We start from the raw sequence: 61,015 nt of genomic DNA, 5'->3' as shown, positions 1-61,015 counted from the left end.
GAGAGAGGAGAGCGTGTGTTGGTAGGTGTGTGAGAGAGGGAAACACACGCAGACACAGAGCTCCACACTCCAGCGGAGCCCCTCTGTGCTTGCCTGGCACTGGCAGTGTGCCTGGGTGTGATGCCGGCTGCCTGTCCTGAGTAGCTGTCCATCCTTTACAAGTAATACACATTCTCCGTCTATTTTGTTCCTTTTGCCTCCTCTCTGTGTCTCTCTGAAGGTCTGAAGGTCTCTCTCTGTTGAGTGCTTCCCTGGTGTGTGTTGGTTGTTGGAGCCTTGGGAGCATTTGGTGGTGTATCTGCCTTTGTGTATATTTCTATAAATGGGTAAGAATATGTCACTCAGTGTGTGGTAAGGGAGACATCTTAGTTTATAATTCTTTTTCATGCTACCTGTGGTATCGCAATTTATAATAAGTAACATATATATATATATATATATATATATATATATATATAGCCTTTGTCCCCATTCCTGGCACAGAGCTCCTAAAACCTTGGAGTTTCCTAAGTGGTGAAAGGGATAAAGATGTCTTTTGTTATGTTAATGAGGCAACTTTTTGATAGCCCCTAGGTAACTTAAGGGTGGGGCCTGGTTGTCAGAAGAACCAGCCTTGTGATTAGAGGATTGGAACTTTCAGTCCCCCCTCTGATCTCCTGGGAGGGGAGCGGGGCTGGAGGTTGAATTGACCACCAACGGTCAGTAGTTTAGTCAATCATGCCTTTGTAATGAAGACTCCATAGAAACCCAAAGGATAGGGCTTTAGAGAACTTCCGGGTTGGTGAACACGTGGAGATGGGGGGAGAGTGGCAGCTTAGAAAGGGCATGGAAGCTCTGCGCCCCTTACTGCATACCTCGCCCTATGTACCTTTTCATCTGACTGTGCCCCTGTATTCTTTGTAATATCCTTTATAATAAACTCCTAAAAGTAAGTAAACGTTTCTCTGAGTTCTGTGAGCAGCTCTAAGCAAATTAGTGGAACCCATAGAGGGGATCGTGGGAACCTTCAATATATAGGTGGCTGGTAGAAGCACAGGTAACAGCCCGGAGTTGCAATTGGCAGCTGACGTGTGTGTGGTGGGTGGAGTTGGAGCGAGGGGGAGGTGGGGGGGGAGGGGCAGCCTTGCGGAACTGAGTCCTTGGCCTGTAAGATCTGTGAACTTATCCCCAGATAGGTAGTGCCAGAACTGAGTTAACTGCTTCGTGGTGTTGAAAAACACACATCAGACTACCCTACCCATTTTGTTAAAGGGAAGTTGAGGGCACTTAAATAATGTATCAAATTTTGTATATCTCTTATCTGTATTTTGAAAAGATAATAGACTATTGTATAGATAAAATATCAGGCTATCTTTCAATGGAAAGTAAATATGCCTAGGTATGGAGAAGACTGAATTATTTGAGATGTTCTGTTAAAATGTCTCTAGGCCCAGAGGGAATTAAAATAGGCGGGAATGTAAAGACTTATTTTAAAGACCTGTTTCCTGGTTTTGGTAATCAGGATTGTAGAAGCTAGAAAATATGCCTTTGGCTATCACAAATTAGAAAGAAAATGAATTTGGTTTATTTCCTTTCTTAAAAGCCTTTAAAACCCCAGAGGAAAGTATTTAATATTTTATATATATATATAATCAGAAACAAATGTCACCATGGGAACCCAAAAGCATTCCCTGTTGGACCTCATTGCTTTCTTCTAATGACATTCCTGAAATTTTGCTTTGGCTCTTAGTAGTGTTTCTTATAAAAAATGACCTTATATATCTATTTAAAACAAAACTTTAGGATTATGTATGTGGCACAGAGAATATCCGCTTTTTACTGCCAACTCTGTGGAGCTTAAGGCACATTTTGAAGTTCACCCTCTTTTGGCTTGTAGCTGTTAACTTGGTAAATCGAGCGGCTATGCACTCTTCAATCAGGTTACAGGGTGAACAGAAACTCCTTCTATACTTGAGGACTCAGAAGGCATAGAATTTATATATCTGGCCAGGAAAAAAAGAATAATACAGAATTTAGCTTTGTTCAACTTAGGGGACAAGTCTTACTTAAGTGCTTTAGAACATACTGTCTGGCCTTTTGGAAAGTCAGGCTTCTCGATTCTTTGAGAAGTGTATTCATTCATTCAGTTATTTAGCAGATATTTATTGAACACCTCTAGGCATTAGGCCCAGGTCTAGGTCCCTCCTCTCACGTAGCTTCCATTTAATTTTCTTTTGAGTTCTATTCTGCTTTCCCTGGCAAAAGCCAAGAACTTTCACCAAAAGGTGGCCAGAATCCTCTGATTCCTGCCTAGGACTGATGTCAGAACCTCTTCATTTTCTTATTTTATTTAGTGCTTGGGTTTCCTCTTTGAACTGTTATTCATTTGTTTATAGAGACTTTAGTCTTTCCTGAAGATTTAGAGAATCACCTCTTATTAAAAAACCCAGTAGTAGCATTTTATACAAAAGACATTATTCAGGTTACATCACAGATAACATACTTTCAAGTGTGTCTTATGAGAGGGGAGGACTGTTTTCCCTCTGTTGCATACTATGAATAATAAATATATAAAGCTATTACTTCCCATTTCCCATGGGAAATATAAGATTCTTATTACCTAGGCAACTATAATGTGTTGGTCTCAAATTGTATGCAGTTTAGTTGTGATTTTATTAGTGTATTTACCTTGTGTTTTCCCAGGAACTAATGAGTGGCAAAAAACAGACTCATTTCTCAGGAGTGGCCTGTGTAGTGCAAAGGTGTCTTGTGCAGTTGCTGTGGGAACTCTCTCACTTTCACACCTTTAATATCTTATTTTTAACGTTCTTCCACTCTTATGTGTACAACTTTCCAGAGAGAAAAGTTAACAAATCAGAGTGATCTGTGCTCATTTAGTAATATAATATTAGAAACAAATGCAGTTATTTGTAGAAACTGCGCCAAACTTCATTTTTCAGTTTAATTTTTGACATACTATGATGTTATTATATGCTTCCTGTGCTTTAATTTTTGCCTCTCATTTTTTAAAAAAATCTGTTTCCTTCCCATTTAGCAGAGCCTTTGGTATGGGGAATAATTTTTGAGATGTTTGAAATCTTAACTAAAATCCCAGGAAAAACTATGGTTTCTGGACAACATGTGAATTTAAAGGAAAAGGAACTTATTGGAGAACACTCACTTCCTTTATCGTTCCTTTATTTTAAGGAAGCTATATCAGAAGCATGGTGAACCAATGCTTTCTCAATGTTCTCTAGCCATTCCAGAGAGTCCATTCTGATTGGGAGAAGGAAAAATTTACCTTTCTTCTTGGAATTAATTTCTATTCTCTCTTTTGTTAAAGAACAAAATTCAACTGAATAAATTTTAAAGATCTTATTGGTTTTATTCAGCCATTCATGAATCAGGCAGCATCCAATCTAGCAGATAGAAAGGAACTCCAAAGAAGTGTACAACTTAACAGGGTTTTATAGACCAAAGTGAGCAGGAACAGGAAAGTTATACTGGGCATTCGCTGATTGGTTAATGCTGGGTTATCCCCTTATATGGAGCAAAGGAAGTCTTGGGGCCTGGTGAGGTAACTTGTGCTGGGCAGGCAAGGGCTGATCAGTTGACCTAGGCCTTCCTTCTCTGAGGCTCGAAATTTAGTTAAGTTTTGGTTTGTCGATGTGGTGTTTAGCATGAGTGACTTCATCTTGAGCCGAATCTGTTTACCTTAACTGTTTTATTCTCTTTTTGTGGTGTGACTTCTTTGCATCCACATGTACTACTGAGTTCTCTCCTTATAGTAGGAATGTAGATTAAGAGTTGTGTTTTCACTAAAAAAAAAAAAAAAAAAAAAGTTGAGAAGGCTATTCAAACTCACTAGTAGAGAAAAAAATGGAAAAGTAAACAATTATAAAGTACTACTTAATATATGTTAGCAATTTTTAAAGTGTTGAACAAAACCTAATGTGGACAAGCCTTAGAGAAATGGTTAAACTCAACTACTGCTAGTAGCACTGCAAACTGATGGCATTCTTTTGGTGGTACATATTCAGAACCATAAAAATATTCATACTCTTTGGCCACTAACTGCAGACCTAGAAAAAAATTCAAAAGAGGTTAAAAAAAAAACAAAACTGTTTGGTGTTCAAGGCAAAACTATAGTGAAAAGTTGAAAGAAGCCTAAATGCTCTCCAGTAGGGACATGTCTGAGTAAACTATGGAATTCCAACACAATTAAATGTATAAGGCCTGGAAATAGTAACAATAAAGATTTTATATCAATGTGATAAACACATTTAATATGATGTTAAGTGGAAAAGTGCAGCCTGACAGTAGCAGAGCCACTTAGCCTGTATCTCAGGAGCTGGGAAGATAAAAAGTGTAATACGGAACTTAATTCTGTTCAATTTAGGGAATAAGTCTGACAGAAGTGAAGTTATGTGAACATATAGATCAAATTTGGAAGAGAAATTTTTAAAATGTTTTCTGGGTTGTGTGTTTCCTAGTAAAATTAATTTTAACGTTGTAATTTAAAAATAATCATTTTTAAAGATCTGTTTCTGTTTTCTTTGTAAAATTGAATGGCTGGCACGCAAAGCCTGGTTGCCTCAACTTCATAGCTGAAAGTTGTTACCTTTTGTTGAATAATTTAGTTGTTGAATGGGTTTGGATCTTTTATTCATGCTGTTCTCAATAATTTAGAATCTTAAGTTGGAAGGAATCTAAGAAGCATTTTAGAACAACCTCCCACCAGTATAGGGATCCCTTCTATAACATTCCTGACAGACGGTCACCCTCCTTCTGTTTGAAGGCTTCCAACTATGGGAAACTCATTACTTCATGATGCCACCTGTTCAATTACTGGATATCTCTAGTTGTTAGAAAGTTCTTAACAGCTACTGAGTTGAATCTGTATCCTTGTCTCCTCTGCCTACTGGTCCTAATTCTTTCCTGAAGTACAAGAGAACTGATAAATCTTTTTTTTTTTTTTCCCCTCAAGACAGTCTTTTGAATGTTTTTTAAAAGGCAGTTTTTGTCTTCTCTTAGCCTTTATTCTTTCAGCTGTTATTTATGGATAGATGTAGAATTTGTAGATTTTGCCATTTATTATCTGTACCTACTTCTTATGTTAACAGTACCTCAGCTTTTTTTATTGATTCAACTCTCTCCCACTCTGTCTGTGATTTCAGTGAAGATGACGCTATTCCTGGATCCAGGAGTGGAGAATAACACCTTTACTAAGTAAGTCAAATGCATTTCACCCTTCCTACCTCCCATGGCTATAGTGACTGATTTGAGGATGTGCACATGGCCCAAATCAGGACCGTCAGGGCCAGTGAAACTCAATTCTGGGATTTTTGTTTGTACTGTAGAAAAAGCAAAGTCTTGTTTACAGGATTGGTGTGTGGTGTTATGAGCTTGGAACTACAGGAGAACCATCTTATAAGGGCCTGAGAATGAAGTCTGTCCAGCAGAATGCATGACTGAGAGATGAGCTTTTTGTGGTACGCAGGCCTCTCACTGTTGTGGCCTCTCCCGTTGCGGAACACAGGCTCCGGACGCGCAGGCTCAGCGGCCATGGCTCACGGGCCCAGCCGCTCCACGGCATGTGGGATCTTCCCGGACCGGGTCACGAACCCATGTCTCCTGCATTGGCAGGCGGACTCTCAACCACTGCGCCACCAGGGAAGCCCTTGGGTTGGCTTTTTATCACTTACTAAAGAAGTTAGAATGATACAAGCTCTAAACTAGGGTACAGAGGAAATGAAGTAGTTCTGCTACTATCAGACTGCAGAAATGAGGGCAGTTCATTTAAAGTCTCTGGTACTGAATTGCATCATCAGTAAAATGAACAAGTTTAACTGGACAATTTGAAAAACCTCCTCCTCCTTTAAACTTCTATGATTTCTGTATGACTTTTCCTCTAGATCTAACCTGAGTGTCTTGGCTGCTGTCATTTGCTTTTATTCCAATTGGTCAAGTTGTTCTTCTCGGAGGGGTTAACTCTCAAAAGCAAAAGGATAGAAAGAATTTTCCTATGCTGCATCTTTTTTTAATCACTCATATTTAAATTATTTTCCCTATTCCCTACCCCTCAATCTTTTAAAATGTTTTAATGAACATATAAATTGTCCTAATATGATTCTAAGACATCTATAATTTTAAGACTTTGTCATGAAATAACTCCCTTTACTCAGTGAAAATTAGGTCTATTACCCTTTTGTCTCTAACTTTTCATTTTGAAAAATTTCAAACCTTCAGAAAAATTTCAAGAATAGTGCAATGAACACCAGCAGAGCTTTTACCTAGATTGGCCTGTTGTTGATATTTTTCTGTATTTGCTTTCCTGTGTGTGTTTTCCTAAATAAATCTATTATTCTTAATGTGTCTTTAAAACAGTATGTATTAAGAAAAGTAAGGACTTCTAAGAGGATTCCTGGAACCATTTAGAAGGATCTGGAAAAGTAGAGTTGGTACAGGGTAGGGACTAACAATTCAGAGTCTTCACTTTTCCTGAATTTCAATCCTGGCTCTCTCTAATCGTCAGTTCTCACATTTGTGAAATATGGGTATTATTGGCACCTATTAATTAGTATTAATTAATTAGTATTAATATTAAATACATTGATTAGTATTATTATGTGAGTAGAGCTCACATGAGATGTTTGTGATTTTTCATTGCTTGTGGGAAACCATAGTTATCTGTGCTCTGCTAATGATGTTGGACCTTGAGTTTCCTCACATGGGAAATAAATTTGTGGTTGGTTCAAAAGGGAATGCAAAGTGCTGAAACGGAAATGAAAGAATATGTGTTTTTGGCTGGGCAAGGAATTAGACCCCATGCTGAAAATTTCAAATAGCATCTGCCAGCAAGGTACTAGTGGAAGTAAAACTAGATAAGGGTAGCAGATGGGTTTATCTCATGTGCCAGTTACTCTTCATGGCTGCCTGGTACACTGTATAAGATAGCTTGTGAGAACTTTTTGGGAAAGAATAACTGCCATGGCACGGGAGATATGAGCACTGGCACAAGTGCCATGTATTTGCCCCTCCGATCTAGGTCTGAAAGACAAAGGAGGCAAGTTTCAGGGATGGGAAGTGAACTTGACAACTGGCTAGTAAATACATTTAAAACTGAGGAGATTTTCTGCCCGTTCCTGTGAGCTGGAAGCTTCCCTCCAGCCAGGCTGCTGGCAGCCAGAGCCTGTCCCTTTTCCTCTTGCACCCAGAGGAGTGTTTGCACTCTTAACCAGAGCTCACAGGGCGTCTGCGGAGATTACATCCTACTGCATCCTTGACTTTCCTGGTGCGGTGCCACCTTGGTGCCACAGTCCCTAATTATTAGGATGAAACCCGTTCCGAGAAGCAGCATCCGCCCTCCCACCCTGTCCTCCCTGTGGGTGTGGGGGCAGCATCAGTGTTTGGACGCCAAGCAAGGACCTGCGCTGTGTCTCCAAAGGCAGTCTGTTCAGGGATGGAGGTCAACCCAGAGTAAGGACTTGAGTAATTGGGGGCCCACATTAGAAGACCCTGAGCCTGGAGGAGAACCAAGGTGGCGGAGTAGAAGGCCGTGCTCTCAGTCCCTCTTGCGAGAACACCAGAATCACAACTAACTGTTGAACAATCATCCACAGGAAGACACTGGAACTCACCAAAAAAGATACCCCGCATCCAAAGACAAAGGAGAAGCCACAATGAGAAGATAGGAGGGGCGCAATCACAGTAAAATCAAATCCCATAACTGGTGGGTGGGTGAATCACAGAACAATTATACCACAGAAGTCCACCCACTGGAGTGAAGGTTCTGAGCCCCATGCCAGGATTTCCAACCTGGTTGTCCAGCAATGGGAGGAGGAATTCCTAGAGAATCAGACTTTGAAGCCTAGTGGGAATTGATTGCAGGACTCTGACAGGGCTGGGGGAAACAGAGACTCCACTCTTGGAGGGCACACACAAAGTAATGTGCGGGGGAAGGAGCCCAGGGGAAGGAGCAGTGACCCCAGGGGAGACTGAACCAGACCTACCTGCTAGTGTTGAAGGGTCTCCTGTAGAGGCGGGTGGTGGCTGTGGCTCACTGTGAGGACAAGGACACTGGCAGCAGAAGTTCTGGGAAGTACTCCTTGGCGTGAGCCCTCCCAGAGTCTACCATTAGCCCAACCAAAGAGCCCAGCTAGGCTCCAGTGTTGGGTTGCCTCAGGCCAAACAACCAACAGGGAGGGAACCCAGCCCCACCCATCAGCAGACAAGCAGATTAAAGCTTTACTGAGCTCTGCCCACCAGAGTAACACCCACCACCAGTCCCTCCATCAGGAAACGTGCTCAATCCTCTTAGATAGCCTCATCCACCAGAGGGCAGACAGCAGAAGCAAGAAGAACTACAATCCTGCAGCCTGTGGAACAAAAACCACATTCACAGGAAGATAGACAAGATGAAAAAGCAGAGGGCTATGTACCAGATGAATGAACAAGATAAAACCCCAGAAAAACAACTAAATGAAATGGAGATAGGCAACCTTCCAGAAAAATAATTCAGAATACTGATAGTGAAGATGATCCAAGACCCTGGACAAAGAATGGAGGCAAAGATCGAGAAGATGCAAGAAATGTTTAACAAAGACCTAGAAGAATTAAAGTACAAACAATTAAAGTACAAACAAACAGAGATGAACACTACAATAACTGAAATTAAAACTACACTGGAAGGAATCTATAGCAGAATAACTGAGGCAGAAGAATGGATAAGTGACCTGGAAGACAGAATGGTGGAATTCACTGCTGTGGAACAGAATAAAGAAAAAAGAATGAAAAGAAATGAAGACAGCCTAAGAGACATCTAGGACAACATTAAACACAACAACATTCACATTATAGGGGTCGCAGAAGGAGAAGAGAGAGAGAAAGGACCCGAGAAAATATTTGAAGAGATTATAGTCGAAAACTTCCCTAACATGGGAAAGGAAATAGCTATGCAAGTCCAGGAAGCACAGAGAGTCCCATACAGGATAAACCCAAGGAGAAACACGCCGAGACACATAGAAATCAAACTGGCAAAAATTAAAGACAAAGAAAAATTCTTGAAAGCAGCAAGGGAAAAATGACAAATAACATACAAAGGGCTTCCTGTTCTGATGGACGCTCCGGCAGTAACAATGATCGGGGACATCCTGCTGTTTGGGATGCTGTTGATGAACGCCGGGGCAGTGCTCAACTTTAAGCTGAAAAAGAAGGACACGCAAGGCTTTGAGGAGGAGTCGAGGGAGCCCAGCACAGGTGACAACATCCAGGAGTTCTTGCTGAGCCTCAGATATTTTCGAACCTTCATTGCCCTATGGAATGTCTTCATGATGTTCTGCATGATCTTGCTCTTTGGCTCCTGAGCTCCAGGTACAGAACCGGAAACACACCTTCACAGAGTGTCTCTTCCTCCATCCTGACGACTTCAAGAATGTTTCTGACCAGAAAAGCAGTGACCTTCCCAGAAAGTCCAAGCTTGTGGTGGGTGGAAAAAATGTTTGCCAAGATGAACACAGTTTCCCAGCCACGTCACTGTTGTCTTTTCAAAGATATTTTCATTTTGACCTCTGCCTTGAAATGCTGTCTACTTAAAAGAGTTTGAAGGGTGTTTATGTGAGGGGCTGTGGTGTCTAGATTGTTTAATCAGATCGGAATCCCTCTTCTACCAAACTTTCACAGGAAACCCATTTCTGGGTATTTCTTGGTTTATTTTTAATAACCATCATTTTTTTGGTTCAAATTATACAGATTTTTAAAAATCTTTTGTATCCAGGAATCTGAAGCAGAAAAGTTGGCTTTTAAGTTTGATGCAGCCTCTCATTGGACTACATTTGTGAGGAATGAACAAGTTCATTGTTGTTGCGTCTGTGTCCAAATTCATTCCCTATCCCAATGGGCTCTGCTTGGCCACTCCATGCTGCTGAGGTTGTCCCCAGGACTTGAAGGGTGAAGTGTTATGGGTTCCTGTGGAACAGAGGTGCAGAGCAGTTGGCAGGGTGGATGGGGGTTTTATAAGAAACTTTGGCTTGCCTTGAAGCCCTCTATTAAAGTAACTTTTGGGCCCATTAATTGTATAGTTTTTAGAATGAGAGTGATTTATGTGGTGATATTGGGACCCAGTTCTGAAAGCTTGGGTTTTGGGGTCTGCTTTTCAAATGGATGATTTCAAGGTTGAAAAACAAGCCTCATTGGAGGAAATACAGCATTTTGCATAGAAGCTTCTTTGAAAGGGAGTCCTGGTTTAATTGCCGACATGACACTTGGGTGGTCAGTGCCCGGATCCTATAGGTGTTTGATTTGTTTGTTGTGGTTTTTGAAATCCTAACTTGCACTTAACCTGGTGGGAGGAAAAAATAATTATACAGGCTCTTAGAACTAAAGAGCATTGAAAATAAAGCTCATTTCTAAAAAGGAAAAAAAAAAAAACATACAAGGGAACTCCCATAAGGTTAACAGCTGATTTCTCAGCAGAAACTGTACAAGCCAGAAGGGAGTGGCATGATATACTTAAAGTGATGAAAGGGAAGAACCTACAACCAAGATTACTCTACCAGCAAGGATCTCATTCAGATTCGATGGAGAAATCAAAAGCTTTACAGACAAGCAAAAGCTAAGAGAATTCAGCACCACCAAACCAGCTCTACAGCAAATGCTAATGGAACTTCTCCAAGTGGGAAACACAAGAGAATAAAAGGACCTACAAAAAGAAACCCAAAACAATTAAGAAAATGGTCATAGGAACATACATATCAATAATTACCTTAAACGTGAATGGATTAAATGCTCCAACCAAAAGACACAGACTTGCTGAATGGATACAAAAGCAAGACCCATCTATATGCTGTCTACAAGAGACCCACTTCAGACCTAGGGACACATTCAGACTGAAAGTGAGGGAATGGAAAAAGATATTCCATGCAAATGGAAATCAAAAGAAAGCTGAAGTAGCAATACTCATATCAGATCAAATAGACTTTAAAGTAAAGAATGTTACAAGAGACAAGGAAGGACACTACATAATGATCAAGGGATCATTCCAAGAAGAAGATATAACAATTATAAATATATATGCACCCAACATAGGAGCACCTCAATACATAAGGCAACTGCTAACAGCTATAAAAGAGGAAATCAACAGTAACACCATAATAGTGGGGGACTTTAACACCTCACTTACGCCAATGGACAGATCATCCAAACAGAAAATTAATAAGGAAACACAAGCTTTAAATGACACAATAGACCTGATAGATTGAATTGATATTTATAGGACATTCCATCCAAAAACAGCAGATTACACTTTCTTCTCAAGTGTGCATGGAACATTCTCCAGGATAGATCACATCTTGGGTTACAAATCAAGCCTCAGTAAATTTAAGAAAATTGAAATCATATCAAGCATCTTTTCTGACCACAACGCTATGAAATTAGAAATGAATTACGGGGGGAAACATGTAAAAAACAGAAACACATGGAGGCTAAACAATACGTTACTAAATAACCAAGAAATCACTGAAGAAATCAAAGAGGAAATAAAAAAATACCTAAAGACAAGTGACAATGAAAACACGACGATCCAAAACCGATGGGATGCAGCAAAAGCAGTTCTAAGAGGGAAGTTTATACCTATAAAGCCCACCTCAAGAAACAAGAAAAATCTCAAACAAACAATCTAACCTTACACCTAAAGGAACTAGAGAAAGAAGAACAAACAAAACCCAAAGTTAGAGGAAGGAAAGAAATCATAAAGATGAGAGCAGAAATAAATGAAATAGAAACAAACAAACAAAAAAAAATAGTAAAGATCAATAAAACTAAAAGCTAGTTCTTTAAGAAGATAAACAAAATTGCTAAACCATTAGCCAGACTCATCAAGAAAAAAATCAATAAAATTAGAAATGAAAAAGGAGAAGTTACAACAGACACTGCAGAAATACAAAGCATCCTAAGAGACTACTACAAGCAACTCTATGCCAATAAAATGGACAACCTCGAAGAAATGAACAAATTCTTAGAAAAGCACAACCTTCCAAGACTGAACCAGGAAGAAATAGAAAATATAAACACACCAATCACAAGCTGAAATTGAGACTGTGATTAAAAATCTTCCAACAAACAAAAGCCCAGGATTAGATGGCTTCATATGTGAATTCTATCAAACATTTAGAGAAGAGTTAACACCCATCCTTCTCAAACTCTTCCAAAAATTGCAGAGGAAGGAAGACTCCCATACTCATTCTATGAGGCCACCACCACGCTGATACCAAAACCAGACAAAGATACTACAAAAAAAGAAAATGACAGACCAATATCACTGATGAATATAGATGCAAAAATCCTCAATAAATACTAGCAAACAGAATCCAACAACACATTAAAAGGATCATACACCATAGTCCAGTGAGATTTATCCCAGGGATGCAAGAATTCCTCAGTATATGCAAATCAATCAGTGTGATACACCATATTAACAAGTTGAAGAAGAAAAACCATATGATCATCTCAATAGATGCAGAAAAATCTTTTGACAAAATTCAACACTCATTTATGATAAAAACTCTCCAGAAAGTGGGCATAGAGGGAACCTACCTCAACATAATAAAGTCATACAACAAACCCACAGCAAAAATCATTCTCAGTGGTGAAAAACTGAAAGCATTTCCTCTAAGATCAGGAACAAGACAAGGATGTCCACTCTCACCAGTATTATGCAACATAGTTTTGGAAGTCCTAGCCACAGCAATCAGAGAAGAAAAAGAAATAAGAGGAATACAAATTGGAAAAGAAGAAGTAAAACTGTCACTCTTTGCAGATGACATGATACTCTACATAGAAAATCCTAAAGATGCTACCAGAAAACTACTATAGCTAATCAATGTATTTGGTAAAGTAGCAGGATACAAAGTTAATGCACAGAAATCTCTTGCATTCCTGTACACTAATGATGAAATATATGAAAGAGAAATTAAGGAAACACTCCCATTTACCATTACAACAAAAATAATTAAATACCTAGGAATAAACCTACCTAGGAAGACGAAAGACCTGTATGTAGAAAACTATAAGACATGATGAAAGAAATTAAAGGTGATACCAACAGATGGAGAGATATACCATGTTCTTGTATTGGAAGAATCAATATTGTGAAAATGTCTATACCACCCAAAGCAATCTACAGATTCAGTGCAATCCCTATCAAATTACCAATGGCATTTTTTATGGAACTAGAACAGAAAATCTTAAAATTTGTATGGGGACACAAAAGACCCCGAATAGCCTCAAGCAGTCTTGAGGGAGAAAAACGGAGCTGGAGAAATCAGACTCCCTGACTTCAGACTATACTACAAAGCTACAGTAATCAAGACAATATGGTACTGGCACAAAAACAGAAACATAGATCAATGGAACAAGATAGAAAGCCCAGAGATAAACCCACACACCTATGGTCAACTGATCTATGACAAAGGAGGCAAAGATATATAATGGAGAAAAGACAGTCTCTTCAATAAGTGGTACTGAGAAAACTGGACAGCTACATGTAAAAGAATGAAGTTAGAACACACCCTAACACTATACACAAAAATAAACTCAAAATAGATTAGAGACCTAAATGTAAGACTGGACACTATAAAAGTCTTAGAGGAAAACATAGGAAGAACACTCTTTGACATAAATCACAGCAAGATCTTTTTTCATCCACCTCCTAGAGTAATGGAAATAAAAACAGAAATAAACAAATGGGACTAATGAAACTTCAAAGCTTTTGCGTAGCAAAGGAAACCATAAACGAGATGAAAAGACAACTCTCAGAATGGGAGAAAATATTTACAAACGAATCAACAAAGGATTAATCTCCAAAATATATAAACAGCTCATGCAGCTCAATATTAAAAAAACAAACAACCCAATCCCAAAACGGGCAGAAGACCTAAATAGACATTTCTCCAAAGAAGACATACAGATGGCCAATAAGTACATGAAAAGCTCCTCAACATCACTAATTATTAGAGAATGCAAATCAAAACTACAATGAGATATCACCTCACACCAGTTAGAATGGGCATCATTAGAACATCTATAAACAACAAATGCTGGAGAGGGTTTGGAGAAAAGGAAACCCTCTTGCACTCTTCGTGGGAATGTACATTGATACAGCCACTATGGAGAACAGTATGGAGGTTCCTTAAAAAACTAAAAATAAAATTGCCATATGATTCAGCAATCCCACTACTGGGCATATACCCAGGGAAAACCATAATTCAGAAAGACACATTCACCCCAATGTTCATTGCAGCACTCTTTACAATAGCCAGGTCATGGAAGCAACCTAAATGCCCATTGACAGACAAATCGATAAAGAAGATGTGGTACATATATACTATGGAATATTACTCAGCCATAAAAAGGAATGAAATTGGGTCATTTGTAGAGACGTGGGTGGATCTAGAGACTGTCATACAGAGTGAAGTAAGTCAGAAAGAGAAAAACAAATATTGTAAATTAACACATATATGTGGAACCTAGAAAAATGGTACAGATGAACCAGTTTGCAGGGCAAAATTGAGACACAGATGTGGAGAACAAACGTATGGGCACCAATGGGGGAAAGTGGTGGGGTGGTGGTGGTGGTGGGGTGATGAATTGGGCAATTGGGATTGACATGTATACACTGATGTGTATAAAATTGATGACTAATAAGAACCTGCTGTATTAAAAAAAATTTTGTTTTGCCAATATGATGGGTATAAAATGGTAATTCACTAAAAAAAAAAAAAAAGACTGAGGAGAGAGAAAAATTAGCAGATTTAAATGAAGTATTCCGTCAAGGCTGTTAGCAAAGCAGTAAAATGTGCGTGTGTCTATCCTAGCATTTACCGCATTATATTGATAGTAATTCCTTTGTTTATGTGTTTGTCTCTCCAACTGGAATATAAGTTTCCAGAAGGAAGATCCACTATTATCCTTCATGCTTTACAAACTGCTAGGGATGTAGGAGGTACATAATCAACGTTTGAGCTGATTCAGCTATATCTAATTTTTTATTAGGTTTGGGTTGAAAGTCCTTATCCTGTAAGGCTTATTCTGTTTCTATGCTTATTTTGGAGCCTCCTGCTCTGTTTAGTTTCCTATTAAAAATATCTTCGGAAAATTTCCATCTTATAGCAAGTAAACTAAGAGCAAAAAGATGTTTGCCAAACTTTAATCAGAATAGAGAGGGAGCAGTAAGTCCCTGATTACTAAACCCTTTTGCAGAGTTCATGTAGAACAGAATTCAGGTAGGGAATAGAGATATGGAAGACCCTGGAGATGCAAATTGTAGGCCTTCTGTGCATACTAACCAGCTCCTTTCTACTTCTGCAACCCATTAGACACAGTATCTATTAAAAACTAAAAAACAAAATCAAAATTCTATGATTCTTTGTCTTCCTAAATATTAAAATTGTAGATAGTATTTAAGTCATAATTTCTGAGACTTTGTCCAACTTTTAATTTCCACATCATTAATTGACACTCATAAAAAAAAATGGGTACTGTTATATTCAGCAGCTGAGAATGATTATTCTGAGCCATTAGAGGAAGAGGACCAATAGCTCAGTTTTGGCCCCATTGTCACCTTTTTCTGAACAACAGTGACGATTTATTCAGTTGAATCTTTTTTTTTTTTAACATCTTTATTGGAGTATAATTGCTTTACAATGGTGTGTTAGTTTCTGCTCCATAACAAAGCGAATCAGCCATACATATACACATGTTCCCATATCTCTTCCCTCTTGCGTCTCCCTCTCCTCCCACCCTCCCTATCCCACCCCTCCAGGTGGTCACAAAGCACCGAGCTGATCTCCCTGTGCTATGAGGCTGCTTCCCACTAGCTATCTACCTTACGTTTGTATTCAGTTGAATCTTGACATAACATTTTTATAGATATGAGGCAGTGTTCTAGAAAAATAAAAGTTCTGTTGAAATGTAAGAGGTATAGGCCTCATAAACTTAGTTGCAATTGGGCAAAGGTAAAAATCATCCGGCTTGTCCCTCATGGCACAATTTTGGCATTGACAGTACACTAGCTTTAGCGTGTTCAGTTTATCTGTGAGATTCATTTATCAGGGAAGGTAAAAATAAAGTGTTGATACAAATTGCTAGACATGTATTTTCAAATTGCATGACATATATTTTCAAACTGCACCAATTAGATGTACCTACATTTTTTCTAGTCTTTAGCCTTCTGAGAATGTACAGTTTTGTTTTATTTTAACATCTTTATTGGAGTATAATTGCTTTACAATGTTGCGTTAGTTTCTGCTGTATAACAAAGTGACTCAGCTATCCATGTACATATATCCCCATATCCCCTGCCTCTTGCATCTCCCTCCCACCCTCCCTATCCCACCTCTCTAGGTGGTCACAAAGCACGGAGCTGATCTCCCTGTGCTATGCAGCTGCTTCCCACTAGCTATCTATTTTACATTTGGTAGTATATGTAAGTCCATGCCACTCTCTCACTTCTTCCCAGCTTACCCTTCCCCCTTCCTGTGTCCTGAAGTCCATTCTCTACATCTGCGTCTTTATTCCTGTCCTGCCCCTAGGTTCTTCAGAACCATTTTTTTTTAAGATTCCATATATATGTGTTAGCATACGGTATTTGTTTTCTGAGAATGTACACAGCTTACTCTCATATAGCTCTTCAGAAATCCATTATATGCAAAAGTACGGACTGCCTATATTTATTTATTTTGATAGTTACCTCTTTTCTCAAGTTGTACTTGAATATCTTCAGTTTTTCTTGCTTTAATGATGTCTTGCTGTTTTCTATTTCTGCCTCTTAATAACCTTATCTGTCGAGAACACAACTGAGAATAAAGAACCAAACAAAAGACCTTCTGAAAGACTCCTGAGCATTATAGTTCCTCTACTCAGAAAAAAATGCTGCTTGGGTCCTTACTCAGAGTCTGTTTATTCACAATCTATTCACATTCTAACAATCTTGGTGCAAAAAGACACCTATATATTGTTTAAATTCTGTATGCAAGGTGGTTGTGTATGGAATGATTTATGTGAAGGGGCACAAAGAATATTGAGACTCTTCTTATTCTCAGGTGGTTAAACCGTAATAAGCGCTATAAAGCATTTACACAACTAAGAGTAAAGCAGTGTAGAATGAGGAAAGTGTCATAAGGAATTACAAACGAAGTCCTTTGTAGTTCAGAAGAGAGGGAGATTACTTAGTTACCGAACTTCCTTAACAGTATACATCTGAAATAGCAAATTTAGAAGAGGGAAGAACTGCTATATGCAGGCATGCTGTCAGCCACTGCCATTACAGCTGATAAGTTAACATCAAGAAGTAAATTAGCAATATTCTAGAAAGCAGGTATGTGAACTTAAAATATCCAGGAGCCACTTAATGTAAGGTCAACTTTTAGAGGCTTTGAGGACATCATTGAGTAATGTAATAATCAGTGCTGTAAAATGATTCATAGACTTTAAAATTAGAAGTTCTCTTAAAGCTTGTCTAGGCTCCACATTTTATTAATGACATTTAGAAAGGGTAAGTTACTTGCCTCAGTCTAGCGGGGGTGAGGGGCTCATACTTGACTCCTTTTTACTCTTTCCCTCACCTTTCCCATTCTTCCCACCTGCCATCTCCACCTAGGCAATCACCTTGTCTTTTTGCCTCCATTTTCCTCAAATTTATATTCCCTTTTCCATTTCAGTTTTCACTGCCTTATATCAGACCTTTGATATCTCTTGCCTGGAATTCTTCCATGGATTCCTAACTCATCTTTCTCCTTCTATTTCTGATCCTTCTTAAATCTATATACCACTTACCCAGCCAGAGACATCTGGCTGAAATGCAAATCTGATGGTAACATTCACTGACTTTATTGCAACAGCTTCCCATTGCCTGCAAGATGAACTTCGAACTCCTATCCAGCCCTTCCCTGCTTTCTACCACTCCTTATACTATATATATAATGGGGGGGAGGCGGGGTTTGGCACATTGTCCCCCTCTTCCTCCTCACTCTCTCTCAAAATTCACTTGGATAAAATCTCAACCTTTAGGAGTCAGTTCATATGCCATCCCCTCCAGGAAGCCCAGGTTTAGGTAGAGGAGGTCTTCCCTATCCAGTGATGGATTTTCATTATATCCTATTATTGGACTGACTTATACTATAATTACGTATTTGGCTACCCTGTTTGAATGTGAACTCTTTGACAGACCTTGTTTTATCCATCTTTGTATACCAAAGACCATATTAGGTGCTCAATTTTAGGACATATCAGATGTCCAATCATTGTGGTTGAACGCATGCACAGTTCTTGGAAATAAAGCTACCTGAATATTAACGGTCAGGCAAGTGTTCTTCCTCTCATACTCTCGGTTCGTGAAACTGGCTGTGAACCAGAATCACCTGGGAAGATTTTTTTTTTCTTTTGCGGTACGTGGGCCTCTCACTGCTGTGGCCTCTCCCGTCGTGGAGCACAGGCTCTGGACGCGCAAGCCCAGCGGCCATGGCTCACGGGCCCAGCCGCTCCGCAGCATGTGGGATCTTCCCGGACTGGGGCACGAACCTGCGTCCCCTGCATCGGCAGGCAGACTCTCAACCACTGCGCCACCAGGGAAGCCCCTGGGAAGATTTTTAAAAGCACAGATTTCTGGGCTTCACTCCTGCCCTAGTAAATCAGAATATCTTCTCCATATTTTTATGAGGTTTTCTCAGGTGATTCTTATGAGTTAACCTGGAACCTGATCTCAGGCTGGAGTTTGTTAATCATTGCACAATGTTTCTTATCATGAGCCTTTAAGAATAAACAATTTAGGAAGTCAAAGTGGGCTTCCCTGGTGGCGCAGTGGTTGGGGGTCCGCCTGCCGAGGCAGGGGACACGGGTTCGTGCCCCGGTCCGGGAAGATCCCACATGCCGTGGAGCGGCTGGGCCCGTGAGCCATGGCCGCTGAGCCTGCGCGTCCGGAGCCTGTGCTCCGCAACGGGAGAGGCCACAACAGTGAGAGGCCCGCGTATCGCAAAAAAAAAAAAGGAGTCGAAGTAATAGATAATAACAGATAATAAAATAATAGATTTAGAAAGATTTGCATTCAGGATAGTTAAACTTCTCTCAAATGTGTTAGTTGAAGGATAAACATCCAGCTCTTGAGAAATCTGCTCACCATAATTCATTCACTAGTGATTCTGGAGAGACAAGGTTTTAATTTTTGATAACATTACTCAAAGTTTTTTTTCCTTTTCTAACTCCTTTGAAATGGATTTTATTTCTCATATTAGTTTTCTTTCTGTGATCACTTAATATCTTTTCTACTTTTTCCATTTATAATTAGGTAAATACCATTCCTTCATGTTTAAAGTCTCCACTTCTAATGAAGTGTATCTTTTTATAGCTTTTGCTTTTTAAAACTCTTGATACTTCATTCCTCTGCTCTGTGGGTTGGTTAGTGTCTGCAATGTACCTAAACATTTCTGTTTATAAGAGAAGTGGGCCCTGCTTTCATCTCGCCATCACATTGAGCCATTTGGTTTCTGTGGTTTGTCAGGGTGCTGCTGAGGAGAGGAACTGGTGTGGGTGGGAGTTTGGCTGACTTCACAGTTTTCCATATGCATGTGCTCCTCATGCTTGAGCTGGAAGCTTGTCTCCACAGGCAGACGTGGGAGCAGGAAGACAGCCACTGTGTAGGTGGTTTTGAAGAAACCTCACTCTGCTTTCTCTGTGCCCAGCTGGTTTTAAGTTTCTGGGCAGTAGTGCTAAAACAGCCTTCAAGTTTTGCCTTTGATATAGTAAGATTTCAGGTCTGTGTTCAATATTGTCCTTGGTTCTGGACCTATATTTTCATGTATTTTACAAGACTGTTTATCTCCAGCTTTGGTGTTCCATTAGATACATTTCATGCACATGTTTATTATTTTTAGTTTTAATTATGTAATTGGGTGCAAATCTAATGATCTCCCAATGAAAATTTATACTACTCTCACCCTAATTGTGGGGGAGGGAATGAACTGGTTATAATTTTTGTTTGTGTTATGATTTACGTGGACTTAAGTTACATTCTGCATGAAAGGCATGAAACTCTTAAGTTTTTGGTAAAATACCCCCTGAAGTTTATAGCTTTCGGGTCACCAAGAATATAGGCCAACTTAACGTTTACATCTTCTGATATATTTTTCTTGTTGTTTTGCTAGCTAGCAACACATACTTAACAGATCCTCCTTGTTGTCAGGTGCTTAAAATCTAATAGGGACTATAAAACATTTACACAACTAAGAATAAGTGTTTTGGAGTTGAGAAAATGTCAAAACAATTTAATGGAACATCTCTAGGGTCTTCAAAGATTGCTATTCTGAAAAAACATCTTCGTTCTGCCTTGTTCTAGACCTACACTGGCTGACTCATGTAAGGAGAGGAGGGCAATTATGGTTAGAAACCATAATTGTTTAGAAACCATATGATTGTTTACATTTGTTAACTGGTTACTGTATAGTCCTGAGCATTTAAATGACGCAGTACTCAGCAATTTTTATGTAAGTGTTGGTGAACTGCTTCACTTTGGTTATTTAATGAAATGTCCTTTATTAAATTTTGCTTGGCTTTTCTGTATATCTCCAGGAAAATCTGCATTATAATCTTGCATATTAACTTACCATATTAGGTTTCAAGGTTAAAACCTTAAACCTATTATTAGTTAGGTTTAAAAATCCATAAAGGCCTATGACTTTCTCCAAGGTAGTACATATTTAGGTAATGTAGGTGGTCTCTTTTAAAGTGATAGTAATAGTAGCTACATGCTGTGCTAATGTATCTTCCCAATGCTGAAAAAAATGGACAGTTTTACATGTATATGTTATATATATGTATATTAAAATTCTTATTAAGATTAAAAAAATTTTTTTAAATAAATTTTATTTATTTATTTAGGCTACGTTGGGTCTTTGTTGCCATGTGTGGGCTTTTCTCTAGTTGCAGCGAGCGGGGGCTACTCTTCGTTGTGGTGTGCAGGATTCTCATTGTGGTGGCTTCTCTTGTTGCGGAGCACGGGCTCTAGGCGCGCAGGCTTCAGTAGTTGTAGCACGCAGGCTCAGTAGTTGTGGCTTGCAGGCTCTAGAGTGCAGGCTCAGTAGTTGTGGTGCATGGGCTTAGTTGCTCCGTGGCATGGGATCTTCCCGGACCAGGGATCGAACCTGTGTCCCCTGCATTGGCAGGCAGATTCTTAACAAAGGCACCACCAGGGAAGTCCCTAAGGTTAAAAAGTCTTGATAGAAGTTTTATTTGTTTTTATTATTAAAAAAAATTTTTTTATCAGTTCTTTCATTGTTTTATAGATAAGCGCTGTAGCACTTTTTTTTTAAATTGGAGTATAATTGCTTTATAATGTTGTGTTAGTTTCTGCTGTACAATGAAGTGAATCAGCTATATGTATACCTATATCCCCTCCCTCTTAGACTTCCCTCCCACCCACCCCGCATCCCACCCATCTAGGTCATCACAGAGCACTAAGGTGAGCTTCCTGTGCTTTATAGCATGGTCCCACTAGCTATTTTACACATGGTAGTGTATATATGTCAATCCTGATCTCCTAATTGGTCCCACCCTCCCCTTCCCCACTGTGTCCACATGTCCATTCTCTACGTCTACGTCTCTATTCCTGTCCTGCAAATAGGTTCATCTGTACCATTTTTCTACATTCCACATATATGTGTTAATATACGATATTTGTTTTGCTCTTTCTGGCTTACCTCACTCTGTATGAAAGACTCTAGGTCCATCCACATCTCTACAAATGACCCAATTTCATTCCTTTTTATGGCTGAGTAATATTCCATTGTATGTATATACCACATCTTCTTTATCCATTCATCTGTTATTGGACATTTAGGTTGATTTTATGCCCTGGCTATTGTAAATAGTGCTGCAATGAACATTGGTGTACATGTGTCCTTTTTTTTTTTTTTTTTTTTTTACATGTGTCCTTTTGAATTATGGTTTTCTCAGGGTACATGCTCAGTTGTGGGATTGCTGGGTCATATGGTAGTTCTATTTTTAGTTGTTTAAGGAACCTCCATACTGTTCTCCAAAGTGGCTGTATCAATTTACATTCCCACCAACAGTGCAAGAGGGTTCCCTTTTCTCCACACCCTCTCCAACATTTATTGTCTGTAGATTTTTTGATGATGGCCATTCTGAATGGTGTGAGGTGATACCTCACTGTAGTTTCGATTTGCATTTCTCTAATAATTAGTGATGTTGAGCATCTTTTCATGTGCCTCTTGGCCATCTATATGTCTCCTTTGGTGAAATCTCTATTTAGGTCTTCCGCCCATTTTTTACTTGGGTCATTTGCTTTTTTTTGATATTGAGCTCTATGAACTGTTTGTATATTTTGGAAATTAATCCTTTGTCTGTTGCTTTGTTTGAAAATATTTTCTCCCATTCTGAGTGTTGTCTTTTCATCTTGTTTCTTTGCTGTGCAAAAGCTTTTAAGTATAATTAGGTCCCATTTTTTTATATTAATTACTCTAGGAGGTGCGTCAAAAAAGATCTTGGTGTGGTTTATGTAAAAGAGTGTTTTTCCTATTTTTCCCTCCAAGAGTTTCATAGTGCCCAGTCTTACATGTAGGTCTTTAGTCCATTTTGAGTTTATTTTTGTGTATGGTGTTAGGCAGTGTTCTAATTTCATTCCTTTACATGTAGCTGTCCAGTTTTCCCAGCACCACTTATTGAAGAGGCTGTCTTTTCTCCATTGTGTGTTCTTGCCTCCTTTGTCATAAATTAGGTGACCATATGTGCATGGGTTTATCTCTGGGCCTTCTATCTTGTACCATTGATCTATATTTCTGTTTTTTTGCCAGTACCATACTATCTTGATTACTGTAGCTTCGTAGTACAGTTTGAAGTTGGGGGAGCCTGATTCCTCCAGCTTTGTTTTGCTTTCTCAGGATTGCTTTGGCTATTCAGGGTCTTTTGTGTTTCCATACAAATTGTAAAATTTTTTTTCTAATTCTGTGAAGAATGCCACTGGTAATTTGATAAGAGATTGCATTGAATCTGTAGATTGTTTTGGGTAGTATAGTCATTTTCACAATATTGATTCTTCCAATCCAAGAACATAGTATATTTATCCATCTGTTTATGTCATCTTTGATTTCTTTCATCAGTGTTTTACAGTTTTCTGAGTACAGGTCTTTTGCCTCCTTAGGTAGGTTTATTCCTAGGTATTTTATTCTTTTTGTTGTGATGGTAAATGGGAGTGTTTCCTTAATTTCTCTTTCAGATTTTTCATCATTAGTGTATTGGAATGCAGGAGATTTCTGTGCATTAATTTTGTAATCTGTTACTTTACCAGATTCATTGACTAGCTCTAGTAGTTTTCTGGTGGCATCTTTAGGATTCTCTATGTATAGTATCATGTCATCTGCAAACAGAGACAGTTTTACTTTTTCTTTTCCCATTTGTATTCCTTTTATTTCTTTTATTTCTTTCTGATTGCTGTGGCTAGGACTTCCAGAACTATGTTGAATGAGAGTGGTAAGAGTGAACATCCTTGTTTTGTTCCTGATCTTAGTGGAAATGGTTTCAGTTTTTCACCATTGAGAATGATGTTGGCTGTGGGTTTGTCATATATGGCCTTTATTATGTTGAGGTAGGTTCCCTCTATTTTCAGGAGAGTTTTTATCATAAATTGATGTTGAATTTTGTCAAAAGCTTTTTCTGCATCTATTAAGAGGATCATATGCTCTTTACTCCTCAGTTTGTTAATATGGTGTATCACATTGATTAATTTGCATATATTGAAGAATCCTTGCATCCCTGGGATAAATCCCACTTGATCATGGTGTATGATCCTTTTCATGTGTTGTTGGATTCTGTTTTCTAGTATTTTGTTGAGGATTTTTGCGTCTGTGTTCATCAGTGATATTGGTCTGTAATTTTCTTTTTTTGTGATATCTTTCTCTGGTTTTGGTATCAGGGTGGTGGTGGCCTTATAGAACAGATTGGGAGTGTTCCTCCCTCTGCAATTTTTCAAAGAGTTTGAGAAGGATAGGTGTTAGCTCTAGTCTAAATGTTTGATAGAATTCGCCTGTGAAGCCATCTGGTCCTGTACTTTTGTTTGTCGGAAGTTTTTATTTAATAAATTTATTTATTTTGTTTATTTATTTTTGGCTGCATTGGGTCTTCGTTGCTGTGCGCAGGCTTTCTCTAGTTGCGGTGAGCGGGGGCTACTCTTCGTTCCGGTGCACAGGCTTCTCATTGTGGTGGCTTCTCTTGTTGCAGAGCACAGGCTCTAGGCACGTGGGCTTCAGCAGTTGTGGCACGTGGGCTCAGTAGTTGTGGCGCATGGGCTTAGTTGCTCTGTGGCATGTGGGATCTTCCTGGACCAGGGCTCAAACCCGTGTCCCCTGCATTGGTAGGCTGATTCTTAACTACTGCGCCACGAGGGAAGCCCCTGTCGGAAGTTTTTAAATCACAGTTTCAATCTCGGTACTTGTGCTTGGTCTGTTTATATTTTCTAATTCTTCCTGGTTCAATCTTGGAAAATTGTACCTTTCCAAAAATTTGCCCATTTCTTCGAGGTTGTCCATTTTATTGGCATACAGTTTTTTGTAGTAGTCTCTTACAATCCTTTGTATTTCTGTGGTGTCAGTTGTGATATCTCCTTTTTCATTCCTCTCCCTTTTTATCGTGATGAGTCTGGCTAAAGATTTATCAATTTTGTTTATCTTCTCAAAGAACCAACTTTTAGTTTTATTGATCTTTCCTATTGTTTTTTTTGTTTCTATTTCATTTATTTCTGCTCTGATCTTTATGATTTCTTTCCTTCTACTGACTGTGGATTTTCTTTGTTCTTCTTTCTCTAGTTGCTTTAGGTGTAAGGTTAGATTGTTTATTTGAGATTTTTCTTGTTTCTTGAGGTGAGATTAAATTGCTATAAACTTCCCTCTTAGAACTGCTTCTGCTGCATCCCATAGGTTTTGGGTCATCGTGTTTTCATTGTCATTTGTTTCTAAGTATTTTTTAATTTCTTCTTTGATTTCTTCAGTGATAGCTTGGTTATTTAGTAGCACACTGTTTAGCCTCAGTGAATTTGTGTTTTTTACAGTTTTTTTTTCCTGTAATTGATTTCTAATCTTATAGCGTTGTGGGTGGAAAAGATACTTGATGTAATTTCATTTTTCTTAAATTTTCTGAGGCTTGATTTGTGACCCAAGATGTGATCTACCCTGGAGAATTATCTGTGTGCACTTGAGAAGAAAGTGTATTCTGCCACTTTCAGGTGGAATGGCCTATAAATATCAATTCAATCTACCTGGTCTATTGTGTCATTTAAAGCTTCTGTTTCCTTATTTATTTTCTGTTTGGATGATATGTCCATTGGTGTAAGTGGGGTGTTAAAGTCCCCTACTATTATTGTGTTACTGTCGATTTCCCCTTTTATGGTTGTTAGCATTTGCTTTATGTATTGAGGTACTCCTATGTTGGGTGCATACATATTTATAATTGTTATATCTTCTTCTTGTATTGATCCCTTCATCATTATGTAGTGTCCTTCCTTGTCTCTTGTAACAATCTTTATTTTAAAGACTATTTTATCGGGCTTCCCTGGTGGCGCAGCTGTTGAGAGTCCGCCTGCCGATGCAGGGGACACGGGTTCGTGCCCCAGTCCGGGAAGATCCCACATGCCGTGGAGCGGCTGGGCCCGTGAGCCATGGCCGCTGAGCCTGCGTGTCTGGAGCCTGTGCTCCGCAATGGGAGATACCACAACAGTGAGAGGCCTGCGTACCGCAAAAAAATAATAATAATAATAAAAAAAGTAAAAAAACAAAGACTATTTTATCTGATACGAATATTGCTACTCCAGGTTTCTTTTGATTTTCATTTGCATGGAATATCTTTTTCCATCCCCTCACTTTCAGTCTGTATGTATCCCTAGGTTTGAAGTGGGTCTCTTGTAGACAGCATATATATGGGTCTTGTTTTTGTATCCGTTCAGCCAGTCTGTGTCTTTTGTTTGGGGCATTTAATTCATTTACAGTTAAGGCAATTATTGATATGTATGTTCCTATTACCATTTTCTTAATCGGGTTTTTTTTTGTGAGTCTTTTCCTCCTCTTGTGTTTCCCAGCTAGAGAAATTCCTTTAGCATTTGCTGTAAAACTTGTTTGGTGGTGCTGAATTCTCTTAGCTTTTGCTTGTCTGTAAAGCTTTTGATTTCTCTGTTGAATATTAATGAGATCCTTGCTGGGTAGAGTAATCTTGGTTGTAGGTTTTTGTCTTTCATCACTTTAAGTATATCCTGTCACTCCCTTCTGGCCTGCAAAGTTTCTGCTGAAAAATCTGCTGATAAGCTTATGGGGATTCCTTTATATGTTGTTTTTTGCTTTTCCCTTGCTGCTTTTAATATTTTTTCTTTGTCTTTAATTTTTTTTAGTTTGATTAATATGTGTCTTGGTGTGTTTCTCCTCAGGTTCATCCTGTATGGGACTCTCTGTGCTTCTTGGACTCGGGTGGCTATTTCCTTTCCCATGTTAGGGGAATTTTCGGCTATAATCCTTCAAATATTTTCTCAGGCCCTTCTTTTTCTCTTCTTTTTCTGGGACCCCTGTAATTCGAATGTTGGTGCACTTATTGTCATCTGAGAAGTCTCTGAGATTGTCTTCAATTCTTTTCATTCTTTTTTCTTTATTCTGCTCCTTGGCAGTTATTTCTACTTTTCTGTCTTCCAGCTCACTTACTGGTTCTTCTGCCTCTGGTATTCTGTTATTGATTCCCTGTAGTGTATTTTTCATTTCAATTATTGTACTGTTCATCTCTGTTTGTTTGTTCTTTAGTTTTTCTAGGTCTTTTTTAAACATTTCTTGTATTTTCTCAATCCATGCCTCCATTCTATTTCTGAGATTATGGATCATCTTTACCATCATTACTCTGAATTCCTTTTCAGGTAGGTTGCCTATTTCCTCTTCATTTATTTGGTGTCATAGGTTTTTACCTTTGTCCTTTATCTGTAACATATTGTTTTGTCATCTCATTTTTTTTTTTTTTTTTTTGATGGGTGGGATTGTGTTCCTGTCTTACTGGTTGTTTGGCCTGAGGCTTCCAGCACTGGAGTTTGTAGGCTGTTGGGTAGAGCCGGGTCTTGGTGCTGAGCTGAGGACCTCTGGGAATCCTCACTCTGATGAACATTCCCTAGGGTCTGAGATTCTTTGTTAGTCCAGTGGTTCAGACCTGGAGCTCCCACCACAGGAGCTCAGGCCCGACCCCCAGCTCATGAACCAAGATATTGCAAGCCAAGCTTGGCTGCAAAAAAAAAAAGTAAAAAAGGGAGCAGAACAATAACAAAGAGTATGAAATAAAATAAGATTAGAAAACTAACAGATATGTTAGAAGAAATAAAAATATAGATGAAACAACAACTGGAAGGTAAAACAGAACCACAATAGCAAAAAAGAGGAAAAAAGAAAGAAAAGCCAGAAAAGGCCTTGGCTGTGGGGGATGGGGCTTAGGCAGGGGCAGGGTTTAGGTGGCAGGAGGGGTCTAGGCTTAGGACCATGTGGCCAGAAAAGGCCCTGGGGGTGGGGTGGGGCTTAGGTTCAGCATGGCCTCAGAGAGTAGAGGACCAGGCCCAGGACCCCAGCAGGCTCCCTGGGCCCCAGTGGGTGGCAGAAATGCCAGGCACATTCCCCCCACCATCCTCTGATCCCAGAGGATCCCTCCCCATTCTCCTCTCCTCTTCTTCTCCCCCACTCCTATGCCCCTAGGACCCAGGTGGCCAGAGGCTGCCCCGGAAGGCAGGGGACCAGGCCTGGAAGCCCATCAGGCTCCCCAGGGCCCAAGTGGGCAGGGGAAAATAGCTGCGTTTCCTCTGATCCTCTCGTCCCAGAGGGTTCCCCACCCCTGTCTACCTTTCCTCCTCTTCCCCCCTCCTCCCTCCCTCCTATGCCCCTAGGACCAATGCAGCCAGAGGGGGCCTTGGAGTGGGGAGGACCTGACCCGGGAGCCCAGCAGGCTTCCCAGGGCCAGATTGGGCAGGGGAAACACTAGCTGCGTTCCCCCCCCATCCTCTGAACCCCCGAGGGTCCCTCCAGGTGTGGGGAACTCCTCCCATCCCCCAGCCACCCCTCAGGGGTGCTGGTCCCATCTGGCCTCCTCTTCTCCTCCCCCCCTCCTCCCCCCTCCTCCCCCCTCCTTCCCCTCACTCCCCGCCACATCCTGCCCAGTTGCTCGGGGGTTCCTCCTGTCCCCTGGGGTGTCGAGTTCCCCCACCAGCATCTGGTAAGTGCCGTAGTTGTGGGGAGACACGAACTCCACATCCTCCCACTCCGCCATCTTGACTCTGCCTGTAGAAGTTGGTTTTAAATACCACATGTAAAAATAAAGAGTATAGTTTTTGGGTTGTCATTTAAAAAATTCTTTCAGGTGGAATAATATCCCTCACAACTGTAGCTATTTTGTATTCAAGGACGTAGTCCATTATGAACTATTCCTTAGATAACTGGTCTCAATAGACTTGATATTTTTAAAATGTACTAACAAATATTGAATATACTTCCCCCCCATCTAAACCAAAAGCATGACTATTATCACTTATTGTAATAATAAGCAATTAAGTAATTGCGCAAGAGATATCTGTTATGAAGTTAGGAAATATGGCATTTTTATATATGTCAGGGCTACAAGTAGAATGACAGCTAAATTCAAAGCTGGGCATTACTTGGTGAATTCATTAGCTGTAGTGCGTCAGTGAAGAGCTGAGGCTCTGTAGACAGACTGAGTTTTAATTTTGATTCTGTCATTCACTAGCAATGTAACCTCCGTCAAGTTTCTGTTTTCCTTGTCTCTAGAGTGGGACTAAGGTACCTACCTCATTGTGATAATTATATGAGAAAATATATGATGTACTCAGCATAGTGCTTGGCACATGGTAAATACTCTGTAAATGTTAGTTAATATGGTAATCAATAACAAGACATTTTAACAAATTACACTTCAAAAATTACAGACTGATTATTTATATGGTAGATTGTAAGTTTGTAAGGTATTAGCTACTTTCAGTCAAGTTTATTTGCCTTTAACAAATATACTGTGATTGTAAATGCTTTTTTTTTCTAAGCAGAAGGCTTAAAAACCTTTTTACTTAGAAACATTTCTGATAAAAACTTTATTTAAAATTGGATTTATAGGATGGTAGAGCCATACTTAAGAGATCATCTCTTCTGCCTATTAATTTACTAGTGAGGAGGCTGAGTCCTATAGAATTTAACTGACTTACTCTAGTTAAAATATAAAAGGAAGAAAAAACCATAAATTTGAACATTGTCTTTTATGGTGGTAGACATTAGCCCCTCTTGGAAAGAAGAGAAATAGGATGGTCACCTGGATAATAGAGGTCTGATACATTTTTGAAATAAACTCTACAAATATTTAATGATGACATTTTCTTTTTATAGACCATGGTTCTATTGTCTTGGTGTAATTATTAGTGCCCCTTTCACCCTCAAAAGTGTCTCAGTTTGGACAATATATCATATGCTCTTCCAGTTTAGTAGTGTTTATGCAGGCAAAAAGTAGCAACCGTCTGGTAATTTGTGGACTGGGTAGATCCCAGAATAAACTATTTTTTCTTGATCTAAAATTGGGAAACGGTTGAAATTACTGGACAATTACTCAATACTTTCTTCATCTTCTGAGTGTAGTCCTCTAGAAAAGAAGTTATTAAACGATAGCTTGACAGGGATGGAAATATCTATTAATAGCTGGAATTATATGCAAAATGGTGTGTGTGTGTGTGTGTGTGTGTGTGTGTGTACATTTTTCTGGGAAGTGTGTCCATATTTTCTGTCAGAGTCTCAAAGGCTCTACAACAACTCAAAAGACTAACAAACATTGTTCCACCTTATGTTCCATTCTTACTGGCTGTTGTTGCCCTGCTTCACTTTTTAAATACCAAATTTGTGAGAGACAAGAGGAAATTAATTTCAAATAGTGCTTTTATAACTCAAATACTTCTATAACTTTAAAACTCCTTAGTGAAAATTATTAAATCGAGCCATATGAAATGTTGACAAAAATCACTTGAAGGTGAGGTACCTGATGGGAGAGCTCGTTTACAGGGAAGGAGGAAGATAACACCAAACAGTGGGTTTGGGCCCACCGTTGAAATGAAATGAAATTCATTTGGGCCAGGAAATGGAATTCTTGCCAGTTTTTAACCTGAGGAAATGGCCATTTAATAAGACTTAACAGAATGATCTCACAAGTGAATTTAATTCAATGAACTGTATTGAGAACACACTTTATGAAATCATTGTACAAAGAGCTGTTCAAGCAATATAAGTATCATTTAGACATCCCTCCCCATTTTAGGAGAATTTGGAGAGCTTTAAATTGGGAAATGGCTGGCTTTTTATTCACTGTGACTCGAATATTCTGACACAACACTCAAGGAAAAATAATTTTGATGGGGAAGACAAACATTTAACTAACTCACATAATATACAGCAAAATCAAATAAGCATCAAATGGAGTCTCAAGGAACATGCTGAGGGTCCACAGAGGAAAGGCAGGGTTAATTGTGACTTTAGTGATCAGGAAGGGCTTCACGAGCAGGCAATGATCTCTTGTGGAGAGCAGATGGGTGGACATAACAGATTCAAGGAACTTGATTAGCTGTGATTTTTGTTCTTACTGCTTATCCTCTTTTCCTGCTCTTAATCAATTTTTTTTTTTTTTTTTTTTTTGCGGTACGCGGGCCTCTCACTGTTGTGGCCTCTCCCGTTGCGGAGCACAGGCTCTGGACGCGCAGGCTCAGCGGCCATGGCTCACGGGCCCAGACACTCCGCGGCATGTGGCATCTTCCCGGACCGGGGCACGAACCCATGTCCCCTGCATTGGCAGGCGGACCCTCAACCACTGCGCCACCAGGGAAGCCCAAATTTTTTCTTTTTTATTAGCCCCCGTAATTTTTCTTGAAATGGGAAAGGATAAAATAATGATATTTCTTAAGATGACCAAGAACAGAAGAGAACATGCTTTTAGAGTGCAAGCACTCAGCTCCCTAGGATAAAGAGTCTAAATATATACTTAAATCCAAATATAGATGGATAGAAGAGTATCTGCTGTGTTCAAGGGAACACACTGACCAGTTGAAGAAGGTTTGCTTTATCCTCTGTTTTTTAAAAAAGTTTTTGAAATGATAGCTGTTAGAAAAAAAGGCTTTCAGTTTTTGAAATGATAGCTATTAGAAAAAAAGGCAGTACAATTGCTCAATTTTAAATAACTGCCTATCTTGGGAACAGAGTCCCAGGAGAGGGCTGGCAGAAATGGCTCATGATTTTTTTAGCTGTCTGAATTTTAATTTTACACAGAAGAAAATAGAATCTGTGCAAAGTATGCACAAGTATGTATAGAATTAGAAGGCCTAAGTTGTTAAGTGGGTAAAGATTCCTTCAAAGCATACTTAAACATTCAAGCATAATAATACGCACAAACACACACACACACACACACACAGAGGGTTAGAATTATATATTTTAGCTTAGTAATAAAGAGACACAGTTTCCATCAGGAGAAAAAGAAAAGCATAATATATACTTCCACCCATATATAATAAGAAGTATTTTGGCGGGTGTCAGGAAATAATCCTTATTACTATTTATTTAATTCATAAATATTAAACATCTTTGAAAATTTGATTCTAAAGCTAATTTTCTAGGGCAAATGTTAACAGCATGCAGATGCTGGAGGTCATCTCGCCCAAATTTCTCATTTCACAGTTGAGAAATTGGAGGCCCAGCGAGAGACTAGGTGGCTTGCTCGTCTTCTCTTCCATTGGGTATTCAGCCCCATAGCCTCTCCACTATCTCACTTATTTTCATGAGCTTTCAGCATTCATGGCAACCAGTAACAATAAACATTTTATAAGAATATATGAAAATTGAAGTCACTGATTATTACATTCCAATTCTCTATATATCTTAATTGTTCCAAGAAAAGAAAGAATTTTTAATTTTTCAGTACATGTTTCTTGGATGTAACTCTGTATTTGGAAAGGAAAGAAGAAAATGGAGGCAAATATCAAAATCTTAGTTCTCAAAATAAATAACAGCTATATTGAGATATAATTTACATACCACAAAGTTCACCCTAAAGTGTACAATCCAATGGTTTTTAGTCTGTGCACTATATTGTGCTTACATCACTATTATCTAATTCCAGAATGCTTTCATCGCTTCCTGACAGAGCCCTGTATCCATTAGCAGTTATTTCCCATTCTCTTCCCCCTCCCACAGCCCCTGACAACCACTAATCTACTCTCTATCTCTAAACATTTTCCTATTCTGAACATTTAATATAAATGGAATCATACGTACCCTTTTGTGTGTGGCTTATTTCGCTAAGAATAGTTTTCAACGTTTATTCATGTGGTAGCATGTATCAATACTTCTTCCCTTTTAATGGTAGTATTAGTATTCCATTGCAGGGATATAGTATATTTTGTTTAGCCATTCATCATTTAATAGATATTTGAGTTGTTTCCATTTTTTGGTTATTGTGAATGCAAAAATATTTGTGTGTAGGTTTTTGTTATGGATATATGTCTTCAATTTTCTTGTTGTATATGCCTAGGAGTGAAATTGATGATCACATGGTAACTCTATGTTTTACATTTTGAGAAATTATCAGATCTTCCAAAGCGACAGCACCATTTTGCATCCCCACCAGCAATGCATGAGGGTTATAATTTCTCCATATCTTCCCCAACATTTGTTAGTCTCTTTTTGATTATAGCCTTCCTAGTAGGTGTGAGGTAAATAGATCACTGTGGTTTTGATACACATTTCATAATGACTAATGACATTGAGCTTCTTTTTGTGTGCTTATTGGCCATTTGCATATGTTCTTTGGAAAAACGTCTGTTCCTTTTTTGCCTATTTTTAATATTGGGTCATTATTTTTTAATTGTTGATTTGTAAAAGTTCTTTATATATTCTGGATACAAGTGCTTCATCGGATATATGATTTGTAAATATTTCCTCCCATTTTGTGGGCTGTCTTTTACTTCTTTGATGATGTCCTTTGAAGCACAAAGGTTTTGAATTTAATGTGTGGTCACTAGGTGACCTTGTAGCCTCAGTAAGGCTACAGTAAGCTTCCCACAGCACTCCCATCTTTGACATAGAAGCTGGTTTTTCACAGGTTTCCTGCCCATATCAGGGCCCTCATTCCCTGTGCAGTACCACGTGTGGATTGCTGGGAGCCTGGAAGGTTTCACTGAGCCATTACTTCCTCTTCCAAGCTCTGTGGCCTTCCTGCTCCCAGGGCTCCCATCCCGTGTGCACACCCACTTCTCTTTGCTGGTTAACTATCCTCGGCCCACACTGTGGAGGGATGCCTCCTGCTCTCCCAGTGACCCCAATCAGCTCTGGCTAAAACAAACCAGTGAACTTTTCTGATATCTAGTGGCCTGAACCGTACCTTCTTTAATGAGGTCTGAACCCTGGGGAGGAGAACCCCTTCCAACTTTGTTCTTCCCTGGCTACTGTCCCTCAGCCCTAGAGTACCACGAAGTTTCCTTACACTTGTTCCTATGCACTCGTTTATCAGAATTTGATCATTCTTTATATATGCATTCTCTGTTTAACCCACTGTGTGATCTGGCCTACACTAATACAACAAATACTGCTTGCAAGTCAGAATAAAGTATGTAGTATCTTAAGAGATCTGAATGTGAGATAAGGATTTGTAGCTCACAGTCTGTTGATGGGATCAGGAAAGATTTAATGAGGGAGTGCAATTTGAGATGAATTTTGAAGGATGGATAAGTATTTCCTTTGAATTTGCCATTAGGGAGCTTGTATTTTTAAGGTGGTCACCTCAGATCTCCATTTCAAGGGTTAAAAACATCTACAAACTGAATTGTACTGTTTGTCTCAAACAGCTGCCCTTTACTCCTAACTGACAAGCTCCCCAGGTTTTATTGCTGGTCTGGGTGGAATTGCTAGTGAAGGTGTTAGAGATTTGCAGAAGAGATACCTGGGCCTGAGTGGGTACCCCCCCTTCCCCCCCCCGCCGCCCTACCAGGAGGTTTTTAAATGGTATCATCTCATTAGAATTACATAACCAAATGTTTAAAAGAAAGACTTTGGTGGAGTGTTTAGAATGGTTAGAAACGAACATCCACAGCCACATGTACCAATTAATTTCCTCTCCAGATATTTTTATACTGTTGGGTAGATGTGGCCTATGTTTTGGAAGGATCCTTTCCTTTGAAGTAGTCATTACACTGTTTTATTTCCTATATGAATGCCAAGTATACATTACTTTTCATTTTCCTTTTTGCTTGCCAAAGCCTTTTAATTTTCCTTCATCTCTTCACAAATATCTAATAAATAATTATGATGTGCTGAGCTATTCAAAGCATGGTCTCTGCACCTACAGAACTGGCATCATTTGGGAGCTTATTAGAAAAACAAATTCTTGGGCCCCACCTTAAATCAGAATCTCTGGGGGATTGGGCCCCCAAATATATGTTTTAACCAGCTCTCTAGGTGATTCTTGTACATACTGAAGTTTGAGAAGCACCAATTAAAATTTGACTGATTACATTTCACTTGAGACACATTCTAGAATTTAAAAAGGATCTGGAATCTTAAGAGCCATTTGATCAATTCAAATCAGGCTTGTGTCTCCAACATCCCTGATAGAGTGTCATCTAACTTCGGCTTGAAATTTTTTACTGATGGGTGCTTACTACCACACAAGGTAACAACATTTTGGGACAATTCTAATTATTGGAAATTTCTCATATTATGCATTTAACCCAGATTGAATTAATTGTATCTTTTTTTAATATAAAATTTTATTTATTTATTTTTGCTGTGTAGGGCTTTCTCTAGTTGTGGCAAGCAGGGGCCACTCTTCATCGCGGTGCGCGGGCCTCTCACTATCGCAGCCTCTCTTGTTGCGGAGCACAGGCTCCAGACACGCAGGCTCAGTAGTTGTGGTTCACAGATCTAGTTGCTCCGTGGCATGTGGGATCTTCCCAGACCAGGGCTCGAACCCGTGTCTCCTGCACTAGCAGGCAGATTCTCAACCACTGCGCCACCAGGGAAGCCCTAATTGTATCTTTTGCTCATTGTTCCTTGTCTTCCTCCTGAGGAGCATGAAATAAATCTGGTTTACTTTATACAGCCCAGATGTTTAGATACTTGAGACCACTGTCTACTCTCTCCTAAGAATTTTCTTCCCAAGAGAGAACATTCTTAGTCCCTTTACTTTCTGTACTTGATAATGCCTTTTGGATCCTTCCCTCTTACAATGACTTATATATCAATATGCTGCTTAAAATGTCACCTCCAGAATCAAATATAAAGTGCTTCGTGGAGTTTGTCCCATGAAAGCAATTACGAGACTGCCCGATATGCTGTAGAAAGTAAACCACTCTCTTGGGCTTTAGAAAGTTGAATACCAAGCCCAATTTTGTCATAATGGATATGGACAGATTATGCAGTTTCTGTGGATTCAGTTTTATTTAACAATATGTATTGGGAATACTATGTGGCACTTGAACCTGAGGAAATGCTGATGCTTAGGGAGTAGGCATGGCTATTGAAAAGAATTGAAGTGGAGTTGTCAAAAAAGCAGGAAGGGAACCAGTAGAAAGAGCTGACACATATCTGATTCCCTCTCTTGACAGGTGTATCCTATGAGCTCAGCTTGGACAAGTCGCAGGAACCTGGGCTGGGCTCCAAGGCAGGATGTTTCTTACACGAGGGACAAGAGATCTCTGTAGGGAGTCAGTGGGTAATTAGGACATGCAGTGTTCCAATGGTGTGCAAGGTGTAAAAATTAATAAACAGAAACTTCAATTAAAATAGAGTCAGGAGGCCAGAAGGGGAAGCTCTCACACTCTATGAGGAAAGCAGAGCTCAGCAGGAAGGAAAATGACTTCCTATTCTTGCCTGGCAAGAGCTCAGCCAATGAGAGACTCTCACAACTCAGCCACTGAAAAGCTGTTATACTTTGAACTCTCAATTCCTCAATGGAGTCTTTTTTACTATAGACCCCTCAACTTCTTTTTCTCCTCTTTAAAAGAGTTCTCCTCTCTTTGTTGCGGTGGGGGGAGACTTGCATGTGGCTCACCATTGTTATAGACCCCAAATTTCAATTCCTTGTTGATCCCAATTGAACCCATTTTTGTTGGAGAAATACCTGGTAGTCTATTTGTTTTAGGTCAACATTTTGGTGGCCCATATGGGGATCCAGAGAAGACCCTTCATGTCTTCAGTGCTGGTAAGCAAACAGGTATGGTACTTACATTGAGTACATTTTTGTTGCTGCTTTTCTTGAAGACCCTGGGGTTTGAGAGCAAGCCTGGTTTCCAGCCTCTGCTTTTTTGTGTTTTGAAACTCTTCAGGTTTTATTTGGAATCTATTTTAAGGCTTCACCCTTTCTGATTAAGGCCTTATTCTGTATACAGGTACTCATTTGGCACTTTGGCAATAGGTGGTTCCAACTGAAGCTGAAACCGTGCACCTCAGACTGGAGCTTGAACCCACGTGCTGGGACTCTAACCCAGCCTAAACCCTGACAGACTTGAGTGCACATAGCTGGGACTCAAACCTAGCCAAAACCCACGGTCTTCCAACTGAGATCACACACCTGGTTTCAGGATTTAATGAAGCTCAGGTTCTTGATGTCTCATCGCAGAAATAATTCAGTGAGAGATAAAGTGATAGGTAAGAAGTGGATTTATTTAGAGAGAAACACACTGCACTGATAGAGTGTGGGCCATCTCAGAAGGCGAGAGCAGCCTTGGGAGAAAAACACTCCACAGACAGAGCGTGGGCCATCTCAGAAGGTGAGAAAGGCACCAGGATATGGGGTTGTCAGTTTTTATAGGGGTGGGTAATTTCATAGGCTAATGAGTGGGAGGAGTATTCCAACTATTTCAGGAAGGGGTGGGGATTTCCAGGAATTGGGCCACTGCCCACTTTTTGATCCTTATGGTTGACCTTGGAACTGTCATGGCGCCTGTGGGTGTGTCATTTAGTTGATGATGTGTCACAGTGAGTGTATACTGAGGCTCAAGGTCTAGTGGAAGTTGACTCATCTGCCATCTTGGATCCATTTGGCTCTAATCAATTTATGTCATGTCCTTGGGCTATGTCGTTCTTTCCAAGGTTGTGCCCTGACCCCCTTCCCTCCTGTTTCAAAACTGTGTTAGCCTTCAGCCTGATTCCTTTTGAAACAGGAGCTGTTCCTCCTGGAACTGGCTAGCCTTTGGCCTATTCCTTTTGGAACAAGGGCTATTTCATTGGAACTGTGCCATTTCAGCCTTCAGCCCAATTCTCTTTGCAGTAGGGGCTGTTTTATTGGAACTGTGCTTGTTAAGCTTTTGGCCTGACCCCCTTGAAATTAGGCTATTTCATATGAACTGTGCTGTGCAGCCTTTAGCCTGGCTTTTTTGGGACCAGACTGTTCCTTAGGACTGGCTTGTATTAGGCCTGCAGACTATTTGAACTGTTTGATCTGTTTAGACTGTTTGAAAATTATTCTTTAGAGAAAAACTTCTGAGAAACGAGATCCCAATTATCTAAATATTTTGAGGGCGCCCTGCCCTACATGGACCCTGGCCAATTTTATGTTTAAAAACCACGACCCTCCCTCATGTGCATTTCTAACTATATTTCTAACTTACCTAACCAAAGGCAATTTAGAACATTGTTGGCTATCATGGGGAACTTTTGAAACCCCCAAACTTACTTTTCTTAAAACAAAATTTGACACTATAGCTCTAAAATTTCCAAAACTGAACAGAATGCTTATTTTGATTGGTTTTTGAGGCTTCCAAGTGTTATCAGGAGCCTAAAATTACTTCTCTGCAAAATAAGATTTTTTTTTTTTTTTGCGGTACACGGCCTCTCACTGTTGTGGCCTCTCCCGTTGCGGAGCATAGGCTGCAGACGCGCAGGCTCAGCGGCCATGGCTCACGGGCCCAGCCGCTCCGCGGCATGTGGGATCTTCCCGGACCGGGGCACGAACCCGTGTCCCCTGCATCGGCAGGCGGACCCTCAACCACTGCACCACAGGGAAGCCCTTCAAATTAAGATTTTAAGATTAACTGAGGCAAACAAACGGTTAAAGAAAGGTAAGGTGGCTTCTGAAGCCTCATGCTCCTCTTCCTCTGCTGCTTTTCTCAGGCTCTGCCTCCAGCGCCATCTTCTTCGTCTCCCTTTGTTCTTCGTGCTCAGGCCCGAACTCTGGTGCCATCTTCCTCCTTCCATTCTATACCACCTACATCTCCTCTCTACCCTCAGTTCTCCCATACTAATTCCCTTGTCAAACCTCCCCTTTTCTCTGAAACTCTCCCTGTTACCTTTTCCTTTCAACCTATCAGAACCTATCCCTTTAAAATTAAGCCTTCTGAGGATCTAGAGGCTAAACCCTTAATTTCTTACATGCCCTGAACTAAAGCTGAACTGCAAGCCACAGTCAAAGATTTTCTCAAAGTAATTGAAGATCCTCACAGATTTGCTGAGGAATTTAATATAGTCATTCAAACTCTTCAGCCTGGTTTCTCTGACTTATATCAGCTAGTTCATATACTTGTTAATGAAGGCCAGGCCCAGCATTGCATGAAAACCGCTAATTGGAAAAACTTTGAAAGCCTCTAGAATTATAACCAGAAGACCAGCCTGTTAACTTACTATGTGATCAGGCTTATGCAATCAGTAGGCAACTTCACTGGGCAATTCCTAGACTTCTCCAAAGCCTGTTGACTGGAGCAAAATTCAGGCTTGCACACAAAGATTTGATGAAACTGTTCATAATTATTACAATAGACTTCAAATTATTTTTAAAGAGAATTCTGGTCTTCCTTCCTTCATTCCACCTGGATAGCTTTTAACTCTGTTCATTAATGGGCTCAACCAGGGCCTTTCCCTCCTAGTAAAAAGGACCAGAATGCAATGGAAAACTATGTCCACTCCAGATTTAGTTAATCTGGCTAACAAGCTCTCTCAACCTAGATGAGTCCTCTAAAAGAAGACCGCTAAAATTCTTCAACTCCAGCAAATGAAGGCCCCTAAACAAAAACAAAGTCCTCCTGGTTTCTGGTATTATTACAAAGAGCCAGGACTTTGGAAAAGAGATTGCTATAAATGTAAGTACTTCAAGCTCCTTCAGCCCTTGAACCAGTCTTTTCAACGCCCTACCAATTCTCAATGACAGAGCCTTGAAAAACCGCCGGGGCTCTTCCCAGTCCTCTCTCTTAATTGGCTTGCAAGAACATAAGTCTCCGGACTGGGGATGAATCTCTTCCAGTCCTAACTGACACTGTAGCCACACTCTTGGTGCTCCATCCCACTACTATAAAGAGTCCCTGCCTCAGAGTACTAAAAGAGTTCAAATAGTGGGGGATCTCTAACAAACCTCAAAAGATTCCTGTCTCTGAGCCTATTCCCTTTTATTAAGGCCCTTTGAGAAATACACACCCCTTTCTCCTTAGTTCCACCACCCCATTCATTTATGATGCCGAGACTTCTTAGAAAAGTATCATGCCAGTATTTCTTTCTCCCAAAAGGAGGAAATAATTCTAGGATTTGACAATAGTCGTCAAAGCAGCCAACCAAGGGAATTAAATGACCCTTTGATGTCTTTTATCCGTTCCATCTCTTACAGTACTATAGCTGATTTTGGAAACACTGATCAATTTGTCCCTATTGAATCACCTATCACCCTCCTCATGGGCAAAATCTCCAACTGATCCTGGCAAAATTCGCGGCACACCTCCCATCAAGATTCAAATAGATCTCTCAGAACCTCTCCCCAGAAATAATCAATATCCTATAAGTAAAGAAGCCTTTGGGTATATAAAGCCCATAATAGAAAATTGCAAAGCTGAAGGCCTCATTATCCCTTGTACTAGTCCCTGTAATTCTTCTGTTTTACTGCTCAGAAAACCTAAGGGCAAAGGGTGGAGGTTTGCCTTCACACCTTGCTGTTTCTAACCCTCACACTCTTACTAACACCCACTTCCACCAAAACCAAATTCTTGGGACAGCATTGGCTTTTAAAAATTTATTGATTTATTTTGGCTGCATTGGGTCTTTGTTGCTGAGCAGGCTTTCTCTAGTTGCGGTGAGCAGGGGGCTACTCTTCACTGCGGTGCGCGGGCTTCTCATTGTGGTGGCTTCTCTTGTGGAGCACGGGCTCTAGGCGCACGGACTTCAGTATTTGTGGCACATGGGCTTAGTAGTTGTGGCGCATGGGCTTAGTTGCTCCACAGCATGTGGGATCTTCCCGGACCAGGGATAGAACCCCTGTCCCCTGCATTAGCAGGCAGATTCTTAACCACTGTGCCACCAGAGAAGTCCCAGCAAATTCTTAACTGTAACTGACTTATGCAGTGCATTCTTTAGTATTCCAGTAGATAAAGTTAACCAATACCTCTTTGTGCTCACTTGGGGAAAAAAAAATTCACCTGAACAGTAATGCCTCAGGGTTTTACTGAGTATTTCTCAGTAATCCTGAAGGCTGACCTGGATGATATAAAGTTCCCTAAGGTTTCTACTTTGTTGAAATATGTGGCTGATTTTCTTCTTTGCTCTCCTTCTCAAGCCTCGTCACAAGAAGACAGCATCCATTTGCTAAAGCTTTTAGTCTTAAAGGGATGTAAGTTCACCAAGGAAAAATTGCCATTTGCCCAAACCTGGGTTTGACATTTAGGACATCTGATATCAGAACAAGGGCTACACCTAAACTGAGATAAACTTCGCAGTGTCCTAAGTTTCCCAAAACCCCAAATTAAGTGCCAACTGCAAGGTTTTCTTGGGCTACTTAGTTATTGCTGAAATAGGCCAAATCTTATGGCCGTAAGATTGACCAATCTATTGGCCAAATCTTAATCTCTTATGGCCAAATCTCTGTTTTACTAAGAACAACAACCCAATTTTATGGGAAGAACTGGATGACATGGCCTTTAAGACCTTAAAGCAAAGTTTGATGAACCCACCTATCCTTTGGCATCCCAATGATCAGATTCCCTTTTTCCTCTTTGTAATGAAAATGAAGGGAATGCCCTTGGGGTACTCACTCAAAAACACAGGGACTACCATTGAACTATAGGGTATTATGGCCAGCAAATAATCCCCTGTGGCACGGGGATAACCCCCTTGCCTTAGAGCCATTACTGCCACTGCCCTTTTGGTTAAGGCCACTGAGAAAATCATTATGGGATCCCTTTATTTTTGTACCTCATGCAGTAGAAGCCCTCCTGAATTCTCATCACATGCAACAGTTCTTAGCCAGCTCACTCCTATGAAGGGCTTTTGTTAACTGCTCTTCACATAACTTTTTACATTGTTGGCACCTTAACCCTGATACTCTTCTCTGTGTGATGAAGTCCCTCATGACTGCTTAACACTGACTGATGACCTTTTGACTCCTTGTGATGACCTGTAAGAAATTCTTTTGGGTAATGCTGATTTCTCATGGTTCACTTATGGTTCTCATTTAAATATTGTGCTGGGTATGCTATTGCAACTTCTTTCAATATTGTAGAGACAGCATCTTTACCTGTGGTTACTGTGGCTTAACAGGCTAAACTCTACACTCTTACACAGGCTTGTACTTTAGCCAAGGGCAAAATTACCAATATTTATACTGATAGTAGGTATGTTTCTGGAATATTTTATGGTTTTGGAATGTTGTGGAAGCAATGTGGCTTCCTTACTTCTGGTGGAAATAAAATTTTAAATGGCCCCTATGTTCAGGAATTGTTGGATGCAATACTTTAATTGTTATTAATATTCTGAGGCATTCTAAACTTGACTCTCTGGAAGCTAAGGGAAATCACCTTGCTGACATTTCCACAAGTTATGCTGCCTATAAAGGAACCAACAGCAGCCAAACTTCTGCTGTGGTCCAAAGGCATATTTCCCCAAAAGATAACTTAGAAAAACTGGTTAGAGAAGCCCAACAATTGGCCTCAGAAAGGGAAAAATAAGATTGGAAATTCAACAATTGTTTGATAAAAGAGATAAAGCTCTGGTCTTCTGCCCATTTTAAAACTGGGTGGCTTGGGGTTTCTTTGATGTTGAGTTGTATGAACTGTTTATATATTTTGGATATTAACCCCTCATTGGTCATATCATTTGCAAATATTTTCTCCCACTCAGTAGGTTTTCTTTTCATTTTGTTGATTATTTTCTTTGCTGTGCCAAAGCCTTTAAGATTAATTAGGTCCCATTTGTTTATTTTTGCTTTTATTTCCTTTGCTTTAGGAGACAGATCCAAAAATATTGCCATGATTTATGGCAAAGAGTATTCTGCCTATGTTTTCCTCTAGGAATTTTATGGTTTCCAGTCTTGCATTTAGGTCTTTGATCCATTTTGATTTTATTTTTGTATATGGCATCAGAGAATGTTCTAATTTCATTCTTTTACATGCAGCTGTTCAGTTTTCCCAGCACCACTTATTGAAGAGATAAGTCTCACTGTCTTTTCGCCACTGTGTATTTTTGCCGCCCTTTGTCATAGATTAATTTACCCTAAGTGTGTGGGTTTATTTCTGGCCTCTCTATTCTATTCCACTGATCTTTGTCTCTTTTTGTGCCAGTACCATACTATTTTGGTGTGTAGCTTTGTAGTATAGTATGAAGTCAAGGAGTGTGATTGCTCCAGCTCTGTTCTTCTTTATCAAGATTGTTTTGGCTATTTGGGGTCTTTTGTGTTTCCATACAAATTTAAAAACTATTTGTTCCAGTTCTGTGAAAAATGGCATTGGTGTTTTGATAGGGATTGCATTGAATCTGTAGATCATCTTGGGTAGTATGGTCATTTTAACAACATTAATTCTTCCAATCCCTGAACACAGTACATCTTCCCATCTGTTTATATCATCTTCAATTTCTTTCATCAGTGTCTTATAGTTTTCTGAGTACAGGTCTTTTACCTCCTTAGTTAGGTTTATTCCTAGGTATTTTATTCTTTTTGATGTAACTGTAAATGAGATTGTTTCCTTCATTTTCACTCTGATAGTTCATTGTTAGTGTATAGAAATGCAACAGATTTCTGTATATTAATTTTTTATCCTGTAACTTTACCAAATTCATTGATTAGCTCTAGTAGTTTTTTGGTGGCATCTTTAGGATTATCTATGTATAATATCATGTCATCTGCAAACAGTTGACAGTTTTGCTTATTCCTTTCCAATTTGGATTCCTTTTATTTCTTTTTCTTGTCTGACAGCTAGGACTTCCAATACTGTGTTGAAAAAAAGTGATGAGAGTGGGCATCCTTGTCTTTTTCCTAATCCTAGAGGAAATGCTTTCAGCTTTTCACTGTTGATTATGATGTTAGCTGTGTGTTTATTATATGGCATTTATTATGTTGAGGTATGTTCCCTCTATGCCCACATTCTGGAGAGTTTTTATCATAAATGAATATTGAATTTTGTCAACATATTTCCAAAGAAAACATACAGATGGCCAACAGCTACATGAAAAGATGCTCAACATTGTTAATCATCAGAGAAATGCAAATTAAAACCACAATGAGATATCACCTCACAGATGTCAGAATGACTATCATCAAAAAGAGCACAAATAACAAATATTGGTGAGGATGTGGAGAAAAGGGAACCCTCTTGCACTGTTGGTGGGAATGTAAATTGGTACAGCCACTATGGAAAACAGTATGGAGGTTTCTTAAAAAACTAGAAGTAGAACTACCACATGACCCAGCAATTCCACTCCTGGGTATTTATTGCATACACTCTCTCTCTCTCTCTCTCTCTCTCTCTCTCTCTCACACACACACACACACACACACACACACACACAAAGAAAACACTAATTTGAAAAGATGCATGCACCCCGATGTTCAGCAGCATTATTTACAATTGTCAAGATATGGAAGCAACGTTAAGTGTCCATCAACAGATGCATGGATAAAGATGTGGTATACACAGCACACACACACACATCTCTCTCTCTCTCTCTCTATGTACACACACACACACACACACACACACACACAATGGAATACTACTCAGACATAAAAAATAATGAAATTTTGCCATTTGCAACAACATGGATGGACTTGGAGAGTATTGTGCTAAGTGAAATAAGTCAGAGAAAGACAAATACTGTATGATATCACTTATATGTGGAATCTAAAAAGTAAAACTAACTATTGAATATAACAAAAAAGAAACAGACTCACAGAGAGAAGAAACTAGTCATTACCAGTGGGGAGAAGGAAAGGGGGAATGGCAAGATAGGGGTGGGAGATTAGGAGGTACATACTACTATATATAAAATAAATAAGCTATAAGGCTATATTGTACAACACAGGGAATATAGCCAATATTTTATAATAACTATAAATGGAACATAACCTTTTAAAATTGTGAATCACTATGTTGTACACTTGAAATTTATACAATATTGTACATCAACTATATCTCAATTAAAGATTTTTCTTCAATGCCTCTTTAAAAAAAAAGCAAGCAGAAAAACTGGGTGGCAATTAGAAGGGGATATGGAGTTAAAACAAAAGAGAGAGAGAAAGCTCTGGTTTGGACAAAATAACAACCCAGTCCTATCAGAGACTCTGTCATTCCCACTCCTAACCATTGTACATGCATTAAACCATTGGTCTACTGACAAAATGGTAGCATTCATAAATCAATATTGGTTGGGAACCATTAACAAGGCTGCAGAAACTGCCTACCTCACTTATCCCATTTGTCTGAAGTACAACCCAGGGAAGCATGTTTGTACTGCTCCCGAAATTTCAAACTGTCTAATGGAACATTCAAGAGCTGGCAGATGGATTTCATACAACTGCATCTGTCTCATGGATATAAATATATTTTAGTCATGTCTGTATGTTTTCACACTGGACTGAAGCCTTCCTTTGCAGACAGGCTACTACCTCTTCTGTGGCTAAAATCCTTTTGGAAAAGATTATCCCTACCTGGGGAACTCCTCTTGAATTTCATGATCTAGGAACCCATTTTACTGGTCAGGTACTTTGTCACATCTGTACTGTTTGTCTGGTTTTACAACACTTTCACTGTGCTTGCCACCCTCAATCCTCTGGTTTAGTTGAATACACTAACGGCATTATTAAAACTCAACTGGCAAAATTTGTAGATGCCCTCTAAACACCACAGCCAAAAGCATTGCCATTTGTCCTTTTAAATCTTAGACTCACCCCTTTTGGAACTTATAAACTCTTACCCTTTGAGACAGTCACAGGATGCCCCATGATCTCTTGGCTCCTGCCTCTTTTAACCCCCCAACAGGTAAAAGGAGAGATACTTTAATAATGCAAAGGCCTAATTGCTTCTATTAAAAATAACCATGTTTTGGTAGAGCAATCTTATCATGGTGTGCTCTCAGGAGACGAAGACCTTAAGCATCACACTTTGCAACCTGGAGATTTTGTCTATTGGAAAAGATACCTTCAGAAGGACTCTTCAGTCTCACTGGAAAGACCCCTATCAGATACTGCTAAACCAATCCTTGTGCTGTCAAACTCCAGGGAACAGATTCTTGGATTCATGTGACACACCTAAAGAAAATGCTGAACAATGACTGGACCTGCATATCATCTGGTGACCTGAAAGTAAAGATTTTCTGGAATTAAAGCAGATGGCATCTGATGATACAGCTTTTCCAAGCTATTTAGACCAGGTCTGTTGGAAGTTTGCCTGCCAAACCATTGATGATGACATAATGTTTCAGATGATCTTCAATGTCTATGATCTTGATCCCATATAAACTTTAGATAAAAAGTACCTGAAAATTCTCCCTCCTATCCCTCATTGTTACTCACATATAACCTCAAGAAGTTTCCAGTCTATGCACTTTTCCTCTGACATGGGACACTATACCCAGAAAAGGTCCTTCCTGGCATCAAGGGACAAAAAACTGCTAAAAACTGGAAAACCTAACTCTCAATGAGCAATGCTTTCAGAGAGAGAGAGAGATAGAGAGAGAGAGAGATAGAGAGAGAGAGAAATCTTGATCAAAAGGGGGGCAAGTAAAAATTAATAAACTGAAATTTCAGTTAAAATAGTGTTGGGAGTCCAGAAGGGGGAGCGCTCAAACCCTAGGGTGATAGTGGAGACCAACAGGAAGAAGAAAGACTTCCTCTTCTTGCCTGGCGAGAGCTCAACCTATGAGAGATTGTCACGAGTTAGCTAATGAAAAGCCACTATACTTTGAACTCTCAAATCCTCCAATAGACTCTTTGTGTACTATAGACCTCCCAACTTCCCTTCCCCCTCTCTAAAATAGTTTTCCTTTCCTTTTTGCTGAGGGGTGGGGGTAGGGTACTCAAATGTAGCTCACCGTGATTGCTCATGCAATTCTTTGTTGACCCTGAATAAACTCATTTTTGCTGGAGAAATAACTGGCACTCTATTTGTTTTAGGTCAGTAAATGTTAGAGTGAGGACACAGTCCAAAACTGGGTCACATAGACCTGTGTGAAATGAGGTTGCTGGTGAAAAAGGAGAGATGACCCTGGATCAACAACAATGTGCTGTGCTGTACATGTCTTTCCATGCTTGTTTCCAGGGATGTGCTGATTGCCTTTAAAGAGCAGAAGATGAGTGAAAGATTGAAGCCCCAGGAGGACAAAATTCCAAAAAGTGACTGGCAGAGTCAAATAATACAGAAAAGTTAAAAAGCAAAACAAAACAAAACAAACCAGGACAGAAAGATGTTCAACCAGATAAGTTGCTTTTGTTGCAAGTAATAGAAAATTGAATATAAACTGGCTGAAAAGCAAAAACTAAAACAAAAAAGATTTGTCCACACAACTTCTTCAAGAAAGACTTCATCAGGATTCTGGATCTTTCTCTGAAATTCTCTAGGCTTTGCCATCCTCCCTGTATTTGGTTTATCCTCAGCTTGACTTTTCTCATGACTGCTAGAGGCCACTGGGTCACTTTGTGGAAAAGAGAGCATTTAACTTCCTTAACCACTGACTGAAAGTTCTAACCTTTGCCCTGACTGGATCACTTCTAGACCAGTAGCTAGGGGGAACGCTTTGCACTGTAGAAAGAGGGATGGGATAATTGATTTTTTAAAAATTCCCTTTCAAATCTGATAACTAAATAGTGGGAGAAGAATGGTTCACCATTTGAGAAACTACAACTCCAGGCTTCATTGTCCTCCTGCCTAGTGAACTCAGCTAACAGAATACAGGTTTCCCTTGCTATCCAACAGTAGAGCATTCCTATGAAATGTTTCGTGAGCTGAAGTGGTGTAAAGCAAAGAAGCAATTATTTTAGGACACCTCTTGCTAGTGAATGCACAAAATAAATCTCCATAAGGCACAGATGCTCACATACACAGTTCAAAGCTTTGGCGGCTAGATGAGATACTGAGTGTAGTTCCTAGGGAGGGAGCTTGGCAGTGCCACTGTCACTGCTCAGAGTGCACAACTTCCTTTGTAACAGCTCATGGCAAAACAAACCCTGAATGCTATTTTCACTTTTTGCCTTCTTTCGTAAAAGCAGAAGTCCTCTTTGGATTTCTTCTGGTTAGTAAAAGACCTACTAATGTAGGTCTTTAGTAGAAGTGAAGTGGCATAAAGCAAACCTTCCAAAAGCAGGGCATACCTGTACACCTCCTTCCAGTGAAAGTTCTAGGTAGGTCTCTGGATTGGTTCATTTGCCTTTTCTGAACTAATCTCAGAGGATAAGGGGGTGAAATATTCTGATTGGAGGGCCAGGGTTGTGTGTTTGCAGCTGTAGAAAGATGGAAAAGGTCAGCACTACCCAAACCATATGGAATGAATTCCCCATAGCTACCATAGTTTGCTCCAGTCAGTTTGCCTGATTAATGGAGTGATACCATTGTTATAAAATGTTCTCCATTTTCTGCTTTAGAGAATATTTCTATATTCATTTTCATCCTTTGTAGAACTTTCACAGGCTCAGCGGCCATGACTCACGGGCCCAGCTGCTCCGCGGCATGTGGGATCCTCCCGGACCGGGACATGAACCCGTGTCCCCTGCATCGGCAGGCGGATTCCCAACCACTGCGCCACCAGGGAAGCCATAAAATATATTTTTATAATCTGTAGACCTAGATTTTTTAAAACTCATCTTCCTTTCATTCTTATGTAAAGGATCAGTGACTTCTTTATTGGTAATCTGTAAATTCCTTCAGAGCAGTAGTTTTTGTTGTTGTTGTTGTTTGTTTGTTTGTTTTAAATTTTAAAGGGATTTCTCTTCAAGACTTCTTATTGTCAGTCTAATCATAGATTTTCAGTAGTGTGCTAGAGCTAGCTCTTTCTGGCTCTCTAGAGTCAATAGCTGAATATTCAGGAATTTGTGAGCTGGTTGTTAAACCATTAGTACCTTGAAAGGTCCAAGGGGAAGTATTTACACCATGGAAATTGGCAATGATACAACTTAGGATCTTCTTCTGTCCACCCAGCACCCCCCCCCCGTCCCCGCCCCCCCCCGCCCCCCCCCAATTCCCCCTGCCCCTACCCTCCACAAGACAGTTAGCCAGTTGAGGCTAGTATGCTACTAGTCTTATATCAAAACATATTATAAAAGGTTTTTCTTGTGTTACAGTTCATCCTCTGGGGGTAAACTTTAATTCCAGTTAGCAAATTTGGTCTGCATTATTACCCAGAAGCTCTAAAATTTGCATTTGAGGATTTAAAAGAATAAAATTATTAGGAGATTAAGTATCTTTCTTATATAATATTGAGTCCATTACATTTTTTCCCCCATTTCAAAACCTGAAAGTCTTAAAAAGACAAGCCACAGATTGGGGGAACGTATTTGCAAATAATACATCTGGTAAAGTATTTGCATCTGGACTATATAAAGAACACAACTACTCAGTAACCAGAAGACAAACCACCCAACTTAAAAATGGGGAAAAGATATGACTAGACATTTCACAAAGAAGATATATAAATGTCTAATAAGCTCATGAAGAGATGCTCAACATTATTAGTCATTAGGAAGACGCAACATAAGACCACAATGAGATATTACTACTTACCCACTAAAATAGCTATAATAAAAAAGATTAACAATATCAAGTTTTTGTGAGGATGTGTAAAAATTGGAATTCTTATGTATTGCTGGTAGGAATGCAAAAATAGTGCAGCTACTTTGGAAACAGTTTGGTGGTTCTTCAAAAAGTTAAACATAGAATTACCATATGACCCAGCTGTTAGAGAACTGGAAATGTGTTCACACAAAAATTTGCACATGACTGTTCATGGCAGCGTTATTTATATTAGCCAAAAAAGTGGAAACAACCCAGAAGTCCATCAAGTGATGAATGGATAAACAAAATGTGGTATATCTACCTGTACATTCAGTAATAAATGGGAACAGTTACTGATACGTGCCACAATATGGGTGAACCTTAAAACACTATGTTAAGTGAAAGAAGCCAAACACAGAAGACTACATATTGCATCCTTTTATTTATAAGAAATCTTAAGAAATGATAAATCTACAGAGACAAAAAATAAATCAGTTATTGCCTGGGCCTGAGAGTAGGAATGGGAGTGACTGCAAAGAGGCACCAGGGAATTTTGGGGGGTGATGGAAATGTTTTTAAATTAGATTTTGATGGTGATTGTACAGGTCTATAAATTTACTAATAATCATTGTATACTTACAATGGGCAAATTTTAGAATATGTTAATTATGACTCAAGGTGTTTTAAAAGCCTGAAAATCACAAGTTCACTTATATATTTCTCATTAATAAATGAAAGTAATAAATAAGTATTCAAGGTATTTAACCTTTCAGTCTTCAGATTCTTTCAATCTTTAATGAGGAAAGTGGGTCTAGAAACACTCAATAAGTGTACTTGTCTAAAGAATAAAATATTTACCACTTTGCAGTTTCAGAAACTGGCTTCCTGAATGAAAATACTTTTGAGTTACGTTATAATCCAATGACTACTTATGCAGAAATCAAAATAAGAAAACTGAGAGATAGTGCCTATGACATGTTTGCCATGCAGAAAAAATGTTAACGATATGAAGACATGATTAAATAAAAACACTCACACACAGACACAGAGGAAGGGATTTATTTTCAAGGATAACTTGGGCTTTCTTTACCTAATCTTATTCTGTGGGCTCCTGAAGGAGGCAGTGAATGAAGATTTACCACCCAATGGCAAAAAGACCGTCAAAACCTGACATAAACCATCCAGGAGAGATTTACTATTTATCTTTTTTATAGTATTTTCAAGTATGGCACATTATGATTTCCTTTTGGCATTCCTCTTGTTATTTTATTGTCCTGATAATCAGAAAGTCATCCTTTGCACCATTTGAATTAAAAACCTTCTACACCTTACCTTGGGACAAAAATAGGGAAAAGCTTTGGCTCTGTTCTGAAAATGTGCTGTGGCTGAACGGACAGCGGTAATTTCTAAGTTTCTACTGACTCCTGGGCTGTGTAATGGGAGGCCCTGAGATGAGTTTGAAATAGAGAGTTGGAGTGACTTCAGTTTTTCCACATAAGAAAATACGATTTTTTTTTTTCCTGTGTGGGTTGGTACCAGGAAGAGAAGAGCTAAAAGCAGGAGGCAGTTGTAGAAATGATCACAGGGCTTTTTAGGAACAAGAATTTAAAACTTTATTTTTCAGATGTTTATATTTCTCCAGGGTAAATTCCCTCTATATTCCCCAGAACTTGACAAAGTCAGCTCTTCTCAAAAGCATGTGTGAAAGTGTGTACATAAATGTTTGTTTTGGGTGGTTGAAGGGATGAGACAGAGAAAGCAAAAACAGAAGGTGAGTTCCTTGTGTGAACCCATTTGGGCTGAAGAATTAGCAAATGCAAAGTGGTAATTCAGTAGATGCAGAACCAGAAATGATCATAGGACCTTAAGCTTCCTGAAAATTCTTAGAGATTTGGGAGAGAGTAAAACTCCTTGTTAATGGGGTAAAAAGAAAGCATCAAAACATTTTGTTTGTATTAACACATACTATTTCTTTTGTTTTCAGAGGACAATGAAGAGATGTATGGTGAGACGTATATATTGTGAAATACTTGAATGTACCTCCTCCTTTGGCTGTATGAATACTATAAACCTGACACAAGAAAAATTTTTGGAGAAGAGAATTGGCATCTGTGTAGGTGTTTAAAACTGCCCTATAGTAATATTGAAACCGTGCACCCTCAGATTGGGACTTGAACCCATGTACTGGGACTGGAACCCGGCCAAAACCCACAGTCTTCCAAGTGAGATCACACACCTGGTTTCAGAATTTAATGAAGCTCAGGTTCTTGATGTCACATCGCAGAAAGAATTCAGTGAGAGATAAAGTGGTAGGTAAGAAGTGGATTTATTTAGAGAGAAGCACACTGCACTGACAGAGTGTGGGCCATCTCAGAAGGCAAGAGCAGCCTTGGGAGAAACACACTCCACAGACAGAGCGTGGGCCATCTCAGAAGGTGAGAAAGGCACCAGGATATGGGGTTGTCAGTTTTTATAGGGGTGGGTAATTTCATAGGCTAATGAGTGGGAGGAGTATTCCAACTATTTCAGGAAGGGGTGGGGATTTCCAGGAATTGGGCCACTGCCCACTTTTTGATCCTTATGGTTGACCTTGGAACTGTCATGGCGCCTGTGGGTGTGTCATTTAGTTGATGATGTGTCACAGTGAATGTATACTGAGGCTCAAGGTCTAGTGGAAGTTGACTCGTCTGCCATCTTGGATCCATTTGGCTCTAATCAGTTTATGTCATGTCCTCGGGCTATGTCATTCTTTCAAAGGCTGTGCCCTGCCTCCTTCCCTCCTGTTTCAGTATTACCTTTAACCTTGCAACAATATTAGGGGAATGAAGCCAGACATAGTTTATGCTTTTAGGATACCTGCAGTATAATCTATAAATTATATTCACTTCTGTGTATCCCCAGGTCTGCTCTCCAATGCTACTCTACTCACTCTCACTCTGCTAACTGATTTCCCTGGTAAGAAATTCTAGATTTCTCAGGACTTCCGTGGTGGTGCAGTGGTTAAGAATCTGCCTGCCAACGCAGGGGACATGGGTTCGAACCCTGGTAAGGGAAGATCCCACATGCCTTGGAACAACTAAGCCCGTGCGCCACAACTACTGAGCCTGTGCTCTAGAGCCCATGAACCACAACTACTGAAGCCCGGGCGCCTAGAGACGGTGCTCCGCAACAAGCCACGTCAATGAGAAGCCCACACACCCCAATGAAGAGTAGCCCCCGTTCGCTGCAACTAGAGAAAGCCCACGCACAGCAACAAAGACCCAACGCAGCCAAAAACAAATAAGTAAATAAATTTAAAAAAAGAAATTCTAGATTTCTCAATAATGTGCTCATACCGCTATTTCTCAATTTGTCATTTAGGACTTAAGTTTTCTCAGTGTTTGGTTTGGGCTAGGGATTCAGAGTAGGGAATTGGGTGATTACCAAATTGTTACCGGGATGGGCAGGCAATAACTGAGTGGAGGCAAAGACCACACAGGACTGTTGGGTTCAATGGTGTACCTTGCAGAGTGCATGGCACACCCATTAAGTCCTGAATAGACATTGGAATGTGAAGTCTGCCCATTGCAAACATTCTTATCTGTCCAACCTTGTTTACCAGTAACCACAGCTACAAGGAAATGGGCTTTGCCTCACTTCTGCCTTCCAAATATCAAGCAAGTGCATCTTATGACAGAGCTTAAATTATATGCAGAACTGTAGTGTCAAGACCAATTGGGAAATGTGGTCATTTTTATCTTCCTAGCCTCTGTGATTAAGGGGGTACATTGAAAGGGTGAGAATGTATGTTGAAGATCAAACGATCATACCTAGCACACTCCCAAGTCCCACCACTCTCCTTCCCTTCTACTACATTGCTCGATGTAGTAACAATAAATTTGGGTTAAATCAACTCAGTGTTTACATTATGACTGTGCAAATGTAAGCCACATTGTATATGACATCACTCCTCTTTCTCATATAATACTTTTCCCTGCAGTTAATAATTCTCTCATCTTTTCATTTGTCAGATTTCCTTGCTAATTTTTCCAAATATTACATCTCTGTCACATGCCCGGCAACAACGTTTTGAATATATTTAAACGCAGCATGAACTGGGGAGGAGGGGTAAATGTGAGGGAGTTGGCTTGCATGTCCAGCTGCTGTTGAAAATAGGGTGGAAAAAAGTAGTGTAGAGAGTAGGATAGAAAAAAGTCTCCGCTTCTGGTATTCAGATTTTCTCTTAATCCTCTCCTCTGTTTTCAGCCTTCCACCCGCCACACTGTTCTCTGGTTTCATGAGAGTCCAGTGCTTCTCTGAGTCCATTTCTAGTCCTTGATGGGTGAGGTGGGAAGGAGATCTAGACTGCCAACTGCTTAATGTACAAACATACAGACCTTCAGCTGGGCTCTGGCTTCAGCTTGACACCCCCCTCCCCCCACTCCCAATCCCCCACCCCCACCCTTTTCCATTTGAATTGGACTGTCTTAGCCCTGAACCTCTAGCCTACAAACTGACTGGTTTACTGGTATACCTCTCTGCAGACACTTAGGTCACACTGCTAAGTTACTTATCCCTTCTCCATCTTCTTTTCCACTAAATTTGTTAAAATATTTTCTGTCTGCTGTTGTCCATTCTTTTTTTTCTCATAGTTTATCTCCTTTGAATTCTTCTTCTTCTTTTTTTTTTTGTGAGGTTTATGAAAAGAGAATAAATTTTTTAAAAAAACATGGTCAATTAACTCTGCTTAACTGGAAGTCTTTGCCCCACACCTCTCCCCACCCCCAAACCAACCCGTATTTTCTAAGTAAGGCTTATCTGATTTTCCTTAGATAGTTATGAAATCTTGGAAATGTTTTAACACATTTTTAGATGTAAAGAAATTAAGGCTCAGAAACATTAAATAATGCATTTAAGATCAGATAGCTAGAAAGTGGCAGAGCTAGGACCAAAAATTGGGCCTCATGATTTTCTAAGGTAGTACCAGCACCTGGAAGCCTGACTGGAACTGTAGATATACTATAAATACTGATTAAATGAATAAATGATTTTAATAGATTCTCATCCAAACTTTTAGTGAACTGTCCTATGAGACATGCTGGTAATATTCTGTATCTTGATCTGGGCTCTCATTTTATAGTGTGCTCATTTATCAAAAGTCTTCTTTCAGATGAATCTTATCTCATGAAAGGGCAGAACCTAGGAGATAGAGAAGGGTGAGGACTTGCATATGGGGATGAGGAAAATATTGAGTGGATGACAATCCTTCAGGGTATGTTGTGGGGAAGTCTGGCCTGCAATCAGATAGAAGGCATCCAGAGGCATTGATGCAGAAAACAGTCCAGCCCAGTGGTGTGAATTGTATCAGGGAGATTGAAGATGTAACAAGTATAGTCAATCAGATGGAGTGTGGGAAAGGAATATAAAAAGCTAGAACTAAAGCAAATAAAAAGCAATTGTAGATTATTTGTAGATATTAGGGACTACAACCTGAAAGGGAAGATAGGAACCAAGATCTAAAACATTTGGCAGGTTTTCAAGAATAAATTATGATTCATTACTTAAATCATCTCCAGTTTTCTCATATCCTTATAAAACCATGATGATGAACCTAGCTTGAGTGCTCTAAAGGTGTGACTAATGTTTTAGTTGGTACACTACAGTTTATAAAAGAAATGAGATAAGAGTACAAAAACAAACGTGATGCATTATGTAAAAAGACTGTTAAGAAAAAGTACAGTGCCTATTTTTGTATATTTTAATTTTAAACAATTTTAATTTAAAAAATATAAATTACTCATGTCTCTACCACTTTTTTGCATATATAAAAATATTTTTATGATGTAAAGTTACTGAGAATGTCCAATTGGACTGCAAACATTAGCTTCCACTATTGTTTAAATATTTTATGATGTATGATAAACATACAGAAAAGTGATCATATTGTAATTGTAAAACTCGATGAATTTTCACAAACTGAACACTTCCGTGTCATGAAACCCAGATCAAGACACAGAATATTACTGGTATTGCAGAAGCTCTCCTTGTGTTCCAAAGTCACTAACCAAACCCTCACCATCCTCCCACAGGTGACTATTGTCCTTCTAAACATCATACATTAGTTTTATCAGCTTTTATATTTTTCTTAAGAGAATCATACATTATACGCTGTTTTTGTATTTGGCTTCTTTCACTCATTGCTCTTGAGATTCATCTGTATCATTAGATATAGTAGTAGATCATTCATTCTCATTTTTTTTTTTTTTTTTTTTTTTTGCGGTACGCGGGCCTCTCACTGCTGTGGCCTCTCCCGTTGCGGAGCACAGGCTCCGGACGCACAGGCTCAGCGGCCATGGCTCACGGGCCCAGCCGCTCCGCGGCATGTGGGATCTTCCCGGACCGGGGCACGAACCCGTGTCCCCTGCATCGGCAGGCGGACTCTCAACCACTGCCCCACCAAGGAAGCCCATTCTCATTTTTTGTATAGTATTCCATGTTGAGAATATATTACATTGTCATTGAAAATTACCATGAATTTAGTGGCTCAAAACAGCACCTATTTTAAGTTTCACAGCTCTGTGAGTCAGAAGCCTAGGTACAGTGTTGCTCTTCTGGGTCCTCTGTTTAAAGTCTAACAAGGCTGAAATCAAGGTGTTGGCAGGGCTGGCCTCTTATCTGGAAGCTCTGGAGGTGAATCTGCTTCTTAGGTCATTCAGGTTGTTGGTGGAATTAAATTCCTTGTGGTTGTAGGACTGAGTTCCCCAATTCCTTGTTGGCTGTCAGCTGGGGTTTAGTTTTTGCTTCTCAAGGCTGTGCATTCCTTTTCATGCTTTCTGTGTGGCCCTCCAGAAACAGCAAGTCAAGTTCTCTCACACTTAGAATCTCTCCTACTACCCCTTCTGCTGCAACTCTGACTGGCTCTTCTGCCTTCCTCTTTTGCTTTTGTGGGTTCATGTGATTATATTGGGCCCACCTGGAGAATCCAGGATAATCTCTCCATTTTCAAGTCAGGTGGTTAGTAACCATAATAATATTGCAAAGTTCCTTCACAGCAGTATTTTGATTAGGTTTGATTAAATAACAGTGAATAGTGATCTTGAAGTGGAAGTTGGTATCTTTAGAATTCTGCCTACCATAGTTGGTTTGTCTATACTTGCATTATTATCACAGTCTTAGTTACTATAGTTTTATAATAGTTTTTGATCTGTGGTTGTGTAAGTTGTTCAGCTCTGTTCTTCAAGATTATTTTAGGTAGCATATACATAATAGGAATATTACAAGAAGATTGATAATGGGACAGAAGCAATATTCAAATAGATAACGGCCAATATTTTCCAAAACTGATGAAAAGCATCAGAGATAGATGTTGCCAAATTGCCCTTCGAAATTTTTGCAACAATTTACTGCTTCATTAACAGTGTATGAAAAGGCCTATTTGTTTCCACTCATGACAACACTGGCTTTTACTTTTAAAATGAATACTAATCTGATAGGTAAAATATGCAATTTCCTCACTTTGAGTTCCATTTTAAAAATTATGAATGAAATTAAGCATTTTTTGTTTGTTTATATTAGTTTCTATTCATATAGAAACTGTTGCCAGTGGTTTTGTTTTGTTTATTTATTGTCATTCAGAGAGTTTAGAAATTTATGATGTTATACAGTTTACTTTTATGGATTTTGTGTTTGGGGTCATGTTTATAAGGGTCATATTTCAAGATTAAAAAAGAATCCCTCATTTTTTTTTCCTGGATATTTTGTGGTTTCTGTTTTGTTTTGTTTAAATCTTTGATGTTAAATTTAAATTTATTTTGAGCTAAGGAATGAAGCCACTTTTTTGAGAAATCATACAAAGGTACAAGGCCTCTTCACTCTCCTTAGGCAACTCTTTCCCCTGACCCCTACCCTGCTCTTTTCTGGAGTATTTTCAAGGAGTGAAGAGCTTGTGAATTGGAAAAGCCCCTATCTCCAGAGCAAAGGTGGGATCATGACAGAAATATTGGTATCCTGAGGGTATGATATTCTGTATTTGCTATTTTATAGCAAGTGTCACAGTTGAAGCTCATTTAGCTTTATGAGCAGAATAGGAGTTTGAACGTAGGCACACAGAATCTTAGGAATTCTCTATCTGTAGACAAGTTCTCTTGCTCAGCAGCATTGTTAAGGAATGCAGGAAGCTGGATGGCTTAGAACCATTCACAACCTAGTTGTGCATTGGGTCAGGCACACAATAACTTCCTTTCAGCCTTTTCATTTTTTGTTCAAAGGTAAAAGCTTTATTCAAATATGTTTTACTAAAAGGAACCATATTTTAGAGATTGATCTATAGATAGGTTTGTATGAAAATGCCACGGGGCTAACCGTGTGAAAGAAATCTTCCTCTGAGCTTTCTGATTTCAACATCAATAAAAAGAATCAAGCAATTAGATCTAATTCCATAAACCTGCTTTTGTAAAAATGTTCTCATGAGCATTGGTGGTAGGATTAAAGACCTAGCTTATCCAAAGGGAAGGTAAATGAGATGCTATGATAGATAACTAGCTTGCTGCTTATCGTTCAGAATGTCCTCATTTCTATTTCTGCAGTTTTCCTCTTTTGTGAAGCCTTACTAAAATATACTATCATCAGAATTTTTAATTGTGTGCCCCTTTTGTACTTCATTTATTACTCAGTTCACGAGAGAATATAAACAGAATCTCAGGTGTCTAATACATTATTAAATCATAAAATCAAAAGGTATCCTTGAGGACAGTGAGTCTAATATGTTCTCTGATTTAGTAATTGCTCTACAGCATCTGTGGGTCTTCAAAGCTCTTCTTTCAGTGACAGTAAACTCACTGCTTTGTGAGGTAGTCTATGGTTTTACTGTACAGTTTTTTTTTTTTTTTTTTTTTTTTGCGGTACGCGGGCCTCTCACCGCTGTGGCCTCTGCCGTTGCGGAGCACAGGCACCGGACGCGCTGGCTCAGCGGCCATGGCTCACGGGCCCAGCCGCTCCGCGGCATGTGGGATCCTCCTGGACCGGGCACGAACCTGTGTCCCCTGCATCGGCAGGCGGACTCTCAACCACTGCACCACCAGGGAAGCCCAACTGTACAGTTTTTAATTATAGGAAATTTATTTCTTGTTTTGGCATAAATGGACGTAAATTCAGAGGAGAATAATCATGGTGGTGAAGGGACAAGGAATCATATCATATAAGGAATGTCTGCATGAGCCTGGGGAAGCTTCTTTTGTTGAAGAGTACACTCAGGGGAGGCAGACAGCTGTCTGAGAATTTGTAAAGGACCATCCTCTGTAAGGTGATGTACTGGGACTGGGACTTCATATGAAATTTTGGGGGACAGAAGTCAATGCATGACAGATGTATAAGGGAAAGTTGGAACTATAGGATAAAGCAACTGGTGGAGCTTGTGAATTCTAGAAATTGACCAGGTCAGTCAATATTTTGCAAAATTTCTATTGTTGTACTTACTACTGCTGTGTAACATATTACTCCCAAATTAGCAGCTTAAAATAAACACTTTATTATGCTCACAGATCCTGAGGCTCAGAAATGTGGATGAGGCATAGTTCAATGGCTTGAAAGCAGAGGCTCATACTTTGGGGCCTCGGTTGAGAAGACTTGGTGGCTAGAGATGGCTCAAGGGGTGGGGGCTGGAGTCACTTGGGTGTCTTCTCTCAGTTCCCTGGTGGTTGACATTATTTGTCAATTGTGACATCAACAGGGGTGTCAAGCGGACCACCTCCACTTGGACTCTCCTTGTTGCCTTGGCTTCCTTAGAGTATGGCAGTCTCAGGGTAATCCCCTTTCTGTAGCATCAACCGTCCCAAAGTCATTATCTCAGCAAACAAAGTGGGGGCTGTATTGCCTTTTCTGACCTAGTCTTGGGAGTCATGCAATGTCACTTCTGCCACATTCTATTGGTTAAAAATGGGTCACATGCCCACCCAGATTTTGAGGAGGGGATATAGGCACAATATCTTTCTTGACATGAAAATTTCTGATCATTAAAAGAAAAAAGGAACACATATCTCTTTAGAGGAAATTTAAATTATAGGACATATTGTAAAAGACCGCATAAGGGAAAAACAAGTTTTTTGTCTTGCTATTGGAAAGAAATAGAAAACAGATTGCTTGCAGAAATGCCACTTCATCTACTGGTCATGTGTGTCTTCCCACAACATAGAATAATTTATGCTCTTAAAATTAATCCCATATTACTCAACATCCACTGGGCTTCCAGGAATTACCTACCCCCCTCCAAAAAAAACCACCAAAAAGTTTTAACAGAAATGTATAAAATAAAGAAGAGCAAGTATAACCCAGTTTTGCTTTCTTCTGTTTTTATGACTTGTCCAAACAATTACACTAGCTAATTTATTTATTTCATAAAAAGTCCTAACCCTGAGCAGGCCAGGGATTTTAGCTGGCCTTGATATAGTCACCCTATGGCCTTTGCTTTCTATGTAATTCCAGCTCTCTGTTGACTCCATAGCTCTTGTTTTACATCTGCTTCAAAACATATCATAAATCGTGTACACATTTTATCAAATAAACTGGACTCAGTAGTGTGTGAATTATTTTTATTCTTTCCTTTCAAATCTGCTTTTGGACTTACTCTTTCCTGCCCTGGATGAAATATTTGGTAGGTAGAAGGGCTTTCTGGTTTCTTCAATCACAAGAAAGTCTCATTTTAGCAAATAAAAATTGTTGTCAAGTATAGTATCAAAATTTAGGATTCTTATCTAATTTAGGGTTCTCCTGTCCCCCAGCTTAGGCCTGACCAGGAACGGGGGAAGTATGCTCTACCTCTTTATAATTTCATAATTCTACTTCCTCTTCCACTCCTAGGTATGATTTCCCATTTCTCTGGAGAAGAAAGATAAGAGGTAAGAAAAGTTTTACTTGACTGATATAGTTGTATCTGGCAATAAAGTGGGAGCGGCATTGCCTTCTCTAACCTAGCCTCAAAAGTCCTGCAATGTCATTTCTGCCACATCCAGCTGGTTAAAAGAGAGTCACAGGGTTAGGGGCAGGGGGCATAGATAAGACGTGTGTCAAAGATGACAGCTAGACAGTTGTTGGCTCTTCTTCTCTTGGGGTGCTTTTTTTCCTGGGACCCTCCTGCTAAAGGACCTGTGACTGCAGTTCCCTTTAAACAAGTAATGTTCCCATATCTGGCTCTTTTTGAGTCCCCCTTTAGCCATAAGCTTCCAGCAATATGTCTCCCTACTGGGGGCCTTTGGCTTCTCCAGGCTCACCTCTCACACACCAGGCTGCCTTTCTGACCCTGGATCCACATCTGGGTCCCAGGAGACAAGCTCCTTTGCCTACTGTCATTGGAACTGTAAATATTGCTAACGCAGCTCTCTCTGCTATTTACAGACTAATAATATTCACAGCCTTGCATCTTTGGACTTCCTGCAGCAGAGGCAGAGTCCAGTCTCTGGTCTCCCAATCTTCAGAGGCTGTAGGCCAAGTTTTTTGAGAGGTTCAGAGAAGTTCCTGTCACCTGGACTAAGGTGAAGGAAAGTACTTTTTCCTCTCCTTCCCCATCTCCTCCCCTCCGTAGCACCCAGAACAATTTCCGAAGGCCCTCCCTTTATAGGCTTTTTCAGTTTCAATATTTACAGAAATGGAGGTGGGAGATTAAGCAATGTTGGTAGACTCAGTTTCACAGTCCTTAGGATGTATTGCTTCAGAGGCCTTGCTCCTTAATTTGGACATTGTGCTTAGACTTCAGGGCCACTGGTGAAACTCCAAGACAAAAGAGTTGTATTTGAATATCTTGCTACCCTTCAGCCAAGATGAATAAAGCAGAATGCCCTTTTCCTCATAGTGGGGTTTAATAAGTCCTAAAAATGGTTGGTCAGACTTGCCCAAGTTTAGAGGAAGGATTTTTCAGGAGTATTTCAAAGCCAGTGGAGGTCACATGGCATTTTGAGACAAGTTTGTGAGAAGAAACGTATGAAGGGAGCTTTGGGAGAGATTTCAAGAGGCCCGTGTTCTCTTTGT

General features: G+C 39.6%; 2 protein-coding genes across 2 annotated transcripts; both read left to right on the top strand.

Moving 5' to 3' along the window:
• The first annotated feature begins 1,135 nt into the window (after nucleotides 1-1,135).
• On the top strand, nucleotides 1,136-51,898 carry LOC117201200 (uncharacterized). The gene is made up of 5 exons (XM_049709651.1): nucleotides 1,136-5,208; nucleotides 26,823-26,923; nucleotides 35,678-35,784; nucleotides 36,214-36,285; nucleotides 51,003-51,898. The coding sequence occupies exons 1-5, from the start codon at nucleotides 4,979-4,981 to the stop codon at nucleotides 51,141-51,143; spliced, it is 651 nt and encodes a 216-aa protein (XP_049565608.1). The 5' UTR covers nucleotides 1,136-4,978; the 3' UTR covers nucleotides 51,144-51,898.
• On the top strand, nucleotides 7,545-10,414 carry LOC101280568 (small integral membrane protein 7-like). Its single transcript, XM_049709653.1, has one exon. It carries the CDS (start codon nucleotides 9,096-9,098, stop codon nucleotides 9,342-9,344), a length of 249 nt encoding a protein of 82 aa, XP_049565610.1. The 5' UTR covers nucleotides 7,545-9,095; the 3' UTR covers nucleotides 9,345-10,414.
• Nucleotides 51,899-61,015: the final 9,117 nt, after the last annotated feature.

This window comes from Orcinus orca, chromosome 4 (genome assembly GCF_937001465.1).
Source record: "Orcinus orca chromosome 4, mOrcOrc1.1, whole genome shotgun sequence".
Lineage (NCBI taxonomy): Eukaryota > Metazoa > Chordata > Mammalia > Artiodactyla > Delphinidae > Orcinus > Orcinus orca.
This window is presented reverse-complemented; position numbering and strand designations above follow the sequence as displayed.

Excerpts from the sequence above, each read along its gene's own strand:
- LOC117201200 (XM_049709651.1), top strand. The coding sequence starts at position 4,979 with ATGTTTTTTAAAAGGCAGTTTTTGTCTTCTCTTAGCCTTTATTCTTTC. Across the intron at positions 5,209-26,822 it reads GAGAATAACACCTTTACTAA|GTCTTTTTTAAACATTTCTT; the intron begins GTAAGTCAAATG and ends TAGTTTTTCTAG. Across the intron at positions 35,785-36,213 it reads TCTCTGTAGGGAGTCAGTGG|GTCAACATTTTGGTGGCCCA; the intron begins GTAATTAGGACA and ends TATTTGTTTTAG.
- LOC101280568 (XM_049709653.1), top strand. The coding sequence starts at position 9,096 with ATGGACGCTCCGGCAGTAACAATGATCGGGGACATCCTGCTGTTTGGG.